Source organism: Sminthopsis crassicaudata, chromosome 1, assembly GCF_048593235.1.
Source record: "Sminthopsis crassicaudata isolate SCR6 chromosome 1, ASM4859323v1, whole genome shotgun sequence".
NCBI classification, from domain to species: Eukaryota; Metazoa; Chordata; class Mammalia; order Dasyuromorphia; family Dasyuridae; genus Sminthopsis; species Sminthopsis crassicaudata.
In genome coordinates, this window is record NC_133617.1 from 390,350,868 (window position 1) to 390,412,472 (window position 61,605).

The following is a 61,605-nucleotide window of genomic DNA, read 5'->3' on the forward strand; positions in this document are numbered from 1 at the left end:
TACCTGCCAGTTAGATACATTTGCTCACCACCCATCCACCTTCTGAAGCCCAGAGGGGGGCCTGGAAGGAAGGATCTGACCTCCTAGATCAGACTACGCAGGGTAGCCCTGCCTGGGGGGACAATGCTGTTGGGGGAGCCAGGTCGGAAGTAGCAGCTTTCCCGCCCTCCCCTCCCCCAGGGGTAGGCTGAGGCTGAACTGAGCTCCGTCCAGTGACTGTCTGCACACTTACCCTTATGTCAGCTGTTGCTCCTCTCCAGGCCTCAGTCTCCTGGACTCTAAAGTGGGTCTGCTGCTGATCTCCCTCAAAGGGCTTCGGTGCCCAGTCGATCCAAGCAGTGGTAGGCTTCAGGCAAATGCCAAGTCTATAAAGTGAGTCTAGGGAGGGGGGAGGGCTCTGAGCAGAGAGACGCGCACTTCAGGGTAATGAATTACTGCAGAGATGTCGGCAGCCAGAGGCCAGCCAGCCAGTTGCCAAGAATCCTTCCTTCTGAGATGACTTTTCGCCACTCCTCAGCGCACAAGGAAAACACAGTGGGTGTTTAGCCTTCGGGCGGGTAGGTAGGCTGGATGCAGAGGCTGCCAGCTGTGCCTGGTGCCGGCTCAGCTCCTCGCCCCTCTCTTCTCTCCTCCTTTCCTTTTTCTCTTCTTTTCTCTCCTCTTCCCTCTGCCTGCTGCAGTCTGGCTCTCTGGGGGCTCAGTACTGGCACCTGTTGCAGACTGTGGAGGTCCTTGGGAGAGAGGCAGGTTTATACCACAGGGAGACAGAGCTGCCCAATCCTCGCTTCCCTCTCAGGGGGAGGGGAGGCAGAGACAGACAGGATTCCCAAAGCCCTCATTTGCCTAGCCTGTCAGTCTGGTCTGGGTATGGCCCCTGTGGCTTCCAGATGGAACCAACAGCCCCCAGGGTTCTGAGTGGTCCCAAAGACTGGAACCATGTGGCCCAAAAGACTGGAAGGGCAGGACCCAATGATTACCTATTTAAACATGGTCCTCTAGGGGATGTGGGGGGGGGGTAGTGATCTACGATTTAGTGTCTCAAAAGACTGAATCATCAGATAAATAGCTGTAACAATAGAAGAATGCTAATCTTCTCCCTTAGAAATACACACCATCCCCTCACCCACAATTCCCTGGTCCTCATCCCCTCTTTTCTAAGATTACCCTCCCTCAGACCCTCAGCTGTCAGGGCTGGGCTTGTCTTGCTCTCTGCACAGGGTGCATGAGCACTTCATCAAATCTGGTTGTCCATCAGGAAATATTGAAGGACAGAATGTAAACAAACAAATTATGGAAGATTCATTAGCTGTTGGAGAGACTATTTGGTGGCTATAAGAAAATCTGGCTCCCACTACCACAAGCAGCCTAAATCTAGTCATGAGAGAAGGGGAGTAGGAGGGTAGAAAAGACACTGGACTCAAATCAGGAAACCTGGGTTTTAATCCCAGCTTTTGTCAGTGACTTGCTGGGTAATTTTAGATAAGCTGTGTTCCCTCTCTGAGTCTCAGCTGTAAAAATAAAGGTTGGACTAGGGGACCTCTAAGTTCCTTTTCACCACTAATGATTTGAAATTTAAACCAGGGTAGCATAATGAGAGAGAGAGAGGAGAATGTCAATCATGTAACTAATTACATCTTGATGAATACCTCCATGTCCAGACCTGGGCTCCTCTGGGCTAGAGGTTGGGCTGTCAGGAGGGGCTGGATGGAGGAGGGGGAGACAGAAAAACAGCTCACAGTAGAGCAGCCAGGATGAGCAGCCCCCAAGTTTTACCCTCGGAGAGTTCACAGTAGGAGGGAGTCAGAGGAAGAGCAAACCTAGGGGAGCTGATAGTCTGGCAAGGAGACAGCACTTGCATACAAAATTGTTGCAGAGGGGAAAAAAAAAAAACAAAAACAGCTTAAGATCAAGTGTGAGATTGTGCAATTGTAATACAGAGCTTTTGATTTTTTTAAAGGAAGGAAGGAGGAGGGTCCTGCAGACCCTCTGCTGGTTGGGACAATTTTTCTGCAGGAGGTAAAACTTATGCTAGTCTTCAACATAAGGGTAGGATAGAATAGTCTACCTTTTAAATCTTTGGAGAAGGAAGGCATTTATGGCCAAAGAACTAGAGGACATTATGAAATGCAAAATAGATAATTTGATTATATTAATTAAAAAGGTTTTGTACCAATATAATAAGGGTAGGATTTGGTCTGACTGGAGTTAAGAAACATTGAACAAGGAAGTATTCTTGGAGAAAATGGAGTGATTCCCCACAGAAGACCAGTAGGGTTCTATCTCTGGGTCTCAGAGCTCCCAGTAAACTGTGCCTCTGTCCTAGAGGGACCCAGTACCTCAGGAAATAGAATCAAGCCTACTGGGGGATGCTTAAGTGGGAGTGTGAACAGAGCCTAACCAGGGTGTCTGGGGATTTAGTACCCAGGCTACAAAAAATAGAGGGTGCAATCAACACTTGTATTCTTTACTTCCTTTTCTTCCTCCTTTTTCCCTTCCTGCCTTTTTCCTCTCTTCCCTCCTTTTCTTCTTCCTTCCATCCTTCCCTCCCATTTCTTCTTCCTTCCTCTATTCACATAGGGAATCATATCCTTACCTGCAGGTGCTCTGCCCAAAGGGAGATAAATTTTGATAACTGAAATCTCCCAAGATATCTTGAGAGTTTATAGGCTAGGACCATGCTTTAAACCCAAACCATGCTGGCTCTCATTGATTGTCCAACAATAGGTCCCAGCCCAAAGCTGGGCATTGTTTCAACTGTGATGGCTCAGAGTGAGTTGTTTCTATTCTGACCAGAAGCCCTGAGGGTCCTCCTTTCCCAGATTGACTAGGTAAAAGAGGGCATTCTTTGCTTCAGTTCTAACTTGGCCAGCATCACTGAGAGGGCATTGCCTCAAACAAACTGAAACCTGGGAAAGCTTAAAAAGGCCAAGGTCACCCACTCATCTAGAGCCGTCTCTAGTCAACCTGATTTATAGCTTGTCGCTGAACCTAGATGGGTCCAGAGGGAAGAGTAAGATTGGTCACTTTGTACATCCCTGCCTAATTTAAATCCAATTTACTTGCATGTCATGGCATCATCTCCCCGTTGTCATGATCCTCTTGGAAAACAAAGGACAAATAATAGTAACGTAGAAATGGTGGAACATAGTACCTAGTTAGCAAAGATAACTAGTTAAAATAGCAAGCCACCAAGTGGGGATGCGTAAACTCCTCCCCTAGCTTTGTCCAATTCCCCAATCCAGAATTGGTTAGCTAATGTGTCCCCCAATCTCTACCCCCCCATATACAATTGAACTGAGTTGTTCTCCTTGGGTGTAAAAATTGCCAGTTAGGTTTGAGAATCCAAACTCTCCAGGAGCTTGAAATGAAAATCCAAGGAGTTAGGGAAAGCCTGCTAGGTTCTAAACTCCAGTGTATGCCTCATAGAATCTTAGAATCAGAGCTAGAAGTGGCTTAGAGATTATCTGATTCAACTTTTAGATCTTATAGTCCCATTTCATAGATGAGGAAATTGAGGCCCAAAGAAGCAAATTGAAGTAATTTAAGTTCACACAAGCAAGTAGCAGCCAAAGCAGGAATTAAACTAATTCCATATCCAGTGCTTTTTTCTGCCATACATAGTATGTTACTTCTCCTTCCAGCTTTGTCTTTGGCTGCACTGTCCTGCCTTTGTATTTCTTCCTTGATTGGAACTTTATGAACAAAAACTAAGAGGGATATTTCTTGTAAGTTGCTGGGATCATGTCTCACTTCCTAGGGGTTTTTGGCTGCTTAGTGGGTACTTCTTCCTCCACCTACATTTTTTATTAGAGAAGAAGGTGAGTATGGAGAGGATCATCCTAAACTGGGAAAGAACTAAAGAGCCAAGACTGGATAGTTGTAAGATTCTCGGATGGTGCAGGTCTAAGAGAAGAAAATGAAATGTGTTCAGAAGTTGTACAAAGTGCCTTCATTTTCAGGAAAGATTATATTGATAATGATGGAGTCTTTTAGCATATCACTTGACACATAGTAGGCCCTTAACAAATGCATTTTGATTGAATGAACCTTGGTTTTCTCATTTGTAAAATGAAGATGGTATATTTTCAGATTATTTTCAATTCTGAATCCGATTCATTTTACAGAGTAGGAAAATGAGGCAGAAGTGGTGTGTGTGATAGTGAGAAAGCCAGGTTAACTGGATTGTAGAGTATTTGAAAGAAAATAATAGAGCCTAGCACAGAGCCTAGCCCAGTGTTCTCTGGTGCAAAAATGATTCATGTCCTAAAACCAGCACCTAAGTCTTCTGAATCCTATGTGTCGACTTAGAGGAAGTATAAAGAGGATCTAAGGTTTTCATCTCCTTGCAAAGTTGCTCCTAGTATGGGTCATAAAAAGTTTGCTGGTAGCTCTGTACCTATCCTGGTTATCATCATGGAGCTGCTCCTGGAGAGGTTGGACCTGACGAGCCCAGTAAGGGCTGTGGTATTCCAACAGGGAAGGAGATAAATGAGGAAGCAAAGATTATGGGTTGCTGATACCATCCACACTGTGCCCAGCGGCCATCATGAATACCACCAGCTCAGGTGACAAACTTTACATTAGAACATGTAGAGGTGTGGCCCCTATACTTGAGAGTGCTGTTTAGATAGGACCACAGGACACATGTCTAGGGAGACAAAACAGTCTACGAATAAATACATATCAGTATGGTTCCAAAGACCATAGGATTATTGATCAAGAGCCGGAAGGGATCTTAGAGGTCATTAGTCTAGCCCCCTCTTTTTTACAATGAGCAAACTGAGACCGAGAGAACTAGTAAGTTATCCAACATACTTAAGTGACAAGGACCAGAATTCAGACTCATGTCCCAGGATCAGTGCTGGAGCTCTTTGTATAGAAGTGAGCTGGAAGCCACTGAGGTAAAAACTCAACAGCTGGGATCCCCTTATCATTTAAGATTTCTTGGTAGGGGCAAATTTTAAACCTGGGTTTTGAAGGAGGTAACAGACATGGATGAACAGGAGAAGAGGACTTCTTGCAAAGGCATGTAGAAAGGCAAAGGAGTCAGGCTGGTGTAGGGATGAGAAGCACATTATTCAATTCGTATATGAGATGATGGCTGCACAGAGAACACTGAACTAGGCTATATGCTGGGCTGTACTATTTCCCTTCAAACACTCAGTGATCCAATTAACCTGGCTTTCTTCCTATCACACACCATAATCTCTCATCTTTGTGACTTTTCCCTGGTGGCTCCACTGGATTGAATACAATTCCTTGTTTCCCCAGCTCAAATACCACCCTTTTCATGTAGCCTTCCTTGAACCTCTCCAGATACTAGTGCCTCCTCTTTCTCCCAATGACCACACATTAATTTCCTATATTTTGACCTGGGCATATTCTCTTCCCTAATAGAAAGTTAGCTCCCTCAAAGCAAAGTTTCTTTTTTCCTTTTGTCTTTGTACCCCTAGAACTTGGCACATAATAGGCTCTTTATAAATGCTTGCTGGTTGATTGAGGGGGAGATAAAAAGCTCAAATAAGACACATTTCTTGCCTTCATCAAGTGTACAGCCTAGAAGGGAGATACAGAAAATAGTATAAATAACTATCCTAGAAAACTATAAACAAGTAAGATGTAAGGGGAAAGGGAAGGGGAAGGCAGAAGATAGGCAAGAGAACAGAGATTGAGAACAATTTTTGAGTAAGATGAAGAAGACAGAAATTAAATTGCACAGCATGTTTATTAGATAATGAGTAGTTTAGTTTGGCTGAAGTTTACAAAGATCATAAAATCGGGACTGAAAGGTATCTCCTTGTCTGGTCTAGCCCCCTCGATTTGTTGTGGAATAGGTGGAAGTAAGAGAAGGCTGGACAAGATTGTGTGATGATCTACTATGATGGACTTAGCTTCTTCCAGAAATAGTGATCCAGGACAATTCCAAAAGACTTGGGTTAGAAAATACAATCCGTATACAGAGCAAGAACTATGGAGACTGAATGTGGATGAAAGCATACTATATTTACCTCTTTGTTTGCCTTTTCTTTCTCATGTTTTTCCCTTTTTGATCTGATCTTTCACAATATGACAAATATGGAAATGTTTAAAATTATTGTACGTGTATCTGATTGCTTGCTGTGTTGGGAAGGAGGGAGGTAAGGAAGGGAGAGAGAAGTTTGGAACACAAAGTCTTAACATATAATGATAGTTTCCAACATTCATTTTTTAGAAAAATAAAATATTACCAAGGGGGGAAAACAGACAATTGATGAGTTCTGAATGGAGAAGCAACCTAGAGATGAATAAGGATGAAAAATATACTGGTAATATGAAGGATGTTTTAAAAAGGTGAAAACTGGATGTCATAAGATTTATTAAGAGGCTCTTAAGGCAGTGCAGATGGGTAATAAAGGCTGATATAGGGGTAGTGGCAATGGGAGTAGAAACAAGACAGAGTCGAGGGATATTAGAAGGGTAAAATGTGTGGATCATGACAGAAGAAAATATGACAGATGAGAGAGAGTAAAGAGTTTTTGAAGAGTAAAAAAATGATCAAAGGAGATTGGATATGAAGTAAGGTTACTTATAGAGAGTGAATGCTGAAAATGAAACAGATTTTAGGGGAATGAAGCTTGACAAAGTGGTGAATAAGGCTATGTTTAGAAGTATGAATGAATGAAAAAGCATTTATTTAAGCACTTACTGTAAACCAAATAGAAAATTACGAATTAGGAAAAAATTAGGAAAAAGGGATCATTTCTCTTCTGAAGGATCTCAGTTCTAATAGGGGGAGACAATACATATAATAGAGGACTCGGCTTTAGGTCGGATGGAAAAGCCTTAGTAGTTATTTCTTTTCCCAGTCTTTAGTAGCTGTGATTGCTGATGAAGTGAAGGTTAATGCTGGAAGAAATAGCTGCCCAGCCTACAATGATTATTTTCATTTTTATTATTATAATCATTTGTGTACATGGCTTTCTTAGTTCTACTTTTCTTTGCCCTATATCAGTTCATGTAAAATTTTTTTAAATTTTTCTCCAAGTTCCTTTCATATGGTCCCTGTCTTATGGAAAAACAATATTCCATTGACATTAATGTGTTAGATTGTTATCAATGAGATTGATGAGCATCAATATTTTTTTCAATTTTTTTTTTACCATCAAGAAAATGCTGCTATGAATATTTTGAATATACTATATGGGATTTTTCCATCTTTCATAGCACTATTTCAATTCACTTTTCTCCCTAACAAACTCCTCCAACTCATCACTAATATTAGATTACCAAGACAAATAAAAACAGTTTGGTATAGTAGAAAAGACCGTTGCATTAAAAGTCACAGGACCAGGGTTCTTGTCTCAACTCTTATTTATACTAGTTATGTGACTTTGGGTCAGCCCCAAAGGAACTGGATTTCAATCTGCAATTGAGATGTTGCATGGTTTTCTGTACAAATTTATATAAAAGTGAGAGACTGGACTATAACTCTAAGCTTTCAATGATCTCATGAATGAATAAAAATAATCACATTTTTTATAAAGAAAAGAATAGGTGATCAAGGGAACTCTCTTAGGACTATAACAAAATGGTCAATGGACATCCATGGAAAGAGCTCCCATACTAGGAATTTCTAGTACCCATCAAAAGATGTCAAAAATACTTTCCAAATGGGGCCTTATACGGTGGTCATCATGGAAGACTAAAAAAAAAAAAAAATTAATATTATACAATTGTAGCATTAAAAAAAATCATAAAAAAGTATTTCCCTAACAAATTCTCAGGATATTCTGGACTTGAGGTCTGGAGAAGGTCAGTGACATCTCTGAAGTTGTATCTTCAGTTAGAAGCAGTTAGAAACTTTTCTCAGTCCTCCTCTGGGACCCTTTCTATACAACATCACTGTGCTGATGATACCCCACTCATAATGCTTTCTTCCCCAGGCCCCAACACTTATATTTTAATACTTTAAATCAAATTAATGGCCCATTATATAATGGGTGAATTATGACATGGAAATCACTGGTGGTGGAAGTCTACCCCATATAAGGGATGGAATTCTCCCCTAAGCATAGATTATTTTATCAAAACCTCAATCAATACTTTCTTCTGAGCTAGGAAGAAAGTATTCCTTTTTCAGAAAATCATGAAGGACAAGGCTCTTGTCGAGAATACCAGGGTGGTAGGAGCCAGTGGACATGAGCCAGGAGGGAAGGAGAGGAACAGGTTTCCCTGGTGTGGGAACAGACCTGTCCCATGCTACTAGAGAACAATAATGTCTTTCATGTATTTTTAAGCACTTCAGCCACTATTATCTCATTATCCTGGAAGTGGTTTGCAGACCAAGAGAGAAGTATCTTTTCCAAGGACACAAAATTGGTTGTGGCAGAGCAAGGACTAGCATTCAAGGAATGTCAAAGATCACTAGACAAACCCCCTCATTTTATACACAAATAAACCGGTCCAAAAAAATCGTATCCGTTTGTAAGCAAATGGATCGCAATTTGAACCCAGGTCTTTTGATTTTAATGTCTGTTGTTCCCACATTTATAAGAATCAGGGGCAGCTAGATGGCACAGTGGAGAGAGCACTGGCCCTGGAGTTAGGAGTGGATAGAGCACTGGCTCTGAATTCAAATCCAGCCTCACTTAACATGTCCTAGCTGTGTGGCCCTGGGCAAGTCACTTAAACCTAATTGCCTTAACAAAAAAAAAAAAAAAAAAAAAAAACCACACACACACACACACACACTCTACCTAGAATCCTGACTTTCAAGTCTCCCAATATAAGGAGAATCCTCTTAGAATTTCTGCTTTGTGTTCCCCCAAATCTGTCACTGTTTCCCTTCGAACTTAATTTAACATTTAATAATAGCAGACAGCATGAATATAGCACTTTAAGATTTACAAAGCACTTCATAAATGTGACTTCATTTTTATCCTTATAACAACTCTAGGAGATATGTTTTGTTAATGTTATTCCCTTTTTTACAAATGGGAAAACTAAGGCAGGCAGAGTTTAAAGTGATTTGCTCAGTTTCAAACACTTGATAAGTCTCTCAAGTGGGATTTCAATCCAGGTCTCCCTGAGTCCAGATCCAGAACTCTATTCACATTTTGCTGTCTACCTTCAATGGTGGGGTAGAAAAAGGGATAGATGAAAGGGATAAAGGGGCAATAAGACAGAAAAAAGATAAATCAAATGCTTGGACATGAAGATGAGGGGTGCAGAAAGATACAAAATGTGTCTAAATTCCAATAGACTTGGGATAGAAAATGTCATCCACATCCAGAGAATTATGGAGACTGAATGTGGATTGAAGCATAATATTTTCACCTTTTTTTGTTTGCTTTCTCTTTCTCATCATTTTTTCCCTTTTGGTCCAATTTCTCTTGCACAATCTGACAAATATGAAAATATGTTTGAAAGGATTGTACATGTATAACCTTATATCAAACTTCTTGTCTTGGGGTAGAGGAGAGAAAAAAAATTGGAACTCAAAACCTTACAAAAATGAATATTGAAAACTATCTTTACGTGTAATTGGAAAAACAAAAAATAAAACTGAGGGGGAAAAATAAAGGTATGCACCTACTATCCCAAATAGTCATGGGATCAGGAGAGTGCCTCTCAATTTTATATTCTAAACTCCAGAGCAAAATTAGCTGGTCCCTGACTTACTCAAGACAGAGTTCAAAGCCCATAAAGGAGAGATTCAGTGCCTCTCCTAATCATAAATATTAAGTCTATTTTATACAGTCCTTGAAGGTTTATAAAGGCTTCCCTCCCCACGATGTTGTGAAGGAGATAGCATAAGGATTATTATCTCCATTTCAAAACCATTTACCCAATATCACAAGCTTGAGAAATGCCAAAGATCTTTCAGCCCTCAAGAGTAGCCAGCTTAAATGGACTCCCCAGTCTGCTATCTCAGAGCAGAAGAATCCTGCCCTACCTTGACTTTTTGGAATCAAATTCTTTCAAAGCTTAAGTACTATCTCCTTCAGATATCAACTATGTACATAAAGGTGAGGGGTGCAGAAAAAAATATAAAATGTGTTTATTTTCACTAGACTTGGGATGGAAAATACTATCTGCATGCATATAAGTATAGAGACTGAATGTGGACTGAAGCATATTTTCATCTTTTTTTTTTTGTTTGCTTTTTCTTTTTCATGGTTTTTCCCTTTTTAGTCCTTTTTGGTTCTCCCAGCTCCTAATGCCTTCTCCACCAAATTACTGTCTATATTTTGTATTTATTAATCAGGGGCTTCAGTCATGTTCTCCTTATCTCTAGCTCATCTCACTCAGTGGACTTCATCTCCTTAGCAGCAGCTTGTCCCCAGAAGGGCACTCTCCTGCTGTCTATACCTGTTTTTCAGTTCCCCTTATCTTCTTCTATTAGAATGGAAGCTCCTTGAGGTCAGGGATCACCAGGTTTGCTTGTATTTTATCCCCAATATTTAGCACAGTCCCTATGCACCTGTTGAAACCTTGATAGAATGTAAGCTTCTTGAGGGCAAGGACTGTTTCATTTTTATCTTCACAGCAGAGTTAAGAAACCAGGCTTAACTGAGTGGCTACTAGCATGTCTGATATGTTTTTGGAAAGACAGGAAGAAGAGGAAGTGGAAGAAGAATCAGGTCCCAAAGGTCACACCTTCACCTTAGGCAGGCCCCCCTTCCAAAACCTGATTGATCCTTCTGACCAACAGTGATTATGTCCTCTTCTGGGATTCAACCTTGCAGTCTAGTTCCATTCGACCTCCCTCTGCAACGCATCTGTAAGATGAAGTCCCGGAAGAGCAGGGAGATAAGAAAAGTGAATAAAACCCAGTCCCTGTTCTATGTCAGTCTGGCAATGGGGCATGAAACACACCAATGCACCATAGGACAAAACAGGTTTCAATTCCTTGAGGACAGTGTCTTTGTGACATTTGTCCTTGTCTCCCCAGGGCCTAGCATAATTCCTTGCCACATGATAAACTGCCCTAATAAACGTCTGTTGAAGTGAATTATAAATGAGATAAGAGCCCAAGGGAGTCTGAAGTGTAATGTTGAGCCTCCAGGAAAGATAGATATTACTCTACTTCTTGGTATTCTCTCTCTTATTTTATGAAAGGCAACTTTCATGGTGAGGAGAGGTTGGGCATTGTTGAACTACGAAAAATCTGACCTCTGACATATTGGTTGTGGAACCAATTGGAAAATATCAAATAAAATAAAAATACAATAGAACATAATGTCAATGTGTGACTTGTGGGACTCCTTATGTATGGTTTGGTTGCTCATTTCTATCTGAACTGGACATTACTGCTCTAGGCAACTCTAAGACTATAAGGTGGCAACCTGTGTTGGTAGAGGGAGCTTCCTTTCCAGGGAATTCCTAATGCCAGGGAGAGCACAGGTCTAGTCCCTATCTCTTTATCTCTCTATATATGCCTCTTTCAAGTAGACTGGGAATCTCTTAAGGGCAGGGACTAAATCTGCCCTTCCCATACTACCAGAAAGCCTACTAGTCAATGTTTCTCAGCTGACCAAAAATGTTTTCTTTTTGACCAACTTGCAATTCCATTAGTGTCCCTAGTTTCCAGTGAAGAACTGCATTCTTCACAATTTATATTCTTAGAAATCTTAATTTGGGGTCTGTGGCCCCCAAAGAGATAAGGAGAAAATGACATCTTTCTTTCAGAATAACTGGATTTCCTTTGTGATCTTATATATACTTATCCATTTTAATTTTTTATTATTGTTCCGAGAAGGGGTCCAAATACTTTACTAGATTCCCAAAAGGGTTCACAACATAAAAAAAGTCAAGGCCCTATTCTAGGGAGATGCCTCAGGTACTGAAAGGTTAAATGGGCATCTAGAGGATTACACAGTTTATCAGAGAATAGAATCAAACACAAATTTTCCTGGCTCAGAGGTCGGACATGGCATTTGACATTTTAAGATTATGGATGTTTAATCGTGATCCTGCAACATGTTGGGGCTTCTTTAAGGGTCTAATTGGCACCCATCTTTATTGACCTCTACCTCCTATTCACTGAACATTCACAGGGAACAACAGTGAGTTCAAGTGAAAGGATATCTCCTCCCAAAACGCCAGGCCCCTCTCCCCATGGGGATGGTTAAGGAGCAAGGAAGAGGAATAAATCATCTTTGCTCCTGCTTCCTTCAACCTTGGAGGATGAAGCCTTCTCCATCTCCTCCCATCTGCCTTCCTCCCAAACACAAACCCTGTGCTGCAAAGCAGGTTCTACTAACCTGCTTAAACAAACAAGTTGCCGGTTGCCATGGTAAAGGGAATGGCGTTGGGGGGAAAGAGATGAAGAGATTATGCAGAGGCCTAAAATAGGCCTGAGGCTGGAGGAGGGAAAGGAGAAATCCTGGGGGACATTGCAGACCTAGTCTGAGCTGGGGAGGTAGGGGGAGAGAAGAGGGAGGGCCAGGAGGCCACAGAAGCCCAAAGATGTTATGACAGATTGTCGTAACCAGAAGGATTCCTAGATACTAGCTTATTCAACACCCTCATTTCAGAGATGGGGAAACTGAGCCTGGATGTAGGTGAATGACTCTTTTAAGGTTAAGGACAGTAATCTGGATTCTTGCTGGTTCATCGGTCCCCAAAGCATCTGGCCTCCACACCTTGAGTTATGGAATGCCCTGTACCACAACCTGGAAGGAAGCAGGAAGGTACATTGAGGGAGAGGGCGAGATCAAGATGAATTCCTCTATTTCTTTAACATTTTAAAGTTTACTAATGCTTTCTTTACAATTCTGCAGGGCAAGTTATTGCAAATATTATTTCTCCACTTTATAGTTGAAGAAATAGTTCTAGAATGATCACATAGCTAGGAGTGTCAAAACAATTTTTTGAACCCAGTCCTGAGGATTCTAAGCCCTGAAGAAATCTTGCTACTTAGGAAAGAACCTTGAAAGATCTGTGTTCAAAAGACCCAATCTTGCCTTGTTGTTATGGGCAAATAAAATTCAAGCCTCAGTTTCCTCAAGTATCCAATGGGATAATACTTTCTATTTACTTCCCAGGGCTATTGGAAAATATTATGTCATCTGTAAAGTGTTATAAGACATGTGGAGACCATAATTTTATCATTGGAATTCATTTATTACTATTCTAATTTTCTTTTCATTGTGGTAGGGAAAGGAAATGGTAGAGCAAGCCAAGACAATGATAAAATGATAGAATCATAGTATATCAGTATGACATGTTCCTATCTCTATCTGAGCCTGTTTTTTCAACTGTGAAATGAGAAAATTGGAATAGATGATTCTCTAAATTCCATTAATGCTCTGATTCTTTTAATTTCTCTAATCATTTTCTGAATATATATCTACAGTAGTCTGGCATAAGTAGAGAAGGCAGAAATCCATCTGGTGGCCGTTTACCTGAATTGCAGATGTATTATGGGATTTTCTCTGCTTACCAGCTAAATTCTTTATCTGGAGTCCTGGAAAATTTTCTTTACTGAAAACAACCCACAAAAAAGGTGTCAAAAGTGTTTTTATTATAAATAGAAATACAAATAGAAATGAATAGCCAATGCAAAATGAAAAAGTCCCATAAATAGTTTAATACCTCTTCCTGCCCCCACCCCATCATTTCCAGGTGAGTAGGTCTGGGATTCACACTCTCATTCATCTGGAGCCTGCAGTTAAACTCCACTCCATTGATATGGCTCCTCTGGCTCACCAAGGCTCTCGAGCTGGAAAGGATTTTGAGTTCCTCTAATCCAGCCCATTCCATTTTTTGTTGACAACTCCCAAAGAGTAAAGAAAAGTACCTTGTTTTAGATCACAAATAGTAACAGAGGGGCATTTACTTCTTTTAAAAATTTCCTTGGTAACCATATTGAAGGGGAAAAAACAAGAAAAGTAAACTTTGGCCTACACTGTGAATCCATCAATTCTTCCTCTGGAGACAGACAGCATTTTCTATCGTGAGTTCTTGAGAATTGTCTTGATCAGAGAAGCTAAATCTTTCATAGTTAACTACAACATACTATGTTGCTACTACTGTGTACAATGTTCTTCTAGTTCTGCTCAATTCAATTTTACATCAGTTCATTTAAGTTTTCTCAGGTTTTTCTAAGACTATCCTGCTCATCAATGTTTTCTTTCTTTTTAATTCAATAAATTTATTCATCAAGTAATTACTGTGTGTCCAAATCTTATTTAGATACTATGAGAAATATAGAAGTATGACATATGATTTCTGTTATCTAGGAACTAGAATGAACTGAATGAATCAGAAAGCATTTGTTAAAGAGTTTACTATCATGCACCTTGATAATACAAAATCAAACAAAGTTATCCCTTATATTCTAATAGAGGAAGAAAACACATATAGTTAGAAATTGCTGGAAAGTGGTGAGGTAACTGAGAACAGGAGTAGATAAAGTGAAAGCTCACCAATCAATGGAGAGGGAAAACGACTGAACAATTTCATTCATCATGTATGAAACAGCCATATTGTTCCCAGTCATGTACTAGGTACTATAGAGCAGGGTTTCTTAAACTTTTTCCATCTCTGACCCCTTTTCATCTGAGAAAATTTTATGTGACCCTGAGTATAAAGATATACAAGCCAAACATTTACTGATAATAAATCATAATTTTGTGATCCCCACATTCAGTTACAAGACCCCAGATGGAGTCACAACCCACAGTTTAAGAAGTAGGCTGTAGTTGATCATTCACTTCTTATAGCACAATAATATCCCATCACAATCATATCACTATGATAAATGTGGAAATATGCTTAAAAGGATTGTGTTATGTTTAATTTATATCAGATTGCTTGCTATCTTGGGGAGGGGGAAGTGAGAGAGGAGAAAAATTTGGAACACTATTACAAAAATGAATGTTGAAAACCATCTTTATATGTATTTAGAAAAATAAAATACTACTGAGAAAAAAAAAAAGTCATATACCACAGCTATTCTCTAATCAATAAGCATCCTAGTTTTTGCCACTACAAAAGGAGCTGGTATAAATATTTTTGGGGGTACAAAAAGTCCTTTTCCCTTTTCTTTGATTTCTGTGGGATAGACATAGTAATGCCATTGCTAAATCAGAGGGTATACAATTTTATCAGCCTTAGGGCATAGTTCCAAATTCTCCAAAATGGCTTCACAGTTCACATCTCCACCAATAATGCATTAGTGTACTTATTTTCCTACATCCCCAGAAAAGCAGTTTAACTAGATTAGAAAATAAGAGTCCTGAAAACCTGGAGTTAAGGGAACATGTGCAAATCTTTTTTAAACTAGTTAAGTAGTCTTGGGTAAGTTTGCCTTTCTGACTCTGCCTCTTCATATACAGTATGAAGGAGTTATTCTTAATGGTCTTCATGGTCCTTTCAAGCCCTAAATCTAAGCCTACAAATTGATGTTAACTGATACATTTGATGCTCTTTTCAGAGAGATCTTAACAGTGACATTTCTAACTCAAAATAGAGATCTGTTGCCTGTATATCGATTTAGAAAACCACAAATTAACATTGTTGTGCTGTATGTTTTGTCACACACTTCCTAATTATTTTAATCTGGTTCAGAATGTACTGGAGGGAGGGAGGGAGGGGTTTGGAGCAAGAGTTTGACATCTCTTTAAGATGCTGGTCAGAAGACCAGAGTTTGGATCCTGCCTGGAAATGCTAAATCGCTGTGACCCCAGGTAAGTGTCTTAGTCTGTTTTCTCCTTTGTAGAACTGGATAACTGCAACACTTACCTTACAGAGTTGCTGTGAAGACCAAATAAGATGGATAGAGTATATAAACAATTTTGCAAACCTTATAACATGAGTCAGTGATCATTACTGTTATTCCACACCTAGGATTTAATCATGTCCTTGAACTCCTTCACCAGTTGATGCTGGACTTTGCTTTCTCAAGATTCTTTTCTTTACACTCCAATATTCTCTCCTTTTAATGATTATATTCCTCCCTCCCCCTCTCCAAGATCCCTTGGATCTGGCAAAAGTTATTGCTTTTGCAAAAACATTACTAAACAGTTCCTTTCTTTTCTTTAAAATCTGAACTTTCCTGGAGGGTTGCTAGATTCATAACAATGACCAGCCACAGCTGGCCACTTCTCTCACATACTAAGGGCCATTGTCTTTCACTCTACTACTGATCCAGCTCAGAGAACAAATACTAAGTCTTTTGTCTTCAGACTTGAAGGGCAGACAAGGGGAAAAATATAATCAATAAGGATGTGGCCAAATTTCCTCCCCCACTCTGGGCCATTTAGAGACTTCCCAAATGGTAGTTAGAATTATTTTCTGTACCTGAGCTGGATGGAAGTAGTTTGAGGGGCTTAAGGGTACTTGCATATAGGGAATGGTTGAGGTTTAGAAGCTGCAGACTATAGTTTCAGAGAGTTCATGAGATAGGATCCACTAGACTCTGAGTGCTCTATGTCCCTAGAAGGGAGGCAGAGATAAAAGAATTAGGGACAGAAATGGTAGATGCACCAGGGACAGCAGTTGGATCCTGAGGATTTGGGTTATACTCATAGCCAGGAGGATCAGTATGTGCCTAGAAGAATTCAGGCATTAGATTGATAGAAAAATCAGGCAGCCCAAAAGGCTGACTCAGTCTCCACTCTGATGTTAGTGGCAGGAGTAGGGAGAATAAAAGTTAAAAGAGAGAGGTTGGTCAATTTCTAATATAAGATAGGTGTTCAAGGCAAGAGTTCCACCCATTCTGCAGATAAGAGGCAACATGTCATAGTGGATCAGAAGTGCTAGATTCAGGTCCTGGATATGGCACTTGTCTCTAGGACATGTTGTTGGCTCTCAGGTTCAACATTTAATCAATGAGTTAAATGCTGGCCCAGATGGCATGCTTATATTTGAAAATGGAAGAAAGCTGTGAGAGTTTAACTAAGATGTGATGGCAGAACCAGTGATTCTAACAGACTAGATGCCTGGGTCAAATTTATTAGAAAATTTAACATAAATACAAAATCCTATCTTTGAATTAAAATGAATTAACAATTACTCAAGAGAAATCTAGGGATTTTAGTGGATTACAAATTTATCTACAGACTGTATGACTTTTCAGCCAAAAGGCTGTTATTCTAGACTACAGTCTAGAGATATAATATCCAGAATAAAGACATTCAAAGACTTGCTGAGTGGTTCTGGGCATAGGTCATTGAGCCTGGAATCAGGAAGATATTGTTCTATCTTGGGCAAGTCACTTTAACTGTTTGCCTGTAAAATAACCTCCAGAGTGCTGAGGTTTAAATGAGATGATAAAATTTGTAACACTTATCAAAGTTCCTGGCACACAGTAGGCACTTAATAAATGCTTGCTTTTCTTCTTCTTTTTCTGTACTTAGCTGTGATCATCAGTTTTGAGTGCATTTTACAAAGTGTATTAGTAATCTGGGATGGATGCATCATGAGTGTGGTCATGATTCTGGTGAAAGGACCATGTCCATTTGGTGATCAGCTGAAGGAACCCAGGACTTTAGGAGGAATCCAATAGCTGTTATTTGACTATTTCCAGAGCTACTACAGGGAAAAAGGAGCAGAATCATTGTAAATAGTAAAGCACTTAGCACAGTACTTGCACACAATAGGCACTACGTAAATACTAGCTATTATTTTGTTGTTTTCTCTGACCCAGAAAGCACTCAGTGCAATGGGGAAAAAAAAGGAAAATCTTCCTGTTGCTCAGGAAGGTAATGAGGCCTTCTTTAGTGGAGAAATACTGTAGAAGTAATTGTAATTCAGATGATAAACCTGTAAGAATACTGTGATTCCCCCCCCCCATGTCTCAGTTTCCTTATCTGTTAAAATGAGGATAATAATCTTCTATCCATGTTGTGGGAAAGTGCTCTAGAAACCATAAAGCCTCTGAATGTGGGCTCTTATTCCTTCTAACAGTATCCTTGGAGAGAACTGACTAGAACCTGGGCTCTGGAGTCATAGAACCTCAGAAATTCTCTAGGGAGTCCCTCAGGATAGAAAGCTGTCATATGTCTCAAGGATTACTTGGGGCTATGCTCATCAGTCCATGTAAAAAAAAGCGCAGAAGAAATCAATCATTTATGGCCAGATGCCCCTATCTACAAGGGCAGCTAAGTAGTACCATAATGCAGAGTGCCAGACCTGAAGTCAAGAAGACTCTGGGTAAATCACCTAACTCTGTCTGCCTCAGTTTCAACCTGTATAAGATGATCTGGAGAAGGAAATGGGAAATGACTCCAGTATCTCTGCCAAGAAAACCTCAAATTGGGTCAAGAGTTGGAAAAAATAACAATAAACCCTCATCTTCAGACATAACCACGCCCCCTTTTTTTGAGGAGTGGTTGCCACAACTATTTTATTTTAGTCATCTCCTTGCTCCCTCCTTTCCTCTGCTTTGTCTGGGATCAACATCCTTGTCCAAGCACCACTTTGATCATACTCGATTCAATGTGGGGTGGGTTTTTAAGGAAGCCAGAAAATGCTTCACTCAGTGTAAGAAATTTCTTAAGACGTGAAGGTACACTATTCTGGAGGCCCCCTTTATTAACTGCCAGTAGTCTTCTCTAGTGCCTTATTATCACTTTCCACTCAGCCTTATTTACAATCTTTTGGGGGTCATAGAGTATCAGAGCCAGGTAAAGCAAGGTTAAAGCAAGAAGCTGGGGGTCCTAGTAATAAATATTAGGCTCATTTGCAAACCAGTTAACAAAGAAATCAGTTTTACAGGGGAAAACTGCTCTCAGAAACTAGTTAAAAAGCAGATTTTCTTCCTTGAATACTGTATTTCATCAATCATAGATTGTCAAAGCTTGAAAGAATCTAGTAATCTAGTCCAATTCCTTTACTTTTCAGATGAAGTGCTACTTGATGGGAGGGACTCAATTTTTTCTTCCACATAACTCCATATCAAATATTTGATCAAAAATTTGATTTTGGAGCAAATATATAAACTACACTATTTGGCATTTAAAGCAGTTCACAAACTAGTTCAAATCTACTTGCAGGCTTATTGCTCATTACTACTACCCTTCACATACTCTTGGTCCAAACTGTTCTTGCCCTTCTCCATACATACATTCCATTGTTCATCTCCAGACTTTTGAAGAGTCTATCTTCTACTCTTTAATGACACTCTTCCCTCACCTCTGCCTTTTAAGACTTCCTGGCTTCTTTCAAATCTCAATTTAAGGAGTACCTGAGCCTCTAGTTCCTGGCGAATCCCCAAATAAAACCTTTTATTTATTTACTTACATGTCTACAAATTCTCTCCTAATAGGATGTAAACTCTGTGACAGCTGTAACTGTTTTGAAGTTGTATCCTTACTGCCTAACAAATCTCAGGATAGTAATAGAATTGTCCACTAATTTGACTAGGAAGAGGGTGTATTGATTACTGTGTATAAGTTCCCAAAATCTTGTCTCTGCTCTTTAGGGTTGGCATTTTCAGAAAGGCAGCATCATAGAACAAAGAATTAGAAGTGGCTTTAGAGGTCACCTAGGCCTCAGATTCTTAAACTGTGGTTCTTCATCTCATATGGAGCCTTGTTACTAAATGTGGGTGTTGCAAGATTATGATTTATGAACAGTAAATGTTTGATTTATTTACCTATTGTATATGTCTATATATCTATGTCACATAAAAATTTCTCAGTTTGAAAAAGGATCATGAGTACAAAATATTTAACAAGCCCTGCTTTAGTCTAAAGCTTCCATTTTATAGAGGAGACTGAGGCCCAGAAAAGGAAGTTTACTTCCCCAGAGTCATATGAAATCTGTCTGAGGCAGGATCAGAATCCAGACTTCCTGGGACTTTGAGGAAAAGCATTATGCAAATGTTGGACTAGGCTTAGGATCAGAGGATAAAAATTTGAATCCTGGTTTTGCCATGTCTAGGCTATTTTGGGCAAATTCTATACCTCCCCAGGACTCAGTCTCCACATCTGCAAAAGGAGGACTTTCCCAGCTTGAAATCTACAATCCCTTCTTTTAGTGTACTTCAAATTCTGCTCTTCATGTGGCACCTTGTGAGAAGACTTGCTGCAGGAAGGGAAGGGACAAAGGTGAATTTGAAGGCCAGGATATTGACAGCGTTTCTCCTTGAATGTAAACAAAGCATGTTTTTAGCTACTTCGAATGGTTGAGACTGATATATCAGAACATCTATTGTTCTATCAGACCCATGTACTAGGAAAGGGGAAGTCAAAGTTGTCAGATGTGGCCATGGTTAACAGCCAGGTTATATGGTCTCCAGCACTTGTCCACCACTGCAAGATTTTAAACAGCAATGCCCAAAACACTTACCCATTTGGTAAGTGGTTTTTTTTAGTTGAGGATTGGAGTCATTCTAAACCAAACTGATGCCATGGAGGGAAATTTCCAGGTCCTCATCCAGATTATCCCTTAGAATCTTCATTCAAGATAATCTTGGGACCATGTATATGTGTATACAGGCACAAGTGCAGTCACCCAAGAAGCAAATTCTTTAGAAAGGCCAGCTTCAATGAGAGCCACAATCACAGAATGTTGGTACTTAGAAAGAACTTGTATGAGTAATATACTCAAAATGAGGAAAACTAGTACAGGAAGAAGAACAAATTTTTATTTAGCAGTAAATAAGGCCTAGATTCCATCAAAAAAGGACTGAACCTAAAATGGGACAATCTGCTTTGACTAAGAAGTTTCCTGTTATTGAAAGAATTGGAGCAAACTGAACACTTGTCTGGAGTGGGAGGACGGGAGGTTCCTCACATTGGGTAGCAAATTGGATGTCCCTTATAGTTCCAAGAGTCTAAAATTCTTCTTAACACATTGAAGGAAAAATAGTACTCACCTCAGGCATGTAGGTGGGCATCAACTTGCAAGGCAAGATGAACAGCAACTAAGCACCAGCTGCTGTTCTCATACTTGGTAGAATGAACTGGTCAGAATCAGCTTTGCTGTCTCCAAATCACTGGGCCCATCGCCATGGCAACCCCAAGCTAGCTGCTCTGCTGGTGCCACACGTGACTGCCTTTTTTGGCATCCGCTACAGGCCACCATGCTTCAGGTAAAGGACCAAGCCTGGTCCTAGAGGACAGCAGTGATCTGTTCTGCTGTTCTGATCCTCCCCCACAATTTCAGGATTGGCACTCTTGCCTTTTGAATTATAACAAAAGAATTGCTTGGAGTGGACTGGGGGAAGAAGGGGTACATGCTCTCAGCTTCTCTTCTTCTGAAAACAGGTAACCTTTAGCTAAGGCAGGAAATACAACCCTGGAATTGGAGGCACTGTACAAATGGAGAATCAGGTTTAGGGGCAGTTGGGAAGTGTCAGACACAGAGAGGCTGATAAGCAAACCCAAAGGTTGCCCATTTTCTATGAATAATATTTTGGGGGGCAGGTAGGTGGCGCAGTGGATAGAGCACCAGCCTTGAATTCAGGAGGACCCAAGTTCAAATCTGGTCTCAGACACTTAACACTTCCTAGCTGTGTGACCCTGGGCAAGTCACTTAACCCCAGCCTCAGAAAGAAAAAGAAAAAAAAATGAATACTATTTTGTCTCGTCCTGCAATGAGGATATCTGCATAATTGGATTGGAGTTCCAAATCAACTTTAAGATTATTAATACTGAAGAGTTGAAACTGAGCCTGGCACTTCTAAAAAGAGCTAGAAAGACAGATTTTCACTTTAAATCCATCCCTCTCCTAAATCAGCTTCTGATCTTTACAAGATTCAGATGAAAGGATATTACACAGACTCTAGTCTTTACTAGGGCACTCAGAAACTAAGTTCTGAAATGCACAGGGTCAGAAATGATCTTTCTTGTGGTCTGCCACTATGCGTTGTCTTTGGGGGACAAAAATTATCAGAGGAGACTAGGTTCAGATGCCATGTTGTAAATATTATTCTCCCCATCTTCCTCCCTTCCATCCCCAACAAGAGATATGTGCCTATCATGTACCAGGCTGAAACAGATGTGTAAACAGCACATCAAGGGGCCTTGCATCCATAGGGGATTTCTTTTAGTTTCACTATTCTTAGCTCCTTTACCTTACCTACTGCAAGCCAGATCTCAGTTCAACAGGTAGCATCTATGGGGACCTAGGGTCTCTTCTGATCATTTATCAGAAACAATTCCCCACTCCCTCCTCCAAACATATGCAAAAAAAACAAAACAAAAAATCCCTAATATCTAGCAAGTAGCCTTTACTCAGGACCTTACCTTCAGCTGATCGGTGATTATCACCAATAACTCACTCAGCAGCTTTTAAGAAGCAACAAATGTTATAAACCAGTTTGGTGTCTCTCCTATTCTTCCTTAAATGATATCCAAGGAGGCCTTTTTAAGTTCCTCGGGCACCTGCAATCTTTCCCAAATGTGGCCATTTATGCATCTTCAGCCTACAAGGATGACTCTAGGGACATTTCACTTTTCAGGCTGCTTATTCTTAAGTTTCCAATTTTAAGCTACCAAGTTCTATCAGAAAAGGAGTTCAAGGATCAATTAACATTTACTGAACACTTATGAGTAAGGTCTTATGTTAGGATGAAGAAGGATTCTCTTCCAACCCAAACTATCCTCAAAACCCCTTCTACACTGGTGAAAGAGAAATCAAATTAGGCCACATCCTTCACCACTCTATGTTATGTTGATACTTAACTGTAGTTGAACGGATCTCCAAATAGCTATAAGAACCAATATGTTCCTAGCAAAATATTGCTATCAAATTTGAAAAGGAAAGGAGTTATGGAGATCTAGAGGTTGAAGCATTACAAGAAATGGATCTTAGGCTAATAAATCAAGTCAGAAGAAACTCAGAAGCTATCAATCCCAACTCCTTCATTTTACAGATGAGCAAACTAGGCCTGAAAATTTAAGTCTTGCCCAAGGTCATACAGACAACAAATGGCAGAGCTGGAATGTGAACTGGGGTCCTTTAACTCCAAATTCAGTATTTTTTCTACTTAACTATACTGCCTTGAGAAAGTTGAACCAAAAACAGTACCTGAAATTTAACCAGATTTGCTAAGGCAAAAGTGTTGGTTAGCACCTGGTGTGTAAGGGTTTACATCATTTACCAGAAAAGATTCACAGTGGGAACTCGAAAAGCAAAATCCAATCATTAGGGAGAGGAACCTGAACCTGACTGGAATATACAAAATGGTTCTTACAAAATGGGACTGACTTCTGATGCAACTCTTAAGAGTTGAGTTGAGATGGGTATCATTAGTGTCTAAATCACACATCTTATATGTTTATGAACTTAGTTCATGTAATACAGGGCCAAAAGACAATTTAAACACTATGACCAGCAGCAGGCCTCTAAAAGCTCCTTCTATTTTCTTTCAAGGGAATTAAGAAAAAGCAAGCCCAGGAGCAAGAAACAGCCTAACACCTCAAAACCTTGCTCTTGATAAATAATAGCTCTGGAGCCAGCAAGACTGAATTCAAATTCTATTTGAAATGCTTATTACTGTGTGACCCTCTGCAACTCACCTCCCTTCGAAATTAATTTCCTGTCTGTAAAATATAGGAGTTGGATTCAATGACTTCTAAGGTCTTTTTCAGTTCTAATTCTTAAATCCTTAATCCTTAAAAAGGAAGGGCTAGTATTCATTAGCTATGCCCGATTCTTCCTTTTCCCTAGAGAGGTGATACTTAACAAATCCCTTAATACTTTGCAAAACCCTACACCAAGGCAAATAAATGTGTTTACCATGTGTACTTAATCCCAGGTTATGAAGCTACCTAAGGACACTGAGGCATTACTCTAAAAGGGAGGCATTAATTTAGCTTGGTATCCTAAGATACTGAGGAGTTATATCTTCACAAGCAAACCTCTTCTCAGCATGGAGTTCAGACAATTGCAGAAGTACAGAACTTAAGAACCTAAGGGGAATGAATGAGAGAAGGCCCATTTGGGCCAAAGATACCAACACCAGTCTCAACCTTCCAAAGTTCATTACCACCCAGGAGAACGACAAGGGCAGTGCATGAAAAGGAAACATCCTACATGTCAATTTTATGGAAATTTTTTAATGAGAGGATTCTCAGATACAGTGGTTACCTATTTCCCACAATTCCTTACTATAGGATTCTCATGCTGGGAACACAATCTTTTTCCTTACATTTAAAAACAGGATGATCAAATTTCATAGTCCTCGCATTACAAGATTCACATCTTTGTTAAGTCAAGAATTGTGGTACAAAAGAAACATTTCATTAGCCTTAAATCACTACAATTTGCTAGAAACATCAATTACTTTAGAATACTTTAACTATAAAATATATTGTATTTCCATATATATTAACCATATACATGTTTAACTATTACTAGATTTAGTTCAGTCATTACAAAATAAGACATTCTGGGAGCAGGCTACAAATATACAATCCAGCTGAATTACCCATGTCATATTCTTTGCATTATAAATAAATTGCAAATATCAAACTGAGGAACTAGTGAACAATACAAAATATATTAAGCAAGCAAACAAGGCACTCGTACCTCAAATGGAGTTGGAAGTGAATGAAAATCCTAAGTCTTAAAAATTAACCTTGAATTGAACCAAGTTCTAGATGACAACATGCTAGAAGGCATCTAGCCTAGGGTTTTTAGATGGGAAATATCCTACCACTGTTTTTGAAAATAAAAATACCACACCTTATCTTGTTTAATTTGGGGCAGAAGCAGTCTTTTCCTTATGGAAAAGGCATGAAACCCATGCATCTTCCTTCCCATTAATTTTTCCTGATGAACGGATTCTCCATATGGGAAGTCAGTATTATTATGTGTGTTAGACACTGGTCTGGCTAGTCCCTTTGGAGCCAGCCTGACAATGTTTTAGATGAATGACTCCCTTGACTATGGACACCAGGTGATCAGAGGGTTTAGAGAACTAGATTCAGTTTCTAGCTTGTTTAATTGTGAGAACCCTGATCTAAGAAAGGCCTATTTCCATAAGGAGCAACAGATTTAACATAATTCTTAAAAGTGGTTGCTCTAACTTGGAATCAGTTACTTTCCAACCTCATAGCTCTGATAAAAGGTCCAGTCAATTCCACCATCTGATGCTCTTGAAAACTTAAAACACTAAGATCCCTACATTCCCATTATCAGGGAGGAATGTTTTTTTTTGTTTTTTTAATGAACACTGGATGCTCCCCACCACCTCTTAATTCCTATCTACTTCCAACACATATTTTTGCCAAAACTGGCGGAATCTGACAGGCAAAGATAAAATGAGACTTGACTCCAAGCTGCTGAGATGCCTTCAAGTTATGTTTCTTTTAAGACCCACCTCAAATATCAGTCCTTAATTCAATCACCACACATCTGTGCATGGAACAGCTGTGAGTCATTTTTCATGACTGACAAAGGCTCAGCAAACCAGCTACTGAAAGTCTGGAGCAGAGACTGCTTTGGCAGTTCCCCTCCATCCCCCATCCCTACCTCCCCAAGTCATACTCTGCAGCTGGGCTTGAGGGAGATGGAGAGGGCAAAAAAGGGCCTCCCTTCCCCACAAGTCTCCTGTTCCAATAAATTAAAGGTAATTTTAAAATTAGAATGACCTTATTTAATAGAAAACAATTTCAGGAAGCTTAAGAGCCAAATAAAAAGGCCTTTTAGATGCTTATTGACTATGATTCACTACATTCTCAGTGTACAACTGGGGTTACAGGGCATGTGCCAGAAACATTATTCAGGTGCCCAATTAGAGTCTCATGCAACAGAAACCACTAAGTGCATACAAGTGTTATTCCCTAGATACACAGAAAGCTAACTGTCTGCTGGAAAAGCATCTGTCTGCACTCCACAGCTATGTGTTGGATACATGTGCAGACTTTCACTTGTGGACTGAACCACTGGAGGCAAAGCGTGCAGCTGGAGTGAATGCCTGTGACCTATATGGTTAAAAAGCCTACTCTAGGGGAATCTCTGAAAAGATGCCTACAAGAGCACGCAATAAGGAACATGCAAGTGATTCTAATACAGCCATTGATACCAGAAGCATGTGACTTAGGATCAAACCTCCAACCTGTTTGCAAAGCCATTCAATACATTTTCAAACAAAGAAACAGGAAGAGTATGGTTACAGTGAGAGGGCACTATTAGTGAGTTACTTTCTCCCCAGATCTTTCCTACAGAGATGAAGAACTAGGTCATTCCTTTAACAAAGCAGTGATTTCTACACTATGGTGCTCACTTCTAAGAGTTGAGATTCTTTTACAAATATATTAAAAAGGGAGTGGTATCCAAGTCATCAACTCCATCCCACTGACACAACAGATCTCTTTGGAGTAGAAGGATGCTATTTTCAATAAGAGGAAAGCTCATTTGTTACCAGTGAGTAAAACTACACAAGTGTATTATCATCTGGTTAATCTAGGTTTGGGTCCCTAGCCAGGTATACCCAGCTTCCAGACTGGCTTGCTCAGTTATTGCTTTATATCCAGTCTTCTAAATCTTGTAAATCTTAAGTTTGGTTTTAGTTTTAGTCTGGCATTTAGTACTTAGTATCAAAATGCCTCTTAGAACCACTGAAGCTCTGCATTTCAGCAGTGCAACGGGCCATGTACTCACCAATCTCTTAGTTGGATGTTTAAAAGGGAGAGTGCAAACCAATTCAGATTAACCAGGTTTAAAATATGTCCAGTAGTGAATAGCCCCAAAGGTAGGGAGGAAAAGAACAAAACAAAAAAAATCAACCCCAACAATAACAACAAAAAACCCTTATACATACAGATATATATATTTTTTAACATAGCAATATTTACAAAGGGATAAGGACAAGGTCTAAGAGCCAATCAAGGCTTCCTAGATCACCAAGAAGCCAAACAAACAATTGGAATGCTCCCAAACTGGCCCTAGTATGAAGGGCTAGTGAGAAAAGTCTATACACAGAGGTCTTTACAAAGTAGGCAACAGAAGGGTGGCTATGTTAGTTTGAAGACAGTCTAAACTAGAAGCCTCCTCTTTGCACTCATTTTAATGAAGAAGATAATGAAACAAAAACCTTTATATAAACAGTTTATTTACTCTAAACAGCAACACAGACAAAACGCCATATAAACACAAGGAAGTGATGCAGAAACAAGATGCTGGCTGACTTTGGATCTCTGGGGCTTGTAAGCAATATAACCTAGTCTCTGAAAGATAGAAAAACAAATTAAGGGTAGGGAAAGGGAAAGATTACGAATTTCCTTTTTCATACAGCCAGCTAAAGGCTAAATAGAGTTCTAAACATTTGTAAGCATGCCTGCATCAGAGAGCAAATGAAACTAGATACTAGGGAATTTATAGAAGTATAAAAGTTTATAATTTTACAGCAGTTGAAATACTGACATCAATATTAAAATAAAAGCAAGTTTTACATAACAATCAAAAATACAAAAGACTGAAGGAAGAGACCCTGTATGAAAAAACTGGGGGCAATTCAGCGAATTCAGAACTGTATACAAGTGGCGAAAATGGAAAATGGCACACACACAACCCCCTCCCCTAAGTGAATAGTCATTGTACATAGCAACATTAGATTTTGCAAAAATTTTGTAAACAAGTTCTTGCCAAACCAATCCCTTCCTTTTTAAGATGCCACAAGATCGATGTTTATGAGGGTGCAAACTTCTTGGCTTGTGCTCGAACCCTTTTCTCATATTCCACTCTGTTTTGGCTAAGGTTTAAAAAAAAAAAAAGAGAGAGAGAGAGAGAGAAAGAAAGAAAGAAAAGCACGTTAGATAAACCAGCTCCTACTACCCTGAATGTTTTTGGCTTTGCATAGTATATCTCAGACAACTTGTACACAGAATCCACGAAGAAAGAATATTCAGCCCAAAGCAATGAAAGAATCCAGAGGAAAATAGCCAAGTTAGATGAAGATTGTTTTAGAAATACTCTGATAGAACTCTTGAGTTACAAGAATTATAAAACCATAGAGCTGGAAGGGACATGAAAAGTCATCTAATCTAACCTCCTTGTTTTATAAAGAAGGAGAATAAGGTCCAGAGAGGTTGTGACCTGCCCATGAATAATTTAATGACAGAAGCAGGATCTGAAGTAGTTCTTCCAACTCCAAAGCCAGCTATTATATGAAGAAAAGCTAAGACAAAGGCAGGGCAATAGTCAATCATAAATGGACATCAGTTAATCCTGAGGACAGGAGTGAGAAAGAGGGAGAGAGAGATGAATCATTTTTACAGGAGAGGCAAGGCATGATTTGGGAAGAAACCATCAAATGAACTCTGCTGAATGAGTAGGTTAACAATAAAGAACTCCAAATTAACATCAACTGAGAGGCAGGAGGAAAAACAATTCATTCTATAAAGCCTTCTCAGGAGCATGTGCAAAAGGGAGGATGAAAAGAAAGCAGAAGAAATTCATTGCCAGCATCTGACAACACTTCCTATACCCACAAAATTACATACACCCTCCTTTCCAATTTTCTCTCTTTTTCTTTTACACACACACACACACACACACACACACACACACACACACACACACACACACACACACACACACATTTTAATCCATTTAAATCTCTTGGTTTTCATTACAAAACACAACCATCTAGAATAGTATACATACATTGGCTTAGAAACAGAAAGAGTTAAAACCATTAATTATAGAGTAAGAGTGATATACAATTGGAAAGGATGAGCAAAATTGTGGTTGACATTGAAAGTTTCCTTCTTGAAACATTCAAACATTTTAGATTACTCTTTTAATTAAATCTAATTCTTTAAAAAAATAATAATTCCCAATTCTTTAGACAAGCACAAATATCTTGATTTCTTTTATTTCTAATGTATTCCTTTGTAACTTTTTTTTTTTTCAAGATGAATTAGTCCTTTGAGGTTATATTTACCTGTCCTTTAAGATATGCTAACCTGGGAGAGGCAGACAGGGTTAACTTTCAAAAGGAAAAGTAGCCTGCACTCACACAACCACTGACAAAAAAAAAAAAAAAAAAAAAAAAAATCTCATTTCCCTAGTTACAAATGGAAATAACAAGTACAATATAGTTGAAAAGGGGCTGATGTTGGAATCATACGACTTGAATTTGAATCCCACCATTCACACTCACTGCCTGTATTACTTTGGACAAGTCATTTCATTTCTCTAGACTTCAATTTCCTTCTCTATCAAATGAGGGGATGGGACTAAAGAACCTCTAAAAAAAGTTCTTCCAATTCTAACTCTATAATCTTGTGGTCCTAACTACTTTATAAATTTGGTAATCTAGTGAGGAATGGATAATTTTTTATTTGTCTGAGGAAGAGATTGATGCAAGGAACTAAATGAAAAATGTAATATTTATAGAATTATTTTCCTGAACTCACCATTATAAATATTAAAAAGCTTGCATCACTATTACCTGGCAGTAATACTTTATGCCAACAACTTTCCATTACTTGGCTAGCTCAATATGTATAAATATATGTAAAATAACATCTTCCTCTCTCTTACTATGGGGATTTCTTGACAAAAGGGACCTAAGCAAAACAAAACAAACAAAGAAAAAAAAACAAACCCCCTCCCCCCCCACAAAAACACAGGTAGATTTCTCAGAATGTCTGCCCCAATCACTTAAAACAGACTGGTCATACTCCTAGATTAGAGAGAAAATAAGAATTACTATCCAACTTTCCTAGTGAACTATACAATTCAAACCCAAACCAAAATATCTCCCTAAGGATACTGTTTCACCTAAGAATTATTTTTAGAATGTTGAATGCTTTTTCTTTAATAATTAGTATCCAATCCTCAATTAGGGTCTTTATTCTTTTACATAAAACCTTACCCCCAAATCTGCATCTCCTGTCAATCCAAAGGACACAAAAATGCTCCTTGGGGTGCTGACTTGTTCACAATGTCTTTTGGATTTTCCCTTCCTAGTAACTTGGCAGGCTGCTGTAATAGCCCTTCAAGAGGCTGTTTTAAGAGATACAGGATTATCTGGGTTATGCCCACAATCTAGAAAATCACATTAAGTTTAGCTTTTCATGAAACAAGAGTAACAAGAGGGCCAGATTTTCCAAATTAATAACTTTTAAATAAAATCTAAGAGCCCAAGCTTAAGTTTAGCTTCCAAATAAAAACATGTTCCTGTTCTCAAGAAAGTTGATTTTTCAAAAGAAGATACACCCTTGCCAAGTTGAATGAACTACATTTTGTTATGTGCCGGCACTAATTCTACCCCAGCTCACCTGTTCCATGCGTATAAAAGGTCATGTGTTCATCTGGCTCTACTTCAGTATTTATAGCCTCTCCCTAGAATAGAGTCATAACTCTATTGAAATACTACCTTAAAAGATATACCTCTTGAATTTTAAATTCTTTAAATTGAGTAAATACAAAAAGGGAGCTTATTAAAAAAAAAATATTATGGTGAATATTCTTGCAAAATTACATAAGTAACTTAATTTATCCTATAAAAATGATAGCTCCAAAAATACCTTAATATATTTGGTTGAGGGGTACACCTGTACCTGATTCCCAAATGTGGACTATGACCCATTTTAGAAAGATTTACTTTTCTTCCTTCACATGACTCTCTTTACCCAAGAATTTTTGTGTTAAAATATTTGCAAATGACTTCAGGTTATCAATCTCAACTCTCAAATTGCCTCTTTACCTCCAAAAAATGAATTCTAAACAAACTTTATCTGCTCTACCCCAATGCCCTAAGAATTAGGCTACTGGCACAGAAGTCATTTTTTCTTCTAATTTGGGGGAGGGGGAAATTAATATATCACATTACCCATCAATGACAAGACCATTTCAATCTGGATGTACAAGGTTTTCACACTGTAACAAGTATGTGCATATCTTTTATCTAATTTTAGCACAGAGAATGGACCTATTTTTGCCTTCTCCTAAGGAGAACATTTATGCGATGGGGCAATTTACTAAATCACTCATATCAAGGTTGAAACAATTGACTGTTTTTTCTATATTACTTGTTCCCTTTCTCCTGTTTTAGCTTCTTCTCAAACCCAGATTAGTTCTATACATGGCCTTGTGAGGAGAAAAAGATAGATGGATATTCAAGCCCAAAAGGCATGAAAAGCTGAGAATTAAGAAAAAAATTTTATCACCTGCCCTTCCCCCCCCAAAATGCCTGAAGACTCAATACTTCTACAAATAGAGCAGACTGAAAAGATACTGAGACTCAACCCAGGCAGAGATTGAGCAGATGACCTCTCTGTACAAGACAGGCTTTTCGTTTCATCTTGCTTGATAAAATAAGTGAATTATCTTATTCAGGATTTTGAATAATCATACCAGTGCTCTATAAACTTAAGATGGTGGAAAATTGACCCAATTGTAATTAAATGCTGACATAATGTAGTCAAAGAGGATGACTAAGGAGATTAATTGGCAAGTTAAGAAGATAAAAGTGAGTGAGGAACTAAAGTTGCATAGCCATCATCTGCTTCTATGTCCACAAAAAGATGACACTTATACAGGCATCTTTTTGTCACACATAGCTACTTTGTCCTCATCAAAGTCCCTTATGCACCTAATGGCTCTTATACATGATATGGTAGACATGTCTCAATATACTTAGCAATCAAGTCTCCTTCCTTCTAAATTTAAGGAAGGCTACAGAGGTAGTAAAAGGGTTGGTATTACTATTGCTCATCACCCTCCAACAAACTGATAAACTCCACCTATTCCCAGGTTTCTAAGTAAAACTCTAAAAGGAGAATAATTTATAATCATTCAAATAGCTCATTTTTGTTTCAAGCATACTATACTAAAATTTAGCTCTCTATAGTCAGTCCTGCCAAATATGGCACATATTATAAGAACAAGCTTTTTGTTAAAAGCACAGAAGTCAAAATAAATAAATCATGTACAATAAAAACAAATATTAGAATGAAATACTAACCAGTAAATTGTGTAAGCCTCTGCTTGAGCTGGGTCTTGAATATTTGGTTCATTTAGAAGTTCTTGTATTCCTAACAAGATCTGTGTAAGAGAAAAAAAAATGTTGAATCAAGACTTTTCAAAAAAAAAAGCGGCAAAAAAAATTCCCTGTAGTTTTTTACAAAGGCACCTTCAATGTCATGGTTTGTTACAAAATCTTTCTGTCAACTCTCCAATTGGGAAAATTATTTCCCTACCTGTTTAATTGTGATTGCTGGCCTCCAATCCTTATCTTCTTCTAAGATGGACAGACACACTGTGCCTGAAGGATACACATTTGGATGAAATAATGGTGGTTCAAATTTACCTAGATAATGATGGAAAAGGAAGGCAAGCCAAATTAAAATGTACAGTTCTAATGCATTTTATAAGAAATAGGTAGTACTGCTAGAACTAAGGCCTACCAGTAGTAACTACATCTTGAATCTATTTGAGATTTTGTAACTCCCCCCCTTCCCAAATAAAAACTGAAATTCAACACTAACAGTCAATTCCCAGAAGCCTTGCTAAACTATGAGGAAAATGCTAACAAAATTACAAACTACAATTGTGGTCTAGAGAGAGGGAAAAGAAAAAAAAAAAACTTTCCAATTTTGGGTTTTTCTCCAATTTGAAGAACAAAGCTAGAAAGTAGTCTAAAGATTCTGGGAAAGAAGATAACACAAACTAGTGATCTCATTGATCTGTTCTTTTCTAAGGGGATTAGTGGAACCCAGATCATCTCTTCCCTCAATCTGTTTTTTGAGATGTGGTACACTTTCCCAAAGAAGCCAAAAACCATAATGACTCCAAGTGTGGTATGGTAAAAATAACAATGGATTTGGAATCAGGTTATGTTCAACTCCTAGCTCTACCATCTGGTGTAACCTTGGGGCATATCACTTTTGTTCTCATTTTCTTCATCTTTGAAAAGAGACCGAACTAGATGATCTTTCCTTCTTCAGTTCAAATTTCCCATGACTACAACAGTACGGTATGGAACTGACAAGGGTCTTATAGGACTTGACCATCTGTTCAGTGAAAAAAAACATTACCTGGATTTTTAACTGGTGGGGATTATATCACCAATTTAGAAGAAAAATGATGGATATTTCCAGAATATTTCAGGAAAATGTGAAAACTCACATCAACAATTTGCCATGAATTTTACATCAAAATACTGAGGTTTTTTAAAGGATCCTGAATTCAAATGTGGTTGCATCTTCCCCCAAACTTACCCTCTGTTTAGGAGTCTGTACATTATCCAAGATACAAACAACAGAAGACAACAAATGAGATTTGTACATTGAATTTAAAATAATTTCTCAATCTGGCTAGTGGAAACCCCTCCAGGCACAAAAAAATGGCTGTTTAGAACAAGCATCACTCTGCTATTTTCAGGCCAAGACTTGACAGCCTTAGTGAACACAGAACAAACTTCTGTGGTTCAAACTGTGGCTATGAGGTGTATGAGATAGTAATCAGAGTGAATCTCCAGTTAGTCACATTCATCTCAATTATCCAATCAGCCTCTCTTAATGGCTAAATCTCCTTCGGTAAGTCCAGGGCTTCAGCAATCACGTATTCTCAAGAAGCTTTTGGCTATTGCTATAGTAGAAACTATTAAGAAGATCTGCTTACTTGGGACTTAACTGTACTTACATTTTGGTGGTGAAGATGGATAATCATCCTTAAAAAGCATCCGTAGTTTAAATAAACCTCCTTCCCATGGTGTCTGCCAGGGAATTAAACCAAAGTTAGGTGTGTCATTTGCTTTTGGTGTAGGATAAGTAGAAAAAGGGAGGGCAATTACTAATGTCTATTATAGCCCAGATCTGTCTATCACATAGTCACTGTTAAACAAAATAGCCTAATGAATACACAGGTAGCCAGGAACCTGAACACAATTTCAATTAGTCAACAGGCTTTTTACTAAGGACATTTTACTATGTGCCAGGGCTTGTGCTAAGGGCTAAGAATATAAAACAAAAGTAAAACAAAAACAGTCGCCGACCTTGAAGCTTACATTCCAACAAGGGAAGACAACATATATAGATTAGCACACACAAAATAAATACAGAGCAAATGGAAGGTAACCTTAGAGGAGCTAGCACTAGTGGTTTGAGGGAATCAAGAAACATCTACTAGAATAAGTGGTGTCTGAATTAAAGCTTAAAGGAATCTAGAGATTCTAGAAATCAGAATTTGGGAGGAATGTATTCTAGAATGTGATATTCAAATGACAATATGGCTGGATTATAAAATAGAATGAAAGGATGTTAAAAGGGAGGAACAGAAGAAGTAATGAAAAGTTTAAATGCCAAAGGATTTTCTATTTGATCCTGGAAATTACCGGGAGGTTACTGGATTTTATGGATTTCATAGGAGTTTTATACTTTGGGGGGGGGGGGGGATCACAATAAGATTTGAAAATGATGGGATCTAGAGTTCTCTGCTTTGCATTTATCTAGAAGCAAAGCACTAAAAGCAGTAATATGAAAGAAAACTTGGGACTTTGAAACCATCTTTGAAAGTTTTTTATAATTATAACTACCAGAGTATTTTGGCAAAGAAAGGTAAGGAAGTATAAAAGATTACAATCTATGTGGCTACATTTTGTTAGCCAAATTTTTCATGATTTCAATTAGATACAGATTCTTTGTTGCTCATTTTAGGTGAATCGGAGATTTTTGGCTGTCAAAACAGAAGCTGTTCTCCTTGTTCCAATTCAGATTAATTTCAGGGTTCTGGTATAAAAAAAACCACAACTATATTTTTTACTTTATGAAATATAACAAAGTTTTCCAACTTTCTGGGAAATACATCTCCTTATCTTGTAAACAGTATCAGAGGATGGCAAACTGCTAAAAGGTCAAAATAAAGGCAGTAGGCACTTTTATAGTTTTCCCATGATTACTCACAAAAAGAGTAAGAGGCTGCTTTTTTGGAAAGGCAAATCAAAGAAGATCCCATTCAATAGCTTGGGGGATAAGGTTGAATTTCACTAGGGGGAAATGTAGCATTATCTTTATGTTATATGCCTGAGCAAAGAGATCTGCCCAAGTAGCTACTCTTGACTAGTTAGGCCAAAAAGTTTTTTTGTAAGTACATTCCTTAGTTTAGGAGTCAGAAATGTTGGTTATTACAGGATTTCTTTCTTTAAATTCCCTGACAGCAAGAATTCTTTCAAACTTTGTATTTTTATCTCCAGCATCTAAATGGGTACCTGGCACAGAATAGGTATTTAATAAATGTTTGCTGACTGACTGAAGGAAAATATCTTCACGTCAATGAGATTACTCATGATTGATTCTCTTCATGGAATTCAGAGGATTATATCACTTCAAAGCTACCACTTGAACCAGAGAAACCATAATTTGTCCTAGTTCCAAAAGTTTCTAATAAAGAAGTTCCTATTACTTATTTCTTATGACAAAGTCTACAAGACTCTTTGGTACTATATGTTTTGCCTTGTCTTATCTTTAAAAAGCAAAAAAGAAAAAAAAAAAGCAAAAAAACAAAAAAAAAAAAAACAAAAAAAAAAACCACCTCTAGTTTTTAGTGTCGTGGTGTGTGTGTGTGTGTGTGTGTGTGTGTGTGTGTGTGTGTGTGTGTAAACATTTAAACAAAAATATCCAATACTGCTATATCCTGGAGTCATGCTGAAATAGGTTTTGCAATCTTTCCTTCTAAGTCCTGATGAACTATTTTATTCACTTATAAGGCTCATCTCCAAAGCCTTACTCTGGAAATTCTGTTGAAGAAAAACACTTAGCAGTTGAATACCATCATGTCTCCTTCTACTCACTTCCATAAAAGAAAAAGTGACATGGTTACCAACATAAAGACACAGTTTCTATGTGACAATGGCAACCTCAGATCATTGTATTATGTATTTTGTATCTAATACTTCCAGCACAAAAATGGGTTATATCAAACCCTCTATACCAGCCTTGAAGATGGCTAAGATTAAAGGTGCAGTCTCTAGCACTGAAACAATAGTGTTCTAGCCTAGTAAAGGAATTAAAATCGTTCAACTAGCTTACTGTGCCTATATTCTAATCAAAAGCTAAGATGGTCTACTTACATGTAAACATCTGGAAGTTTAAGTGGATGTAGGGCCAGGACACTAGCAGTACCTTGAAAGTATGAGCAAATGGGAAAACAAACAAGCAGCAAGTTTGTTTTGGAAAAGCTTATATCAGAAAGTTTTCACTTAGTTTGCATTCCATAGACCAATTCTGACCTATATGCAGCTTCTGCTGACGTGTGAGGCCTATGGAAATGGCAAGCTACTGAGAAATCTTACCCCTTTCTTTCCTGGAATGGCACATTCCCAGTTCATGAGATTCATTGTGCCATCTGGATTTTTCGTAGGTACTGCTACAAAGCCCTAAGTTTAAAAAACAAAAACAAAAGCATCAACTGAAGAATCTTACTTCATAATACTCCAGAAAACATAAGTCCTATTAACAAGATCAACCAGTCTCAATGAGATGATTGAGGCCAATTCTAATGACCTTGTACTGAAGAGAGCCATCTACACCCAGAGAGAGGACTGTGGGAACTAAGTGTGGATGACAACATAGCATTTTCACTTTTTTTGTTGTTGTTTGCTTCCATTGTTTTCTTTCTCACTTTTTTCTTTTTGTACATCAAGATAATTACATAAATATGTATACATATTTTGTATTTAACATACATTTTAACATGTTTAATATATATCGGATTACATGCCATCTAGAGGAGGGGATGGGGGAAAGGAGGGAAAAATTTGAAACACAAGGTTTTGCAAGGATCAATGTTGAAAAATTACCCATGCATATGTTTTGAAAATAAAAAGCTTTAATTTAAAAAAAAAAAAAAAAAAAAAAAAAAGAATTAATCAGTTTGACCCATAGTCAGAGACCTGAATAAATTGTTCCTAGTTGGTAGTTCAATTGAGAAAAGGCTAAATCACATTTTGCTTGTTACACAGAAATTATATTGTACTTACAAAAGGATGATCTTTTCTCCAAGCTTTCCTCTCCTGTGCAAGTCTGCTGAGGGCTATTCCAGACATATTCAAAGTCCCTCTAGTACAAATGCAAAAGAGACAGAGTTAAGTCAGAACATTCTTCTGACTACTCTGTTGTAAACACTAACTTGGTTCTCTATCCACTCCTTATTAATACTTATTTTTTGGGTAAAGGAAGTCAGTGGAAGCCTGACAATGCTCATCCATTACTCTTTGCCTCAAGCAAGCAGATTTATATTTTTATACTGATTATTAGATTATTAAAGGAATCAAATTAATACTCAAGAGACTATAATGCTGGCAAGATAACTCCACCCAGTGTTTGATGTTTGCACTACACTTGGAGGAAATTAGTGTTCACTATATTGACAAGACTACCACAGTGGCCAAAATAGGACTTCACAGAAGAATGAAGATATCAGATTCACCTTATAGTTCTAAGTATTATTTCCAGACCTTTTCATTCCATCCTCTTTTAGAGACACACACACACACACACACACACACACACACACACACACACACACTCTCTCTCTCTCTCTCTCTCTCTCTCTCTCTCTCTCTCTCTCTCTCTCTCTCTCTCTCTCTCTCTCTCTCTCTCTCTCTCTCCATGTCTATTACCCTGAGGTCATAAGTGCAAAAGTACTGTTATAATGCTTACCCCTATTCCCCAAATCAAAAGTACTGTTATAATGCTTACCCCTATTCCCCAAATCTGAATCTTCCCTTTATGAGTGGGATGTAAATTCCTTGAAGACAGATGTTTTTACTTTTGTCCTTCTAATCCTAAGGCATTACTACATAGTAAGAATTTAATAAATGCTTACTGAATAAATATAACTCTATCTAAACCATTAAAACTGGTTAGCAGCACAATCATACCATAATGGCAAAGTCAAAATAGCAAAAGAGTGATGCTGGGAAGGCTAGAGCATAGAAGAAATGGATGTTGGCTTGTGGGATCATATGAACTTAGAACCTGTGCCACTAGTTTCAGTGTTTGCTCTTAAGTTGCTGAGGATAGTCAGTAACTACTTTGGCAGTTATATAGTCCTGATACCAACCATATCATTATGGAGTTCATTTCCAGAAGGGAGAAATGCTTATTTTATAGTTAACAAAAAGAGTGTGTGAAACCAGTCCTGGGGCTCAGAATTCAAATATGTCCTGAGTGAAAAAAAGGTACAAAGAATGAAGAGCTTTAAGCTATTAATTGTGGATAAAACTTAATTAAGTGTTTCCTTGTCCAAAAAAAAGGGGGGGGGGAGGGGAGATAGCGATCCAAAAGAAAAAAAGAATTGTGTTAGTAGATAGCAACACTAATTATAATTAATTAGATTATCAAGACATCACCTTGTTCTCTTCCCCCATCTGGCAGACCTTTTCCTTCTCATTAACCACTGTATTCTTGTGTATTTGTCAAATTCACAAAAATATTCTGTGAGATGTGATTGGGGAGAAATGGATTGACTTAGAGAAATGACTTTTAATCCAAGCTTCATTTTCCTCATCTATAAAACAGTACCAACTACCAGCCCTACCAATCTCAGAGAGTATCGATGTTTCTATGGTATACATAAAAAAGTTACTCAGATAGACATTCACATATCTACCAAGTACTAGCCTCAAGGGTTAGGAAGGCAATGGAAACCTTTACCTAGAAGTAATACTATGAAAGCTAGAATGTAGTATTATGTATTCGATGTACTATTAAAAGAACATTCCTAGCAATATGGTTTCAAGTTTTTGCATTATGTTGTTTCCTTCAGAGAAAAGGTAGCAATGCCAATTTTGTAGTGTAAATTAATGTAATTGTCTACTTCTAAGTTTCATGCAATGTTATAAGAACACCCATCATAGTGAAAAGTGAAAATTGTCCCATGGAGGCACAATGTATCTTTTAAGATCAGTGCTAGAGTAAATTTAGGGTAAATTACTCAGATATTTGGGGCAGAAATACTAATAGCAGAAGGAAGGTCCAGTACAGAAAAGTGAAAGCCTCACGTATTATAAACTATCACCTTTTGACATAAATACTTACCTCTAACCAATTATGATCCATCCCTCTCCCTGCCATCTATTTTTTGTTGTTGAGGCAATCGGGGTTAAGTGACTTGCCCAGGGTCACACAGCTAGGAAGTATTAAGTGTCTGAGACCATATTTGAATTCTGGTCCTCCTGAATTCAGGGCTGGTGCTCTATCCACTGTGCCATCTAGCTGCTCTCATCCCATTTACTCTTGACAAGAGCTATTTAAAGAACAATGATGATTTCTTGTATTTCACCACTCTCTCCCAGCTAACACACAGCAAAACAGTCTGATATCCATCTTGTGACAGGAAAGGTACTCATATATACAACTTATTAGACCAGAAAAAAGAGAGGAAAAATACCCTTCAATTAAAAATCTCCAAATAAATTACCAAAAGAAATAGGTTTAAAGGATTTGCTAGTGTGCTTATTGCAGACTGACCAACTTTACCCTAAAGCTAATTTTTAATCTTTCCCTCTTCATTAAAAAATGCACCCAAATAACAAAACATCAAACTTGAACAGAATTAACATTTTTAGTAACAGTATTCCTCCAACCTTTTGTGGTGACAAAGAAGTCAAGCTATTGAGAGGATGCTCATGTACTAGGGAATGGCTGAACAAGTTGTACTATATGATTGTGATGAAGAACTTTAGGTTATTAATTGTGGATGAAATTTAAGAGTTCCCTTGTTAAAAAAAAAATCACTTCATTCATAAGTTGAGTTATAAAATACTATAAGAAATGAAAAGGATAGTTTCAAAAAAACTGGTACATGAACTGATGCAAAATGAAGTGAGCAGAACCAGGGGAATCCTGTACACAGAAATAGCAATATTGTTAGATGATCACCTGTGAATGACTTAGCTATTCTGATCAATATCATAATCCCAAACAAACTCTAAGAACTCATGATGGGAAAAGCTATCAATCTACTGAGAATGAACTAATGGAGTTTAAATACAGATTAAGGCAGGCACATGCTAACACATGCGCATGTATACACACACACACATACATACGCACATATATTTTAAAACTTTGTTCTGGATCTTCATTTTCTTTTGCAACTCTTAATATGGAAATGTTCTGCATGACTACATGTAGATATATCAAATTATTTCAAACTAAAATTTTTTTTAAACGGATGTTTAAAATTTTTGTTTAAATAATTGAGGAAAAAATAAAAATTAAATGATAAAAAAAGACCGAGGAAAAGAATCATATAATTTTTAGATCATCCTTAGTAATTAACAGTGCTTCACATATATTACAGGCTTAACAAGTTTATTAAGAAAAAACCCCCAACAAATAAAAAAACAATACTACTTCAGAATTCTAGCCAGTCCATTTCTTTCCCACATATGGATGAATTTTTTTTTTCCCTATCTCCTTTCTCATAAATCATTATTTAGTTTTTCATAACTGGATTCAAAGAAAGTAAAGGAAGGCAATATACAGTTGGAGTATCACCAAGGAACTTACCACATTATTTTTGAAAGACAATGAGTGAGGGTTCTCAATTAAAAACAAACCTCCAACTCAGTAGCATCTGTTTTAATACTAATCCTGAACCACCTTAGATCTATGAAATACTGCAAGAGCTCTAAAAATTCAATAATCTTAGGAAAATTTCCTATGATCTTTATAACATACCTAGGGGATGAGGTAGAAAAAAGTCAACACAGCCAGTTCAAAGATAATGAAACATAGAAAGACTGAAGTGATGTTCAAGGTCATCTAGCAACAGCTTGAAATCAAAACAGATCTTTTAATTCATAGACCAGTTTTATCCAGTAGGATAGAGTTCAATCCTTTATAGCTTTGAATACTAATAATAGGAATAAACAATACCCACAAGCAAGAATAATTATGGAGAAAAGAAAGGAAAAAGGAAAATAATAATGGCTTTTGAAATCAAAGGATCTGAGCTTAGTCCAGGCTTTGCAGCTTACTACCTGAAGGACTTTGAACCAGTCACTCAACCAGTTTGGGTCTCAATTTCACTATCTGTAAAGTGAGATCACTGAATTAGATGACTTTTAAAGTCCCTTCCTGCTACAGATTCTATGATTTTATATAAGAGAAGTAGGAGAATCGAAGTGCTAAAACTGTCACTTATTCCACAGGTATACTGGGCAAGAACTGCTTACTTCTGCTCTCTAATACAAACCTAAATACCTACATTCAAAAAAATCAAATTATATGATAGCTTTCCCAGGAATTATTTATCGCTTGAATGAAGGCTAGAGGTTACTGGACAAAGTAATCTCTCAAGGTCAAGTCTAATCTTTAGTTTTAGCTTAAATTCCCTGTTAGTATATTTAACTAAATTCTAAACAAAGTGCTTCTTGCCCCCACCACTTCTTTTATAGAAATGCTACTGAGGAGAGCTTAAATATACACCTGTTAGAATTAGAAGAGATGTTCTAATTCTAGGATTCTCTGTTTATCAAGAGAAAAGTTAAATATTACTTTATGATTATAAGTAACCAACAAAGCAAGATCTAGCTTTAAATTTAAGCACATAATAGACTAACCAAGTGTTCCTAGTAGTTTAAAAGCAAAAACATTAAGTCAAAGAAATAATAATAAGCTTATTAAACATTCAGAGACAAGGTAAAAACACTTCATTCATAGGCTGAGTTACAAAATAGCAATGTTTCAGTTTTTCTCCCTTAGGATTCCTTAGAATGAATGGTTTGAGCCTTACCTGATATAGCCTGAATCACACTTAAAATGCTTCTTACACCTTGTATAATCCTCAGGTACATAACAGTAACTTTGAGATCCATCACTTAGTGAAACTAAGTTCTGGTACAACTGTTTAACAATTCAGAACTAGAAACTGAAACCAGTCTAAAGCATCTACCTCTTAACCATTCTAGACTCTGGGACATGATCTATTTTTGTAATAGAACCAAAAAAATTTGTAATGAATTCAAAATTTAGTTAAATTCTAGAAACATCCTTTTTGATATCAGATTCCAATAGTTTTTTCCCTAGTAATGAGACTTTTAAGATGTTTTTTAAGTCAAATAAAAGCTTAAGTTAAAAAAAGGAAAGTTAAAATTGTGGGGCTGAATTTTTAATTTCACCTCATGCAATTTTGTTCCAATCACTCCCATTAGAAGTAACACTATTTATTAACCGTGATACTGCAAAAAATATTCAAAAAATTTTTAATGTGTCCTATCATCTAGTATTTTATTTTGATCATATGCCACTAAAACCAAAAACCAAAAAAAAAAAGGATGGGGGAACCTCAGGCTTATTCCTCTGTCTGTATGTTTAAAAATGCTAACTGGGCCTATGAACCAAAGAAATAATTTTAGGTTTCTTTGGTAGAGTTCTGTATATTTGTCTTTTCTCACAAGTGAAAAACTGGACTTTCCTTTCACTCTTCCTAAAGGGATAGGGCATCTCTGAAAAACTGGCAAGAATGAAAGAGGGAATGGTTATTTTTCTTTAAAAAATGAAAAGAAGTCAAGGATAAAAGTAGAAAATATTAATTGTTCATACTTCCAAAAAAGCACAAATGTAGCCAATACACCACATGGGATTCTACTCTGAAGAGATTACAAAATGGCAATGCAATTTTTCCTCTTGCTAACTTTCCTCAATTTCTGCTCTATATCAGGCAAGACTTGTCTACCAAACCCAAGAGTTATTGACAATAAAATCAAGCCCAGAGATTAGAAGGTTTGGGAAAACAAACAAACAAAACAAAAAAAAAAAAAAACGAAAACAAAAATAAAAATATTGTCCCATGTTCTCTTAATCCAACCAATCACATTTTGGTTGTGTATTCCTTTCAAAGCCTGGATGGATAGTTACTTTTTCTTTTCGGAGGTGGGGCAAAAACAGAGAGCAGTCAGAATTACACTGCTTGCATAGAGAAGAAGCTAAATGGCCCAATATAAGTTTTTCTTTTAATTCTAAGATCATGGGGAATTTTGGACTACCTACCTAATTCACCCATCCCTTAGCCTCTCACTCAAGTTTCACGTGGGTATTATTTTGCTTGCTCTGCTACTACTGGTACATTGAACTGGGTTCAGACTTGGGGGAAAAAACCCCTCAATTCTTAAGTTTCTCAGTATCGTGCACAACCCCTGCAATGTGCTAATAAACCATTCCATCACTCCAAAGTCTAATCAATCAAAACTGATAGAAAAGATGGGATGGGAAAGGGGTGTTCTGAGAGACACACATTTCGGGGCGTACATTTCGAGCAGCCTTTTAATGTTTTTAAGAAAGCCACCACGTTCCAAAGACAGTTCTCTACGATACTTTTACCTGCCTTTCCCGGCTCCAAAAAATCCCTAAATATCTGGAATCCCTCTTCCAAATCTCTATTAGCAGAACTCAGTGCAAAGAACCAGGAGGCCAAAGGATGGCTCTGACTCGATCTGGATGTATGACCTTGGACAAGTCGCGTCCACCGTCCCGAATCTGTTTCCCCCTCTGCTAAAAGGAGATCCTTGAAAGAGAACTCCTGGCCCCTTCTATCGTGGATCTCTCACCCAGGATGACTCTCCCTTTCCACGGATGAAGGAAGGGATACGTCCCTCCCAGCTACCTACTTTGGGAGGCCTATCCGGGGTCTCGGAGCTTCCCAGGGGAGACGGATGGAGCATCCGAGGTCGGACTGCCCCCCCCCCACCCAACCCCGGCCTCCTTAGGGGCGGACAGACGCGCCGAGGTAGCCCGGCCCAGTCCCCGGAGAGGAAAACGTCCTAGCTCCCAGCCGGTCTCCCGGACCGCGAAGCCCGGTCAACTCCGCTCCATTTTCCAGGCCATGGTCCGGCCTGATGGCCGCAGCTTCAGGCGGGGACCAAGAAGAGGAGGGAGCGGGGCCGAGCCCGGCCTCGACAGAAAGGAGGAGGGAGAGGGAGAGAGGGAGGAGGGAAGCGGCGCTGCTGCTGCTGCTGCTGCTGCTGCCGCCGCCGCCGCCACCGCTGCTGCCGCCGCCACTGCCGCCGCCGGGCCCAGCTCGGCCCGACCCGGCCCAGAGGGGGTCGCCTCACCTCAGCACGGCCGCGGCCCCCGGCAAGTGTCCCGGATCGAGGCGGAAGGTGCCCGGATGGTCGGTGGCTACGGCGGCGCTTCCCTTTGTCTCGGGACTTTCCCTCCGGAGCCCGCTCCGCGCGCAGCCGGACCCAAGACGGCAGGACCCCGGCGCGGCGCGGCGCGGGGCGGGGCGGGGGGAGGGGGAGGGAGCCGCGGGCTGCCCTGTCGCCCGCCTGCACCCGCGCGCCGCCGCCACCACCACTCCCGCTGCTCCCCCGGCTCTCCTTTCCCCTCCCCTTCTTGCCCGTGCCTTTGCAGTCCCACCGGCCACACTGGCTGGACCAGTTCGCCTCCCCAGGGAGTGCAACGGGGTATGAACTTCGGGCGTAGGGACCCCCGAGGAGCGATTTCTTCCACAGGCAGGGACTTAGCTACCTGTGCACTTAAAGGAGCCGCATCCCTAATATTAGGGACCATATGCAAACTACCTTTCGGAATGAGTTCGTTCATCTGAAGATACGCGTGGAAAGAAGAACAAAAAGGGGGAGCAGGAAATCCCAAGGATTCTTCAGATGCTTGGAGGGGAACACCAAGAGTGTCAATCTCCGAGGTCTCCTAGTTAAATAGAATAAAAGATCTCGGAGAAAAGTGCAATGGGGCCTACAAATCAACACGAACATCTCAGTATCCATATGACCCCCAAAAGCACCGAAATCTCTGAAACCTTTCTGGATTGGTCATTTTTGAGGAATGGGCGGAGCTTATCTCAGATTCACCCAATAAGAGGGTTTGGTACAAAATTCCGCCTCTTGCCGGACAGACGGAAGGAGAATTGTAGACAGTCCCTAAGAGACTGCAGGAGCCAAGAGAATGGGGGAGGGGCGGGCTACAGTGTGGGGGAGGGGCAAGAACGAAGGACCCGGGGCCTGGGCGGGGGAGGAATTTAGTGGGCGAGCCTCGTACGGCCTTCCTGCTGAAGCTTAAGTCGAGGTCCTCCTTGTTTGTCGCGTAAGCTCCTTTTCGCCGGAGTCCCTAGCTGGGCTGGGGCGAGGCTTCGAGAGCCCGGGACTGGCCCGGCCTAGGCTGAGCCAGGCTGTGCTACCTCCAAAGCTCGGGCATGGCCTCCTCCTTCCACTCGCCCTAAGGCCCTAATTGTGCTGTAGGCTCGTAGCCCTGGAAGCATCCCTTCCTCCGGTCTGTGGAGGCTCCCGGGCGCAGAGAGATCAAAGCCTCCTGCCCAAGGTCACCCGGGCTGTGAGATGCTGAGTCACATTCGAATTCAGCTCTTCTGACTCCCCGCGGCTTCTCTTGGGTCTTTTAATTTTTTATTAGATTAGAATGCTAGGCTGGGACCCTCTGCCCTGAAAGGCCCATCTGTTCCGAGATTATTAAGGAGCTACCTAAGGTGTAGAACTCATCCTCGGAGCAGTCTTATCTCAGAGATTGGAAGAGACTTTATAAATCACTCTCTCTTATCGTCTTTCTAGACAGCCCCAGGGCTGTCTCCTCCAATAAGACTTCCTCTGAGCCCACATTTGGAAGTCATAGACCTTTAGAGCTGGAAAAGACCTTGGAGGTAATTTATTTTTAACATCTGCGGCTCCCTGTTGCATAAACAATAAAGTACAAACCATTGTCCGAGGATAGCTCCAGTTCCCTCTGTAGATAAGCGTAGGCTCGTTCTCTATAACTGGAATATATTTTATCTTTTTCTCCATATGCCAAAATCTATTCCCTCACCTCAAAAGTCACCTCTTCCAGTAAGCCTTAATTAACCCATCCCGAATTTTCTGACATTAGTTTAATTGGAGTTATTCCTTTACTCTTATTCTATTGGCTGCTTTATATCTGTATTATTGTGGACACAATCTCCCCCGGGGCAGCCAGGTGACACAGTGTTGGACTCCGAGCCGGGAAGACTCATGTCTCAGACACTTATTAGCTGTGTGACTCTGGGCAAGTCATTTAACCCTCTCTGCCTCGGATCCTCCTCTGTTGGAGCTGGAGAAGGAAATGACGAACCCCTCCACTTTTGTCAAGAAGGCCCCCAATGAGGTCATGAAGAGATGCACAACTTTTTCTCAAGTAGATTGCAAGCTTTTTGACGTCAGGAATTGTTTTACCTTCTATCTTTGGCATCATCTTGCAGTGCCCCTCACTTCCTAAGCAGGTTCTCCCAAACCTGGTATTCCACATCCAAGATACTCTATAGGTCTGTATCTATTCTCAGGCAGATGCAGAAGTCATAGCTCTCATGCCTTCACTGGTGTGTTTACTAACCAGCCATACAGCTAATTCAAAGCAAAGGCATTTAATGAAATTATGTGAAAAAAAAAATTCCCGCCATACATCTTATAATTCAAGCCTAAAGCTTATGGTCCAGTTTTTAGAAAGAGGTCCTTTCTGTTCCCAATAATCAGGCTAAGGAAAATCCTTAGAACTTTGGCTTTTTCTTTCCTATGAGGAGACTTTATGAGTCCTCAGAGTCCTTTCTAGTTCTAACTCAACCATCTTTAGGAAGTGGAGTGGAGGTTTGGATCAGTCATCTCTCTACCAGTTGAATTTAACTACCTTACTTAAGTTCCAATTGCTTCTATTGAATCAATCAACCAAAGGTGTTAAAGTAAACAAAGTACTTATGCAATTTGGAAGGAGTGAAAGTCATTGAGTGAAATCTAAAGTTGAACTAGAAGTATTTGGGATTAGCCAAAGTGCCTTTTACTAAAAGAGTCTACATAAAAGAGCTAGCCAGATTTGAGCTTTTGACTACAGTCTAGCTCAGAGGTACAAAGAGTTCCAGGTAAGACTCTAATAAGAGGGAATTGCTTGTCTGGGAAAAGCCTCTGTCTCTTTCTTTGAATTTCAAATGATGGATAATATGAAGTTTTCAGATATCCTAGCTGTGTTCCTGAAATACCAGTTGCTGTTAGTATCTTCCTCAGAAGCTGAGGAAAAACTAGACTCTTTGGGAAAAAGCTTTACAAGGAGCCTGGCAGAAAACTGTGCATCCTTTTTCAGAGGATCTTACTGAGGATTCCACAAATGGAAGAAAAGGTCTTCTAACCTTCAAGAGTTGTGAGTTAACTCATTGTCATAAGTTCTGTAAGATTAAGTCCACTTTCCTCAGGACTTATTGTGTGGCAGTATAGCCTTTGTTTGGGGTGAGATGAGGTGTTTATACTAACTGCCCTTATTCCACCTAGTAAACATCAATTTTTTAGTTAAAATACAATTTAATTAAGCCAATAATCAATAGTGTGTTGTTCCTCCTTTGTTTTGGAAGAGAATTAATGACATCATTGTGTGATGTCTTAACTTGGGCATGAATTAGATTTAAGTGAGGCAGATTGCACAAAGTATCAAGTTTTACTTTCAGTTCTAGAGTCAAAGAAGTCCCATAGAAAGGCAAAAGTCAGGATGACTATAATGGCCTGAGATGCAATAGGCAATCGTTAACTTCAGTGTCTGACCAAGATCTATGCATCTTCATTGCCTGCTTCATCCACTTTCATGGCTGTTGGAACAAATTGTTCTCATCTGCCCATTCCACTTGGTTAGGCCTTCACTTGCTTGAGGTATATATTCCTTTATACCATCAGTGGATCTAAGGCCTGTTTGTTACCCTCAATTTGCTTTAGCCCATCAGCCTGGAGAGTTTAGAGGGTGGCCACTTCACATGCTGCATTATCTTGGAGTTATGGGTGAGAGTTGAGTGACAAGTGGACACTAAGATGGATGTGGAGTCCTGAGGTAAGCCCTCACACCAGAGGTGGTAGTCTTCCCTGAACACCCTGAACAAAGTGTATACACTTTAAGTAGATGCATGGCAATAATTCAAAAAAGTCATTCCAAAACTCCTCAGTTACCTCCTAAAATCTGATACTAAATGTAAAGATCCAGCCTGTTGATCTGAGAACGGGTTGAAAGAGTGAGTCCAGAGTATGGGCCATATCAAGATTTACGTATACCTTTCTATTCCTGGCGTGTTGTGTGGTACACATTGCTTAATAAACATTTAATGAATTAACATTGAATCTGTTCTACTCTTCCACCCTCACATCTCTCTTATTTAGCAAGAATAAGTAATTTATAATAATTATAGCTGGCATTTATATGGCTTTTTTGCTAAGACTTTTAGTATCTCCTTCAAGACTCACAACAACCCTCAGAAGTAGGTGCTGTTATTATCCATTTTACAAAGGAAGCTGAGGCAAATAGAGATTATAAAACTTGCCTAGGGTCACATATCTAGGACTTAATCTGAGGCTAGATTTAAACTCAGATCTTTCTGACCCCAGGCCCAGTTCTCCAATCCAAAGCACCTCCTTGTTGCCTCTAACTTTTTCATGATTTCACAGATGATTCTTCCTTCATTATACCTGAAAAATAAATCTGTATTTATTCTACAAATATTTATCCAGCACCTGCTCTGTGATAAGCAGGATGCTGGGGAAACAGAAGCAAGAAGCAAAATTATCCCTGCCTTTGAGAAGCTTGAATTCTCTTGCAAAGAAGTGTAGAATAATATGTACATAGATAAGTGAATTATAAAATATATGTAAAGTCATTATAGGACTAGGTCTATTTTGTACTAAAACTATTTCCCAGGATTGTGGAACATATTCCATGTTGAAGGGGATCACATAGGCCATTTAGCAATGCAACTTGTATGTGGCCCTTGAATCCAATTTATAACATCCCAAGGAAGTAATCATTCATTCTCCTTATACTTATTCCTAATTAATTAATCCTGCTTCCAATACCTTAAAGCAACCCACTTTTGTATAACTGAATCAGTTTGGGAAATTCTTTCTTAGGTTGGGTCAAAACTTACCTCTGGGTAACTACTCTTGACTCCTAGGCCAGCCATCCAGAGGCAAGCAGAATAAGTCCAACCTCTTTTCCCTAGTGATGTGAATTGGGAGAGCAATTGCTGGTTTCAAATGATGTGTTTGAGGTATAGTATCAAGTGTTGGGGTTCAGTTATGTGAAGAATTAATCGTAGCCATTCTCTTTGGCAAAAGGTAGGTTTATTTAGGAAATGCAGTAGACAACACCAGGAGTGGCAAATATGAAAGAGTTGGGAGAGCATATAGTTAGCAAGGGAAGTGGTTCTAACAATTAATAATGGAAAAGACAAGTTCCCTAGTAGTACTCACAATTAACCATGAGATTGGAGTATGCACTTAGTTGGCAGGCAAATCTTTAGAGGAGTTTAGCATCCTAAAAGAGTTATCTAGGAGAAAGAATAGAGGCATGTTGAGGGATGGAAAGAAAGAAACCATGTAGCATGGGAAAAAGGGAAAGGAAAAACACCATGAAGCAGAGTATCAAGGCAAACTATGACCCAAAAGTGGTTCTACAAATGTTCATGACATATTTATAGGGGAAATTTAACCTCAGGGGATTGACATAATTCACATTTCTGACTGAACATAGCAGGGTTGGACTACTCATGACCCCACAGAGAGTGGAACTGTAAGATTCAACTGATCCTCATCAGTGTTTCTCCCAGCTTGTTGGAAGGAGTCATTCCAGCAGTACTTCAGGCTTTCTCTGCCAACCTCATTTAGTTTCTTAGGATCTCATCACTATGGCTGTCCAACTATTTGAATGAATGAAAAATATTAAGTTCCTACTTCAACAAATCACTCTAATAAGTTCTGGGGATATAACCTTTTGTTTAAATGAGGTTTCAGCTTTAAATCAATTAGGCACAGGTAGTTTAGGGGGATAGAAGCAAAGTAGGTGGCAACAAATTATTTGCTATACTTTTCCATTGATAAAACCACATCTAGTTGTTTTTTTTTTATTTTTTGCAAATTTTGTCAAACTTTTAAAAAATTTTGATTAAAACTTTTTATTTTTTAAAACAGTGGACAATTCTTCAACATTAGCCCTTGCAAAACCCTGTGTTCCATTTTCTCCTCCTTCCTCCATGCCCTCCCCTAGATAGCAAGTAGTCCAATCTGTGTTAAACATGGCAGAAATATATGTTAAATCCAATATATGTATACATATTTATACAATTATTGTGCTACACAAGAAAAAAAAGAGAATCAAAATAAAATACAAGTTTACTTACACTTGCACAAAGATGAAAATACTATGTTGTGAACCACACTCAGTTCCCACAGTCCTCTCTCTGAGTGTAGATGGCTCTCTTCATCAGTAACAATTGGAATTGGTTTGAATCATCTCGATGTTGAAGAAAACCATGTCCATCAGAATTGATCATTGTATAGTCTTCTTGTTGCCCTGTACAATGATCTCCTGATTCTGCTCATTTCACTTAGCATCAGTTCATGTAAGTCTCTCCAGACCTCTCTGAAATCATCCTGCTGGTCGTTTCTTAGAGAATAATAACATTCACATATACCATAATGATGAGATTTAGGTTTTGGAGTTCCTTTTCATAGAAAACCTAATGATAAGGTCTAGATTTAGGGAACCAAAATGAGATTAAGATTTCTGGTGGTCAGGGAGTTAAATGATGATAAGGTCTAGTGGCAGGTTCAGGGTTCAGGGAACCAAATGGAGATATTTGGCTCCCCTGCATCCCCTTGGAATTTGGCTTAAAGGGAGTTTTAGGGAACCCCCTTATAGGGATGTAGAGGTTCTCTGTAAAGAAATTTACAAACCCGAAAACCTAGATTGATAAAAGAGGTTTATTATAGGCACTGGGAAGTAAGGTTAGAAATCCCGATAGAGATGCATAAAGTCTCGTTAGGGAAATAGGTGAGAGTAAATAGAGGATAATACTGGAAGAGAATGTTATTCCAGTGGGCAGAGGCCTCCTTGGCATGGCATGCTAGAACCTTTGCAAAGAGAGGATTTTAGATTGGCTCTTTTATAATAGGAGCTTTGGCTACAAGCTGAAGGGGGGTAGTGGATGCAGTCCCAAGTTGACTCATCTACTAGCTGGGTTTCAGCTTGCGCTGGAATTTGAATAGAATGAGTTTCTTTAACTGAACCAACCCCATCTAGATAACAGAATGAAACTTTTCATCTTGTTTCCCTTAGGTGGGCAGGGTGCCTCACTGAGGCAGAGTTAAAGAAGATTTTTTCTTTCAAGAAATTTAGAGTTTCAGGGTCCCTTCTTTGGTAACTTATTCAGTCATTCTCCAATTGATGGGCATCCACTCAGTTTCCAGTTTCTTGCCACTACAAAAAGAGCTGCCATAAACATTTTGCACATGAACCACATCTATTTCTAAAATTGAACTTTTTGATAGTGCTTCAGACTTTGGTGGCAAGAACTTTCTTTTTTGGGTCTTCAGAGGTTATTATATCCCAGCAGCTGTTGAGACATTCTTGTCCCCCCCAAGAGTTGCCCCTTTGGTGGTGGAAGCTGAACTGAAAGCAGGAAAAGTAATCAGGGGACACTGCAATTTCTAGGACTCTTAGGCCATGGATCCTGGACTGTCTCTCCTGGGATCCAGGGGAATGTGTTGGTTGAGGTGATAGTCCCAGCCTTACCTGCTGAGTACTTGCTGCCTTTCCCCCATGACAACTTTCTGCCTAAGGTCTGTTGGTTCCATTCCTGCATCACTGGTTGCTTTTTGGACATCTCTAATTGGATGGCCTTCACACTCAACCCATCCAAAACAGAATTCTTTACTTTCCACTTTTATGTTAAGGGCATCATCCTCCTTGTAGTCCCTAGGTTTGCAAACCCAGGGCATCTATTACTCCTCTCTGTAACTGACACATGTGTTCAGTTGCCAAACCTTGTTATTTCTATCTCTGTATCTTTCATGAATGTGTCCTCAGCAGGCTATTGCAATAACCTCCTAATTGTTCTCCCTGCCTTAAACTTCTCCCTACTACAGTCCATCCAACACACAGCTATCCAAGTGACTTTTCTAAAGAAAAAATGTCTCTCCTGCCCCGACCTTTCTTATTAGCACTAAGCTCAAGCCCAAATTCTTTAAAACCTGACCCCTTCCTAAATTGCTATTTTTTTTTAACATATTACTTACTTCCTCTACAATCTAGCTATTCATTGCTCCCATCTCCTGTTTCCATATCTTTGCTTTGGTTGTTCTTCAGTCTGGAATGATCTCTCTCTCTTTCTTTCCCCCTCCTGGAAATCCTGGTTTTCTTCTAGATTAAGCTCAGGCCTTGACTTCTACAGGAGACTTTTCAGATCTCTCTCTTAGCCATCCCCATTCCTCCCAGCAATGAGTGCCTGACTTTTTCTAAGGTTACACTGTATCTTCTTTATATGTATCACATAAATACCTATGTAACTCTCCTTCCTTCAAGGCAACATTAGTTTTCTTTCAGGACTGCTATGTAACTTGTGTGGGCTTGTCTCAGGGACTGAATAGGTTTCTGGGCTATTCTCAGGATAGGATAGTGGTCACTGGAGAAGAATTTCTGTTGACCACAATTAACATCAAATGAAATACATGACATAAAGTAAAAGATGGTTGATTTTAAAAACAAAAGGCAAGGGAAATAACAAAGGGTTAACACCCTGCAGCATGCACTCTACTTTTTGCTCCCAAAACACCATATCCCAGGTCCCAAATCTACTTCTCTTCTTCCTATCCTATCTTCAACATCCAGGAAAAAAAATCACTTCCTCCATGAGAAGTTGCTAGAATTCACGTGCACAGCAAGTGGTATTGGGTTCAGGGACTTCTTGGCAAAGGAACCAGAAGTTTCTTTTTGGGGTATTGTTGACTTTCGTTGCCTTAGGTATATGGGCTGCTTGGGAACAGATGAACAAACTACCCCTATCTCCATGTCCTGGCATCACTGCCACTTCTGCTGTGTTAATTCTAGAATGAGTTAAATATAATGGAAAGGAAATGTCTTCTTAACATGAGTGAGTGAAGGCAAGTCTCTTGACTTCTTTTTCAATTTTTTCCACCTCTTTTCCCTGCTCTAGTCTTTACTCTTGTTATCTTGTTTCTGTTGAAAGATCTTTGTCCAGCCTCCAGTGGACATTCTGTAAATGTCTCATTCAAGCAGAGCTTGTATAGTCTGGCTAACATAATCCCTACATCCAGATAACAGGGGGTACTTACAGGACTTGAGGACAAATTGAAATCATGCTGATGGTGTCTACTGATGACCATAATGGTCTCTTGATGCTTTCTTACATAAGATTGTATTAGTTTTTAAAATTGTAGTATTACATTTCTCCAAGACTTAAAGACTTATTTTTCATGCATCGACTGTATCTTGTACTTGTGAATTTTTTTTTTTTAAGCTAAATCTATCCATATCCAGTTTATTACACACAACCACCAGGTAGCACTGGTGGACAAAGAAGACAACTATAATCACTTGTGAGGCAGAGAACCTAGGGAGGTACTCACTTGTTTTCCCTTCAAAGTGACTGGTTTTTCCTAGTAACTTATTTCCCTTCTACGGAAAACCAAGTATTCTGCTTTCGGGGGAAGGAAAATGTCTAGCTCACTTGTTTTTCCTGCCTCTGCACCTATACTGACTTGTGTTTCTTATAGTTATCTTCCCCAGAGAAAACCATTTTTCTTCCTTTCAGAACATTTATTATAACAACTTAGTAAATTCTTATCTCGATTAAGTGATGATAGCTCAAAACTCTAGCCAGTTTGCAATAGCAGTAGCAGACTCTAGATTGACTATGATCTTGTTTACAAAATAGCAGTAACTTAGATCTCTGTCCCTTCCAAGTCGTTTACATAATTAGGCAGAGTAAGAATCACTGACTAGTGCATTTTGTAAGTAAAATTTTAAAATCTAAACTTATTTATTTTTAATATAGTTTTTTTTTCAAATATATGCTAAGATAGTTTTCAACAATTCAGCATTTTAACAAGTTTGCAAAACCTTGTGTTTCAAATTTTTCTCCCTCTATCCCCTCCCCTAGAAGGCAGGCAATCCAATATAGGTTAAACATGTGCAATTCTTTTAAACATAATAAAAATCTAAATTTAAAGTAACAAGCAAGGAATAGCAATATGAACAAATTTGTTCATATTGATCTATCTTCACTGATACCTGGAAAGGAAATTTGCAGCTTATTCAATAAGGTAGAAAAAATTACTGGATCTTAGAGGATAATTTTTCCTTGGGCATGGTAGTGAGGTAAACAGAAAAGAAAAAACTACCAGGTTTCTCTTCTCCTTTCACTGGAAATCAATCCCATCCCCAACATTTATAATCTGGGTATTTGTCTTTTCAGCTATGGACCTGTTTCATATTGGCCTGATCCTCTAACTTGTCCTCATGATTCATTTTTCAGCAGCTGCTTTTGAATGACTTCTCTTTCAATAGCTTCTCTATTTCCTTCCCACCAACCTCCTTCTAAGGTCAGGGCCATGAATGGAACTTGGATGTCTGAGGTAACTTCCTATGTGGCAGGGTTTTTTCTTGCTCCATATACCTCTGACCTTTGTGGATCCTGCCAAAACTGGAACTACATTTATGAGATAGCATGACACATGGGATAAGAGTCTAGCCTTAAGAGTCAAGAAGCCTGTTTTCAAGTCTCATCTTACACATACTGTCATGCCATGGTTATGTCCAAGCCATTTATCTTTTCAATGCTCCAGGCAACTTTCTAGTGAGAGAAGGGAAGTATTTTATTGTATGTTTTCTAGATTATAATCTTAATAGCGATGTCTTTTTATGTTGCCTTTGTTTATGTTATTATAGCTGTATAAATACTCCTTTTTCTGCTTATAGACTCTGTGAATATAATTCTTCCCATGTTTCTCTGGCATTTTTGTAGTTGCCATTTTCAATTTTAATACCATAAGTCATAGAGTAAGTGCTAATCAGTATTGAAGAGAGAATGTCTTTATTGGAAGTTTCTTCTATGCCAATGAAATCCCAGGCATAGTCCAAAATTTTTTCTCTGAATTTCTCATTTGTCATTTCTTATGGTACTATATTTCATTGTACACTATATAATTCAGCCACTTTTCAACTGATGAACATCCATTTTATTTTATTTTCTTGCTAACACAAAGTGTTGCTATAAAAAGTGTTTGTGTATGTGTATATACATACACACACAAACATACACACACACCTTTTTTGTTTTTGATCTCCTTAGAAAATATGCCCAATATTTGGATCACCAGATCAAAGTATATGGACAGTTTTAAAGATTTCATCATGTAGGAAGGAATCTCTTTCAGATGTGGATAGTTTTTCTGATGGAAAGGGGGCAGAAAGAGGGACAGTTTTGAGAGAAATCATTAAAAAAAAATAAGCTCTCAGAAAAAAGATACTTAGCATAAAAATGATATATCCTAGTGATGAGATCTAGAATTGGGTGTACCTAAATTAAATTAGGGTTTAATTGAGGTCTAGTGGCAGGTACAGGGAGTCAAATAGAGCTCCCCTGCAACTCCTTTGGATTCAGCACAAGGATACAGAGTTAAATGAGGTCTAGTAACGGCACAAGAATCCCCTTGTAAAGGAATTTACAGACTCAAAAACCTAGATTGATAAAAAGAGGTTTATTATGGGGTTTGGAAGTAAGGTTAAAGTCTAGTTAGTAAAAGGTAAAGGTAGAGATAAGAGGGCACCGGAAACAGTATTCCAGTGGGTAGAGAGTCCTTGGTGCCAGGTATGGTGCTGACATGTTTAAACCCTTTGCAAAGAGAGGACTCCAGCTTGGCTCTTTTATAATGAGAGATTTAGCTAAAGAGGCCTGTGGGTAGAGTCCCAAGTTGGCTCCTCCCTAGGTTTCAGCAATGGCTAGAATTTGCTTGGTGGGGGTTGGGAAACCTGAGCAGATCATTAGAATGAGGGCTGGGACAGCCCAAGTTGGCTCAGATCCAGTGGGGGTTTTGAGAGCCCGGGATCTCAAAGAGGTGCTTTTGACCAGAATTTGTGAATCAAAGGTCCTAGCTTCTTGAATTGGTAATGCATCAGCTAGGAGGGGTTGGGAATCAGAAAGGAATAAATCAATCTGAAAGGACTAGTTTCTTAAAGGAAACACAACCTGTATCACTAGTATTTAATTTGCCTATGATAGACATGAGGATTTGGAGTTAATATAGCTAGGGAAATTTATTTTTAAAACTACTAGTAATTTTGAAGCAAATATATACATATATATATATATATATATATATATATATATATATATTGCTTAGTTGTGTTATAAATGGCAAGAATGTGGATTTTGGATTATCATTAGAAGATAGAATTATCTCATTGAAAAGACCCTTTGGAATAGGATAGATGAGCTTAGGGCAGAGAACACAAAGGAAAGCTGACTCAGAAGAGATGTCTAATTGGGACTGTATAGAAAGCTCAGGGCTTGCACTGTCACTTGATATAGGAAGAAAAGATGTTGATTTTGCTGCTTGAAAGAGATTACAGAGGAAGAAAAGACATTAATTTTACTTTTCTCTGCATTGCCACCTGTTGCTTGAGAGTAAAACCTCTCAGAGCTCAGTCAAGAATACTAGCCTAAAAAAGGTCTACAGATTCCACACTTAATGTTTCTGCTTTTGCTGAAAGTGTGTAACACTAGTACAAAAGAGGAATAGCCTGAGTGGATCACCCTTACCCATAAGTGAATTGTTGTTTGGGCAGAACCCAAGGACAATAAAAGACGTGTCCCAGAGTCAAAAATTGAATTAGCCCAGTCATAAGTTCTTTATGCATGTATCTCCCTGATGTGGTTCTGTAAGTTTGTTTCCCCAACAGACACTTTCAATGGGCTTCTGGAGACAACAGCACGTTACACTGTATGATGCTCAGGAGTCCCCTAACTCCAGTTTGCCACATTTTCCTCAACCTCTTTCCTAAGGCTGATGTGAGCATCAGCTGTGATCACATTTGTAAAGCACTTAGCATAGTGTCTGGCACATAGTAGGCACTTTACAGATATTTGTTTGCTTCTTTTGTAAACTTCAAATCATTTTAGCACTGCTAGCTATTACTATCATTTTATTTTGCTTTTGTTCCCAAAAGGAGGGCAAGGAATTTTTCTTGATTAATTCTGAGGTTTCTGACTCTAAATTCCCCTCATAAATTGTGTTCCTGGACATTGGGACATTGGGTGTTGTGCTTGGATTATACTTTTATAATTAGAAATATATTACATGCTCTTGTTGAATCCAGGCAGTTTGTGATAAACATTTCCTTTTCTAACTATCTGGAATTTTGTTTTTAGAAAGCAAAAGTCAAACTCAAGAACCTATAGTTTGCAGTCTCCATTCTCATTCCTTTTGAAAATGGAAACATTTACCTGATATCTCTTCCACCTGACAACCTTTCATACACAAAAAACCAGCTATCATATCCCTTTCTCTTCTCTTTTCCATGCTAAACATCCCTAGTTCCTTCAGTGTATCCTCATATGACTTGGTTTCAGGTATCCTTGTCATCCTGGCCACCTTCTTGTAGCTTGTTAATATGTTAAAATGTGGTACCAGACCTGAACACATTCTTTAGAGGACAATTGGGATTGTAATATCCTTTCTGAATATGGTTTCTAATCTACAGTATCATGAAGGTTTTTATCTACCATGTTGCAGCATTGACCTCTAATGAATTTACAAGATACTAAAAAAAAAAAAAAAAAAAAAAAAAAACAGATCTTTTTCCACATTAATTTTTTGTTTAGCTTCCTTCATCCTGCCATTCAGTGGATTTTAAAATATTTTTATTTCATTCCATTCTTCTAGTCTGTTATGATATTTTAAGATCTTGATTCTAGGGGCAGCTAGGTAGTGCAGTGGATAGAGCACCAGCCCTTAATTCAGAAGGACTGGAGTTCAAATCTGGTCTCAGACACTTAACACTTCCTAGCTGTGTGACCCTGGGCAACTCACTTAACCCTAGCCTTAAAAAAAAAAAAAAAAAAAAAAAAAAAAAAAAAAAAAAAAAAAAAGATCTTGATTCTGACATGCAATGGATTAGCCAACCCTCTCAGCTGAATGCCTTCCACACAACTGATAAACATTCCATCTAAACCTTCATCCCAGTCATTGCTGACCTGACTGAGTGAAGCTTCTGGGAACAGATCCAGGTAATTTGCTGGTGCCCGATGAGACAAAGCTCCCTAGCATAAAACCTGGCCTAGTGTCAAATCACAGGTCATTGATGCTTTCTGATGTTGACTGGGGATAGACAGAGACATAATTTATGAAGGGAGTTTACAGAACTAGATACTTCAGGAGGATTGACCAAGAAAGCCTCTTAACACTCCTTGAGGACTTTAGCAGAGGGAAATTCCCATATCATGTAAAAAACAGTTCCCCTTGGTCCTAAAGTAGAACTGATCTGCAGGAATATGAAATGTGTTGAAGTCTGTTGAAAGAAAGTCAGTGTCATATAGTACAGCCTGTCTTAGGAATAAGAGGTACAAAGAGAGATGAATTTCTAGTCCTGCAAAAGAAACAAAAAGAATATGGGTTAACACTCTAGAAGAGACTGGTCAACTTTCCATCTGTTTCAACTTTCCATCTGTTCACAGACTCTTCAGTTCTGAACTCCAATTGGGTCTTAATTCATGAGAAGCAATATGGTACAGTTTTTAAAGTCCTGGACTTTGGGAGATGTCTGACCTAGAGACTCTGACACTGGCCATGTAATAACAGACAAGTCCATTATTCTTTGAGTCTAAAAATGGTGATAATCCTTGCAGTTCCTAATTCATAAGGTTGATACTTAAGTGCCATAAAAATTACTTTAGTATCATTTACTATGAGAGCAGCATGGTATAGTGGATAGAAAGTTGGCCCTAAAGGCAAACATACTGGGGTTCAAGTCCTGTCTCTGACATGTAGTGACTATGTGCCCTAGTGAAGTCACTTAGTCTTTATCCTAAGAACGATGATTTTTTAATATGTCCTCTTGCTTCCAATGGAATGTTTTCCACATAGTAGGATGATTTGCAATTGGAGATCTTGGTTTAACCCCTTTCCCAGTGTAGTATTAAGAAAATCCCTTAACCTCTTGGGGCTTCCAAAAAGTTATCAAACTGTGCATACCCTTTGATCCAGCAGTGCTACTACTGGGCTTATATCCCAAAGAAATACTGAAGAAGGGAAAGGGACCTGTATGTGCCAAAATGTTTGTGGCAGCTCTTTTCGTAGTGGCTAGAAACTGGAAAATGAATGGATGTCCATCAATTGGAGAATGGTTGGGTAAATTATGGTATATGAAGGTTATGGAATATTATTGCTCTGTAAGAAATGACCAGCAGGATGAATTCAGAAAGGCTTGGAGAGACTTGCATGAACTTATGCTGAGTGAAATGAACAGAACCAGAAGATCGCTGTACACTTCAACAACAATACTGTATGAGGATGTATTCTGATAGAAGTGGATATCTTCAACATAAAGAAGATCCAACTCACTTCTAGCTGATCAATGATGGACAGAAACAACTACACCCAGAGAAGGAACACTGGGAAGTGAATGTAAATTGTTAGCACTACTGTCTATCTACCCAGGTTACTTATACCTTCGGAATCTAATACTTAATGTGCAACAAGAAAATTGGATTTACACACATATATTGTATCTAGGTTATACTGTAACACATGTAAAATGTATGGGATTGCCTGTCATCTAGGGGAGGGAGTAGAGGTAGGGAGGGGAAAATTTGGAAAAATGAATACAAGGGATAATGTTATAAAAAAAAATCACTCATGCATATATACTGTCAAAAATTTATAATTATAAAATTAATTTAAAAAAGTAAAAAAAAAAGTTAAAAATAAAAATAAATAAAATATGTAATAACCAAAAAAAACCAAAAAACCTCTTGGGGCTTCAGTTTCTTTATCTGTCAAGTGAGAAGATTGTTCTAAAGATCCTTTGTTTCTTAAAAAGATAAAACTTACCCTTGCAACAAAGAAATGAAATTGAGCAAAAATGATAGAATATGTCTGATGTATACCTTTGTGCCACCTCTCTGTCAGCGGAAGATAATAATCATAATAATGTAGCTTGTAGTATGGACCAGGAACTATGCTAAATACTTTATAAATGTTATCTAATTTGAGATTTTTCAGAAGTAGATAATAGTAATAATATCTCCATTTTATAGATTAGGAAACAGGCAAACAGGGTTATCACACAGCTAGGAAGTATCTGAGGCTATACTTGAACTCAAGCTTTTCTAACTCTAAGTCTAGCAGAGATAGATACTGTCTGGGAAGCATTCATCACTGTTGGACCTGCAACTGGTTACTCCATTGATCAGAATTTTGCAGTCTTTCAGTGTCATTTTTCTTTATGTTACTGTGAGCAGTATGAAATATGATCCCTTTGTTTTTAGCTCTCTTGATGAGTATTACTGTGTGTGTGTGTGTGTGCGCGAGAGAGAGAGAGAGAGAGAGAGAGAGAGAGAGAGAGAGAGAGAGAGAGAGCTCGTGTGCACACATATGCACTCATACAAGGGTCAGAACATACTGAGTTTGGGGAGACTTAGAGTACATTGACCTTTCCTTGATCTTTGACCTCCCTGGAATAAAGGCCTGTCTTTTCCTACCTCCCTAGAGATGGAGCTGTAGGAATCATATGATATGTCAAACCCAAGGGAACATAAATTCTTGTATGGGGACCGGTAAAATAGAGACTTCCTTAGGAAGACCACATAAGTGTTTCCCCCCCCCTTTATTTCCTTTCTTTTTTATTGTAATCAATCATTAGCAAATACAAACATTCTAATACCTTTAGAATAAGAGTATCATATGAAATCATGAACTGTTACATAATTTTTAATGTATTTTTAAAAATTCTCTTTAGTTCCAAATTCTCTCCCTTCCCTATCAGAATGAGAGAGCAAGAAAAACAAAATCTATTATAAACATGTATAGCCACATAAGACAAATTTTCCCTGTTTTAAAAATATGTTAAATATGACATAGAAGTAATAATGATCATTTGCATGCCCTTGTGAATTTGTTTTTTTAATGGATATTTTTTGTGATCTCCTTCATCCTTTTGCATTCTATCACATCTTACGAAATTTTCTGCTCTCTTATAACAAATACAGTCAGTAGCCATATATGAAAAGGTACATGTATATCATTCTGCACTTTGAGCTCTCTTTGCCAAGAAGAGGCAGATAAGCTCCCTTGTGAGACTTACTCTGACTGCCAATTCTGTGCTCCTGCCTCCTTCACCTCTGTCTAGAGTCTGGGCTGAACTTGCCAACTAGTATAAGATTGCAGATGTGCAGTGGAGACTTGGGATCTGTAGATTGTTTTGCAGAAAGTGTTCAGCATGTATAAGTTGGACTGTCATGCATATGTGACAAACACATATAGACAGCAAACTTAGTCCTTCCTATAGTTGTGAAAAGGACTCATTTTGAGGTGTTCATAAATTTACAGCTAAGATTAACTGAAGTTCAGTGTCAGACAAAGAAACAAAGCCATTGTGATAAACACTGAGGATACAATTAGAAGAGTAAGACAGGCTTTGCTCTCAAGGAGCTCACAATCTTAAGAAGGGAGAAAATATGTGAGGAAAATTTCACTTGGAAGTCAATGAAAATTTGTCCCCTGGTTCTAAGGTGTCGCAATTGAGTACTAAGAAATGCTTCCTGCATGACATTTCCACCAGTAGAATCATCTAAGTTTTTGATGCTGAACTATTTAACAATGTCAATGACCCAATTCTGGGTCTTCAGGACCTGTGATTCTAAACGTTGAAGGAGCACTTTTCAGGATGCATCTCCAGGGGGAAT

The 61,605-nt window shown here is 38.7% G+C and overlaps 1 protein-coding gene across 3 annotated transcripts; it reads right to left on the reverse strand.

Annotated features, from left to right (window-relative positions):
- Positions 1 to 26,978: 26,978 nt before the first annotated feature.
- UBE2I (ubiquitin conjugating enzyme E2 I) lies at positions 26,979 to 44,550 on the reverse strand. 3 transcript variants are annotated; one of them, XM_074279674.1, is made up of 7 exons: positions 44,426 to 44,550; positions 36,872 to 36,950; positions 36,185 to 36,268; positions 33,538 to 33,610; positions 32,094 to 32,203; positions 31,859 to 31,938; positions 26,979 to 27,634 (listed from the first exon to the last, which is right to left on the reverse strand). In XM_074279674.1, the coding sequence occupies exons 2-7, from the start codon at positions 36,935 to 36,937 to the stop codon at positions 27,571 to 27,573; spliced, it is 477 nt and encodes a 158-aa protein (XP_074135775.1). In that variant the 5' UTR covers positions 36,938 to 36,950; positions 44,426 to 44,550; the 3' UTR covers positions 26,979 to 27,570. The 3 variants fall into 3 exon arrangements, with proteins under 3 accessions (XP_074135775.1, XP_074135777.1, XP_074135776.1); XM_074279676.1 differs by lacking the exon at positions 44,426 to 44,550 and adding an exon at positions 43,955 to 44,198; XM_074279675.1 differs by lacking the exons at positions 26,979 to 27,634; positions 44,426 to 44,550 and adding exons at positions 28,463 to 30,234; positions 43,955 to 44,197.
- Between the last annotated feature and the right edge of the window lie 17,055 nt (positions 44,551 to 61,605).

What these genes read in the sequence shown, in the direction of transcription:
- UBE2I (XM_074279674.1), bottom strand. Translation starts at nt 36,937, where the DNA reads ATGTCTGGAATAGCCCTCAGCAGACTTGCACAGGAGAGGAAAGCTTGG. An exon ending in CCATTCCAGGAAAGAAAGGG is followed by an intron (nt 33,611 to 36,184) that starts GTAAGATTTCTC and finishes ATTCCCTGGCAG; the next exon opens with ACACCATGGGAAGGAGGTTT. An exon ending in TCCATCTTCACCACCAAAAT is followed by an intron (nt 32,204 to 33,537) that starts GTAAGTACAGTT and finishes ATCATTATCTAG; the next exon opens with GTAAATTTGAACCACCATTA.